Here is a 72,089-nt window from a genome sequence, read left to right as displayed (position 1 = left end):
ACAAAAAAGTCAGCCTACGTTTTGGCACACCTAAGGTGTTCCTCAAGTAATCTCATTTGTGCTCCTCCTAGAACTGCTCTTATTAGGCAGCGTCCTTATCTCATAGCCACAGCTGAGGATGGCATTGTGGCTTCCCAAAGCACAGTTGCTACACTGGCTGGAGGGACACCCAGATCTTAGTTACAGCAGACACCATCTTTGGAATCCACTTCCATGAAAAGAATTGCTAAAGCCCTTCATCTGTTTTATTTCCCCTGTTTGAATGATGGGTTAAACAGGCCTACTTAAGAGTACAATAGCTCCAGCCATTTGAAATGCTAATTTTTATCTTGGCCACAATATGTTGTGCATATCAACCCCCCTTATACCTTATTGACTGTAAAGATAACCAAATTCTCTTAAAAGAACAGCAGAAAATCCAGGACATTCAGGATTCAGATTCCCCTCAAATCTAGCTCCTGCATGCAAGGACTGAGAGCAACTTCATCCATAAGAGAAAGCATTGTTTTGATTCATAGCATATTTGTAGTTAAACCTCTGAGAAGCCCTTGTTCACACTGGAAAGAGTCAACTGGTAAATATTGGAATTTGTTCCTGTCTTACAAGGCTTGTTGAACCTTCTAAATGCTTTCCTTGAAGCTGGATCTGGTGATCCAGCTATGTCTTTCCAGTTTATTTGAGCACACGAAGATATCACACAAGCACCTTTGCACAAGGCCAGTCAAACAATAAAAACAAACATGTTGTTCGTCCAGATTGTCTGCTGTTGACCCAGTCTGTGCTTTGTACTTTCCGGGCTGCAGTGTAAATGTTTCCAGGGACAGACATTGTGAGAGAGCTCCTAAAACATCTGATGCTACTTCCAGTCATTTCCAGTGATACTTTTCAGAACAGAGTTTATCGCACATATTTGTTTTGGTTCATTTTGTATTTACATAATATACTGACTTATGCATTAGAAATCTCCTTCTTTACAAATAAACAATTAAAAGCTAATTCTAGAACCAGGGGGAAGAGGCAGGCAGCATAAAAAATAATCCTGGATTTTCAGACTGCTGTCTGAGTCTGTGAAAATGTTGGTAACTTTTAAGATTTTAAAACATTTGCAATAGAAGTGATGAAGAAGGAAGAAACATATCCCTGTAGAATACCAAATGCACACTTGTAAGGTTTGTTTCCCCATTTTGAGACTTTAACCAGATTGGAAGTAAAGGGCAGCTTCTGACTTGGAGTGGAATTTCAGATCTGAATAGGTGGGTATCATTGATATCATTCACCATCTCAGATAGGTGAGTATCTCTCATTCCAATAAATCACTTCAAATTTTGAGATTGCAGGAAGACTTGACAACTATCCATGTGGATTTATAAGAAATGGCATTAAAAATAAACAAATGTTTTTGAAACTTTCTTCATCTATAAAAATTTCAGAATTCTTTCTTTTGTCAAGAAGTAAAACATTTCTAAATTAAATACTCTTTTTAAAAATTGAAATTTTAAAATAAAAATATTGAAATAAAAATATTGATGATTACAAAAATGATTTAAAGAGAATTGCAGAGCAGACTTTTCAAATGTGTTGTCTGTCACAAGGTTGTGTCAGATCTCCCAAAGAAATGCAACTTGTGGTCATATTTTTAAGGAAAATTATGTCTAAGTTGGAGGTGAAATCATTGATAATGAGAGGTGTTTTAAAGTTCTTTCTAAACAGCCTGTTCCTGGTTGCCTACACTACAAAAATATAAAAATCTTCAGGACTTTTTCCCATTAATAATATCAGAAAATATTCCATTTGGAGCCTATGGTAATCAAAGGAAAATTAAAAGGAATTGACATATTCACAAAGGAAATTATGGTTATGTCCCAGTACCAACAGTTAAAGATGCAACTTGATAGCTGAAGCTTGTGTTTGGATAGTCAAGTAGTTATCTATGTTTAGGCCCAAGCTCCTGAAAGAAGAGGAAGCAATGAATCTAGAAAAGCAATTTCATAGCTCTCTTTGAAGGCTTCAACACCCTGTATCTGATTGCTGGTGAGATGTTTAATGTGTTACCAAGCTGAGTTGGTGATTACAATCATTTCAGCAGACAGTCTCTGTGCTATCGATAACTCTGCTGTGGATGCAGGAATTTCTCTTTATTTGAGCTGAGCTAATGGGCATCACGCCTTGTTGCCAGGTAAAGCTTGCTGCTGATTTCCATGCCTAAAGATGGAAACACATACAGGTAACGTAGGCATGCATAATTTTTAATATTTTTGTTTTATTCCATACCTGTGATTTTCCTGTTGTTTCCGTGAAGAAGAAGATCTGGGGACTAGATCATCTGTAAGAGCCATTCCAACCCCTCCACATTCTATGGTTCTATGATAATGTAGCCTCTCCAGAAGTATTAAATTTTAGTAGAGGGTACAATCTGTACCTCAGAGCACTTTTCAATGAGGAAATTACTATTTGTGTTTCAATAAGGAAGGAGGCTTTTTTTTTTTAACAGTATTTAAACCTTAAGCAAAGCTGCAGAATTTAGTAAGAGCCATGCCTCTCAGATATCAGGGGCAGTTTCTGGAGTTTATAGTGGAAGAAATGGGGATTAATGTGAGAAGTTTTTTTTGGTTTTTTTTTTTTTTCCTCTCCAATGCTGTGTCCTAGGAAACCACTAACCCAGCCCCTCACCTGCACTTCTGGCCTTCACAGAATATGCTTGTCATGACAATCCAGTGATTTCTTTAAAACATTGATCATTCTCCATTTGTGTAACTACAGCAGAGAGTCCAGGGTTTTTTGTTTTTTTTTTTTTTTTCTCTTTTCTGATTGTTGATGTCTCCACAGGAAACTTTAAGAAAATTTTGCTCTGTGCTACCTCACAGTGAGTTGAAAAAGAAACTTTAAAATTAGGTTTATTTCCTCTTAACCATTTATGTGTTTATGGACATATTTGAGCATGCACCTTAGAAGCCTTGTGTCAGTCTGGAGCACTGTGAGGGAGCCAGAAAAATTGGCCTGTTAGACTGGCTTTCCAGATACTTTGCATTGGCAGAGCAGTGCAAGCAGCTGGATAATGAGCCTCAGTTCTCCTTTCACCTTCTGGCCCCCAGGTTCAGGTTGTAGATTGGATGTCCCTTCCATTTCTCTGTCTACATCCAGCGCAATTTCCCATTGTTTCCTTGCCCTGGTGTACTGATGCATTTGCCAGGGGTCTCTGTCTTGTTCTTCTCATGTCATCCTCTTCCTACTCTGTGGTTGTTCTTTAAGAGAATTTTTATTTCTTTTTAGGAATTGTGAGTTTGGCCAGGAATTTTCAAGAACCAAGAGAGGCTGTCCTCTCTCCAAGTACATTTCACTCTCAGGAGGGGTGATTCCTTGCACAGGTATGAGCAGGATTAAATCTGCCATTTCAACCTTAAAAAAAAGAAAAATCCTTGCATTAACCCTTTCCCAGTGCTTGTGAGAGCAGAGCCAACACACAGGGTAGGCAGAGGGCTTCTAAACCATAATTCAATGAGAAACTGTAGAAGATTCTTCCCAGAATGTCCACCCAAATGTCAGTAAACAGGAGCTAATACAATCATGAATGGTAGGAAATTAGTCATTTGTAGCAGACCTTCACATTTATCATGAAATCTCTCTGATTCTACCACTGACCTTTCAAAATCAATAAGCCAGGCTGCCTGAAACAAGGAAGTTTCCTGTAAAGGGAAGAAAATGGATCTTGTTTGGACCTTCTGTCTGCTAGGTTTTTTTTCTGGAACAGTAAGTCACATTTGTAGCTCTCTTTTATCAAGCCCCAAGTGTTCAAAATGCATTACTCACTAATGAAAGATGACTTTTGTCTTAATTCATCATCTGATTTCTGGAGTTTATGAGTTGTATAGAAGGAAATGCTGAAGCACATTTTTAAGGAGGCATTCTTTGTTCTTCCTGGCAACTGGGTTACAAAGTTGAGTCAAACTCAGTGTTAAATCAATCGTAGATCTAACTAGATTTTTTTTTTTAAAGTATTTGAATGCTAAAGTCTTAATGGAAGGTAAGTTATTGTCTCTTGTTTTGTTCTGGTGAATAAAACAGGATGTGTTTTCCTTGCTGGTATAATAAAATCGGGTGTTAAAAGTAGTAAAGTTAATAAAAATTAACTTTAATTATTCAAAAAGGAGTATTCCAGATAAAGAGACTGTTGAAGCTATTTGTAATCTATTTCTGTGTTTATTACCTAAAGAATATTATTGACAAGCTTGAAGCATTTATTTCCTGAGCGTTGCACTTTGGCAGTGCATCATCCTTATTTCTTCAATATGCAAAATGTAGATGAATCAATCTCTGTATACAAATGCTGAATATTACCTTTCATTTTATGTACATACAAATTATTTTTATGTAGTTCTTTTTATGTGTCAGTATGCACTGGCATGATTTTTGTTTTTGTTTTTTTTTTTTCTTCCCATAACAAAATATAATCAGGATCTATTTGGCTACCAAAAGCAAAAGAGATGAACTTGATGAAAGCAGTTTTGTTTTTGAGGTCTGTCTGTAACAGATATCCTCAAATAAAAGTTTCTATGATAGAATTATTTACATTTTAATTTAAGTATTTTTAAGTTTTTTAGAAAATTAACCACATGTCTAAAGGTCAGGTCTGACTTTGATAGCCCCCTAAATTCTTAGGACACACAGTGTCAAATATCCATACTGTGCACGCATATCTGATATAAACGAGGGACCTGTGAGTGACAGTAACATAACGTGTATAATACATGGAATGGAAATATCACTTAGTAATGTACACACTGAATTCACAATTCCACAAAAAGAGCTTCAGGAAGCCTGGTGTTTGAGAACACAATATATTTAACCAAGTGTCATTGAGTAATAAGGCAAAGGGACAAATTTCAAGAGCTACGCTAACACAAAGTCAATAAATGCATGTGCAGTCCGAAGATGTGACAGACACATATATTGTACAAAAAGGATTTCTTGGACAGATTCTGTCAATATAAATATATTCTGTCGACATACATGTGCCTTGTCATGCTGCCTTGTCATAATTGCAGTCTCAAGAGCTTTAATTATCTCTTTAAACCGTCGGTATTTACATTTGGTTTGTCTCATGGTCCTTCATTGCTAATGTGTCACAATCTTTTTTTTTTTCCCATGTGGGGGTGACAACTGGTCACTCTTCATTAATAAAATGACAAGTCTCTTATCCATGTTGTAGTCACAATAGGCTTTAGAAAGTTAAACTTCAAGAGATTAAATTCCCTCTGTGGTTATCCTACAGAACACACACTTCAACAGGAAATGCTTACACATCCTTGTTTTTCTTCTGCCATGGCTACATTCTATTTTCCAAGACTAAGTAGCCTTGGGATGAAAACAAGAATATGAATTCTGTAGTGAAACAGTGACATATATTGTTGATTTTTCTAAACTGTACTCTAAGAAGGAAAAATATATTTCTATGAACATTATCAGTCACATAACTAACAGGATAAACATATGAAGTCTTCTAAGGTTGTATTTTAGATGCTCCTGATGAAATTCAGCATTAGCCGTAGATTTCACAGAATCACAGAATAACTGAGGTTAGAAAGGACTCTGGAGAACATCCTGTCCAACCCCCTTGCTCAGCCACGGGAGGTTGCCCCAGACTCTGTCTAGACAGTTTTTGAGTAGTGCCAAGGAGAAAATACGACTCGATCAGACTTGTGTTCATATGTGGAGGTCATTCTCTTGTTCTTTCCATTAAAATTGGTGAGTGTTAAAGACATGTAGTACTTGCAAGCTGCCCTAAACAATGAGTATAACCAACACAGTATTTTCCAAAGCCTGTTTCCAGCAGGTAAAGTCCAAGTCTGGTAATTTTTAACGGGAATGGCAGGAACGATCGTTTTGGAAGGTGGCGTTTCCAAAGTGTGGAAACGCAGACCATAGCTCCTTGATATGCCTGGAACACGAGAGCCCTTAAGCCCAAGTGGCTTTGTCAAACGAGTGACTAAGCAGCTATTTTGTGGACCAAGGAGGTGAAAGGCAGGGCACGTGTAGCTGTGGTATGTGCAGCCTTTCCCTTGGAAGCCAAGGAACTTGTCACCAGCACAGGTCCTACACCCGTTCTCCAAAGCCCTGCTTTTGTGCCGTCATCAAGGTTTGCTTAATTTCAGCCAAGCAGAACAGTAGACAGAGTGAAGGTGTGACACTGGACAGTCCAACCAGCCCCTGCAAGCCAAACAGGGCTGGTTTGGGGCTGCCTACAGCAGGCTGCAGCCACTGCAAGGTAAGCATTGCCCATGGCAATGAAGCGCTTCTGCAAATTTTATTGCTCTTTAATGGCTTCTATCAGAAAGGGAGTGTTTAGGCCTAAAAAGAGGATAAGTATGGAAGAAAACCACCAGTTCTGTCCAATGGGACCACTTAGAATGAGGATTACTCATAAAACTTAACAAATGCTGGAGACATTTACAACTCTCTTCTAACATAATGGCACCTATACCAAATACTTATATTAAATTGCAAATTTTATGTTCCATAATGCTATGCACAATAAATTAACAAAGCCTGTATCAATCTCGATGTGAATATGAAGACAAACCTGAAAAATCATGTTTATTGTTAAGGATAAATAAAGTAAAACACTTTATTGCTCAGTGACAAAAGATTATAAAATACCTTGCAGAAATAAAGCACGTGCTATAGTCCATAAGAACAAAAGGATTGTCTGATTATAGAAAAGACCTAAAATTGAGGAGAAAAGGAAAAGATGAGGTTTAATGCTACTGTTTGGTATAAATTTTAACTTATTCCAGTGAGAATGAAATAAAATACTGTAAGGAAATCGATTCCTAGATTTAAAAAAGAAATTGTCTTTTGAAGGTTAGTACTGTTATAGTGAAAATTGGTGGCTTATTTCATAGGAAAATGTAGCTTTTCTGAATGCTTTTCTGTATGTATTTGGGTTTGTTTTCACAAATTTTTAGATAACAAATACTACTTTCTCTTCTTGGATTTAACTTAAGCCATGACTACTAACCAACCTTTACTATTAAATTAAGAAGAAATTAAATACAATTACATAAATTTTGTCATCCTGATCGATAACAAGAGATTGTACGGAATGTAGGAAGACAATAATTTAGATTCAGCTGTGCTTCCTTCAGGCAGTGTGGTAATGCAAGAGGATGTGTGGAGTGAAGATATGTCTATATGTATTTATCTATATGTATTTTTTTTTAACTACAGGAGAAAGAAAAATCAGATTCTAAATCCCTAAAACTGGTTTTTAAATTCCTACAACACAAATAGAAGACATCTGGATATTCCCTTTTTTTCTCTGAGCAGTTTCTAAATGCCACAGATGTGAGTAAATATTGGTATAATTAATTTTCATAACCTTTTAAACATGTAGTAATTTTCTGCTAAAAAAATGAAACAGGGAAATTGTGCTTTAGAAACTTACATAATTCAATATTGTAAAGATTAACCAACCTTGAAATAGTATAATAAATGGGAGACAAGAGATGTTCAGGGTACAAATGCATGACCTTTGGAAATAAATAAATAAGTAAATAAAGCATGGGATTGTCAGCTGTAGTTGACTGTGGTTAGATTTTCATTGGAGGCAGCAGAACATTGATTCAATAAAACATCATTCAGCAAACTTTCCTTTTTCAGCAAGGCACATAAATATTTGCCTAACTTGGTTAAATCCCACAGAGCTTACTTCGACGCTGAGCCAGGCAGTGGGGAAAACGATGCTGAAAAGCAAGGTACAAATTTCTGATCTCATCAGTGCCTTGCTTCCTCTCTCACCCTTTGCTACTCTCTTAAATCCTTCTCCCATTTGTAGCTTTTGACAACTCAATGCCACTTCTTTTTTCTATATAAAAAAGTATTTCAATCCTCTGAAATAAGTGTTGGGTGAGGCAGGTATCTGCACACCTGGACCCTACAAAGGACTGGAATTCTTTGTGCTTGCTAAAGGGGAGGAGAGGGAAAAACCAAGTCAAAATGGAGAAACCCACACTGCTTAATGCTGATTACCTGCGGTTGCTTTGCTGTATTTGCTTTGTTGCATTAACTGATTTTTGTTTCTTTTTGGATGATGTGAATGATCCCGATGTATTTTTGTGCTCATAAAAGTGTACAGAAGCACAGTTAGAGTGAAAGCTTGTCTTTATCCCCAAAGAGCTGGTTTCAGTGTGTGGCCAAAGTTAAAGGCTGGCAGAAGAGGATGACAGCTCCTTTTGGAATACTGGAAATTTTGCTATAAGGAGCATTCATTAGCTCTGGCTTTGGGTTTGGTTTGATCTCTGGGCATGGGGACTGGAACAAATGCCATTACCTCAGCAAAATCTGGCTGGGTTTGCTCCTTGAGCAGTAAAGCAAAGCAGAGCTGGCCTTAGCATCCAGCAGGCCAGCAAAAGCAAAGATGTCCCAGGTCTGGTCATAAAAAGAAATGGCTACTATTTATTTTCATTTCCAAGAAAATTTCAAAACACTCTTTAATTTTTGCCCCAATTTCCTATCACTTTCACTGTTATCTGGCGACTACATTAAAATATTGATAGCCCTAGAAAAAATAAAACCTAAAATATGTATCTGTTTTGATAGGATAACCATGGTTGGTGATTAGATTATATTAGACTAGGACTTTGTCCTCAGATCTAATTCACTCTTTGGTGATGGTTCATCTTCTGAAAAACACATAGTTTGTATAAAACACCTGAGAAGGTTTCCAATAGCAGTACAAATTTTCTAAGAAGGAAATTGCTGTAAATGAATAACTTTTCCATGCAGAGAAAAATAAAAATACAAAGAGAGGAAAATTATGAAGATGCAAAGGTAGCACAGTTTTGTTGCGAAAATTAAAATTTACTGTAAAAAAAAAAGGAAAATTATTCTCGAAGGAGATAATATGTAAATAAGGATAGCTACACTCTTTCAAAATAATCCTCCAGAAGACCACTGCTGCCTATAGGACAAAAAAGTAGAAGCTTTTCCAATGTGTACAAAAAGGCTCCTCATGACAGTGCCCATTAGCAAAAGACTAAGCATGGGTGAGGAAAGAATTACTTCTTGTACAACTGGCAACAAGAAATAAGTGACTAAAAGGATTAGTGTGTCTTTTGGGTCCTAACATAACAAAAGTGAAGTAAGAAGAAGGTTCTGAAACCTCATCTGAAGACATGCCAGTAACAGAAGCTCTGGGATTGGCAGCAACCTCTCTATCCAGATCACTAGTAGAGCTGCTGGCATATTAATGAAATTTGTTGCAAGTACTTTTTAAGTAAAAGCAGAACTGGCACAGCACAGGATTTTATGGTAATGGAGGCTGAATAATGAGAAAATGGAGGGTTGTCATCTAATCATGAAGATCCCTCCCCTTTGAACATAAAATGCATAAAATATCTGAAATATTAATATAATTGTACAAGGTCCTGAAAATCACAATGAAAATATTTTATGAGTATCCTTAGTGTGCCTGTGACCTATAGAGATCATTAATTTGAAGCCTAATAGCCTACCTGATACTGTACAGCTTCCACAACCTGATTTGGCAGAATTGTATTATATGTATAATATTGTTAATAATGTATAACATAATAGAATGCCACATGGTATTATAAAAAACAGGAGAAGAAGATAATTATCAGTATTACAATATTGCCAGTAAGAGATCAAAGAATATGAATGTTATATGGACAAATGAAAGTCTGATGATGCACTAATTTCCTTTTCAAGGAGAGATTACAGTAGTGGGAAAAAAAATTGGACACAATTCCCGTAGCTTTTGTCTTTAATAAAAAAAAAAAAAGAAAAAAAAGTAACTATGTAGAAAATTAGAGACTCAGTGCCGTAAATTTTTCTCACTTAAAAATATAATTTAAATGATTAGAAAGCACTGCAATTTTTTTCAGATAGAGGATACTTGATTGTCCTTATCATCTGTACTTTTCTGCATCTCTGCCTGATATACCTCCTTATCACTTAACTAGCTAATCAATCACTAGACTTTCCCCTACATTTTAAACACTGCAGAAGAGTGTCTTTCCATAGCAGGAAAGGTGGCAATGTGTTGCCCTTACTCTGAATCACCTCTGCTCACTTTATCATCCACATCCCAAAGTTTAAAATAGAGCAATTATATGCTGGAGCTCAACCGGGCCTCTAAGAATTGCACGAGCAATATTTATTAGGTGTTCACTTTATTAGGATTAAGATTGCCTGTAGTTGTAGAAGTCTTCTGCAGAAAAAAAGAAAAAAAAGTAATTAAAAAAATGAGCTGAAAATGATACATTACAGCAGTCTGCACAGGCAAGGCATTGCCTCTAGAGGATCAGGGCTTCACTGAACTCTGCAGGGAGGAACACTGAAATCCTCACCTGATTTATCCTGACAAACCATGCCTGGCTTAGCCTGCCAGTGCATTATTGGTTGCCCTCTGGTTTTGAGGGGAAACCTGATACATGAGAACAAACAATATGGTGATGCCATCAGGACTTTTTGTTCTTTTTCTACCAAAATTTTCCCATTTTAAAATGAAATTATTTATATGGCAGAATTGCACTGAGAAATATATTGCTGCTTTCTTTAGAATGCATGCAGGGAAACTGGTGAATCTGCTTTAGATTCAAACATATATATATATATATACACATATATATATATATACACATATATATATCATATATATATGTGTATATATGTGTGTGTATATATGTATATATATATCTATCTATATATATATATATATAAGAAAAATATGGAACTTACCAGTTTTGGAATAGATTTTTTTGGTTACATGGATGCCTCGGTGTTACCACAGTGATATTTGAATGTAAATTTGCTGGTGTTTAAGAGATCTGCTGAAAAAATTTGCATGATGGAAAAATTAGGGGTCCCAGTATAGACTCAGTGTGGACTAAATTATATAAGGTCACCAAAGAATTTGGTCTGAAAGTCAGGATGTTATCCCAGATAGGTAAGAAATAGAAAGTCTTTGGTATATTTATTAGGAACTTACATGTTTTTCCTTTCTCACTACATTCATAATGAATTGATGAATACCCTATCAGAAGAATATAAAAAATATTCCTGCTCTACTCCACTTCTACCTTCTACTTCACAGACCTTAGACCCTGCTCCTGAATTTTGTGTGACTGCATTGAGCATTTGTAAAATGCTCTGTGAAATCACCTCAGTTAAATCTCAGTGAATGACTGTACCCCCTAAATCTCTTATTTCTCATTTTGTAGCTACTGATGTTTACGAACAAGGGTATCTGAAAGAACAGAAAATTTTTCATGATTTTGTGATAATAGAAAGAAACTGTAGTTTTATATCAAACTATTAAACATGTTTGTGTTCACATTCACAGGCTTTTTCAAAGAGTATTTGGAAAAAAAAAATCCCCAGACATGTAGTATGAAACTAATTGATTTGGTATCACATTTCTCTGAAGAGTAAAGTTAATAAGAACAGACTTTCTTTTTCTTCAGTGTAGGCACAGCACTTGTCCTAGTAGAATCCTCACTTCTCTTTCTATGACATCGATGTAAATAAAAAAAAGTAAATTCTGTCGATAGTACAGCAACATCTGTGAATGAAAGCCGAAGTGAATCAAACACCTGGTGAGAGATGGTGCTGACTTGGAAGGGCTTGGAACTTAAATAAGAAAAGCAGACCAGGTGGAGAAAGAGGAGCTAGACACATGGGCACAGAGGTGTAAAATTCCCTGCCTAGTGTCACAAAAAAAAAAATCAGTGGCTGAAATAGATCCCATGTCGCTGAACTATGATGCCTCCCCCAGTGGTGCTTGTGTAAATGTTAACTGATTTTTTTTCTTGCAGTGTATATGAGTACATTAAAAAATTTACTGTGCTTACTAATCATTAAAATTATATTTTAGATAGAAAATTTTACTGCATTAAATCTCTAATTTTCTATATACTTTTATAATAATAATTATAATAATTATTATTATTGTTACTATTACTACTACTACTACTGTAGACAAAAGCTACAGGAATTGTGTCCAGATTTGATTCAAGCAAAAATTAGTGGTGGAAATGTGTGCTCAGCTATCTTTCTAAAAGGCTGACCTGAGTTTCAGCCTCCAGGTAAGTGCAGTGGTCACCAAAGCAAGCATCCCTTTAGCCATTAATAGCAGAAATATCTAAATGAGGACAGAAATAACAAGTTTATTTCTCTAGCCACTGCTGTTTTGGAAAGTGATTTCTGTACCTGTTCATTTATGCCAACTGATAGGGGAAACTTATATAATATTTTAAATTATATTATATTATATTGTATTGTATTATATTATATTATATTATATTATATTATATTATGTTTCATTATGTTATATTATGTTTTATTTTATTATATTATATTATGTTTTATTTTATTATGTTTTATTGTATTTATTATATTGTATTTATTATATTGTAGTATTATATTGTAGTATTTTATTAGAATATAATAATAGAATATAATAAAATGTTACAGATAATATAATATAAATATAAACAATAATAGAACATAATAGAATATTATATTATCATATATTATTATATTATTATTAACATAACCACTTAACTTTTCTCTTAAGTGGTTCCACGTGATTGGTATTTCATCACACACATAATTTGATATGGTTTAGAATCTGATTTAGTGTCCTTAATTTTGCTGTCTCTTGCTTGGAACAGCACACGTGTTGCTCCACACTATGAAGACAAGGAGCTATGAAGTTTTTGGAGGACACGTGAGAAATGCTCTCTTCAGTGGATTTATCTCCGCGAGAAGTGCAGCTTTGTTTCAACACCACCCAGCTGGAGGAGGGAATCTTGGCTGCTAATTAGGAAAGGACTCTGCTCCCTCAGACCGTGCTGAGCTGCTCCAGTGACATCGATTGGGCGTTTGTAATCAAGACTCAAAGGCTGCCATAGCATTAGGTGCAAAATCAAAAAGTTTTATTGAAGAAAAGGTGCTGAATCTAGCAACTGTTAAGTACTCTAATCTGCAACATATCAATTTAACAAAGACTCAAATGACAACAAAGTAGGAGAGGAATCAGGGAATCTTTCAGAGCTCCGTGTTTCCATAAGCCCATATGCTGGATATGAGAGCCAATACAGTAAGTTACAATTTCTGATTTTTTGAATTTAATCCACCAATATTTAATCTACCAATTCTACACATTTGAATACCATTATCAATCATAATATTTTATCTACAGATTACTATTAGATGGTCATAATTTGCCAGCTATTTTCCTTCATGCTGTTGGCAGCTAAATACAAAACACTATATTTGATGTTCTGATATTTTCTATTTTCATTTCTCATTTCAGATTTAGCTTTTTGCTAATACTGCTCTCTGTGTAGAAAATATGCACATGCCTTCATGCTATTTTGAAAAAAACCTTGTCCTCCTTTATGTTCAATTAAAATATAGTGACCCCAAAAACTACCTAATGTTGAGGGAGAATGCAAAATGAAGACAGATTTAAATTTCTCATTTCTGCAAAACCTTGTCTTGGCAATTCATTTTAAGATCTGGCCAGCCAACAGCTTGTGTATTTTATTTTATTTTATTTTCCTTTCTCTAATTGCTTCTATGTTCAAATTCAGCAAATTACTATATTTATAGTCAGGTTTAATCAGCAGGATTCCCTTCATTCTTAGCTTTAAACACATGTAAGGATTTCCTGGAAGAAGGATTTTAAATGTTGTCTTTTATTTGCATTTTCAAGTGTTTTACTTCCTCCTTTATGTTTCTCCTAAGAATTGGAAGGAAACATAATTTAGTGCTTTCTTCATATTCTGAAATTTTTCACCTGGGATTTGTATAAAAAAAAGCATGTTTAACACTCCTTCCTCTAATATTGACCTGATACACTCTTAGGTACTTCTATTTTCATTAAATTCAGGAAAAATAATAGTTCCTAAAGAAACTTTGTAATTCTGCTACTGTTAATATACAAGCAAACGTTATTCTATAATAATATTTCCTTTTACAGTCTGAAACTGGAAGCTTAAATGGTTGTAAGTGTGAGATTTCATTAATAACATTAATGAAAATAATTTAATTTATATACATCCTTTTGAATAGTATACACATATCAGTCTAAAAGTTGTGAGCCACATATACAAGTTGGCAAAAATGCTGTGCCGTGCCCCCAGAACTGGGGTCGCTCTTTATGGCTGAAAATGATGATTTATGATCATTTTTATGATTGAAAATGTCCTTTGTGGGATACTTTGTGGGCTCACTAACATCAAACACCATGTTTTGCATACACCTGCATGACTTGGTCCGAGGGTAGAATTTCCCCCCAAATTTCCTTTCTTACAACACTTGCAGTGTTTGTGCCCACGGCCACCTCACAGCAGCTACAGCCTGGACCTCTTGACTTGTGGAAGTTAGAGATGGAAGAGATCTATTATGTCCTTTACTCCATTCCTCTGCTCCTGTGAAATTGTTCTGTGCAATCTTTTTGGGAAGATACTGCGAAGTATAATCCTGCCTAGGCAGGGGGATGGACAGATGACCTAGCAGGTCCTTCCCATCTGAAATATCTCTCATGTTATGACTAACTTCACTGTCCTTCTTATCTCCCACTTACAAAATGCAGGGAGCAGGCCCCTCCATGGGAACTGCTCGTGCCACAGGCTCCAGCTGCTGCAGTTGTCACTCTCTCTTTCAGGCTCCCTCCCCGCAGTAAGCTGCCATGCGTGAATTTCCTTTTCCACAACCTGTTGGAGCTCCTGTCTGTCGTGGGTGCATGGTGAAGTGTGACTTGTATTGCTGGGCCCATAGATTTTTCAAGTTTCTGCCATTTCTCTCTGGAAAGGCTTCCTTTTTGCTTCTGCTATCATCCACTGTAAGAGCTGAAGCACAGCAATGATAACTTTCATTCTGAAACACACAGATAACATCAATGAAAGGATGTTAAGTCATCTACATAATTAAATAGCAATTGGCCTTAGCCATTACTCATTATAGTGTAGCTTTTTGTCGTTCTGTTTGATGCTAAAAGATGTTCAGCTGCTTGTAATTGATAGAGAGGTTTAATCTGCAGTGGTTTCACTGTAATGAGCCAAGCATGAAGATATTTTTTGTTAAAAAGGCTAGAAGACCCTTGTTCGGGAGTCAATACTTGGGGGTCCTCAAATTCTCCAAGTATAAAAAACAGCTTTTCTTCTCTGTTAGTTGATTTTCATAAAGAGTTAGTTGAGCAAAGATTGCTTTTGCTTCAGATGTGAAAATGCAGACCTATTCACAACAGTTGAATCACACTGAAGCTATCAGAATAATATGTTTCTAATCCAGGGACTCAGAATAGCAGAGGGCCAGAAAGAAGCACTGAGAATTTAGCCAGAAATTAATCAGGAAAGAGCTTTCATTGGTCTCTAAATGAGGCTTCTGCAATTTGTAAAACAAAATGGATGCATTTGAAGAGCAATAAGTGGATTATGTCGTGCAATTGGGTTTTGTGAAATTTTAAGCAAAATCCATAAATATCAGGTTTGAGGGGAAGTCAACAAGAGGGCTTTGAAGATGGCTCCTTTTTTATTACTATTTTATAATAATATCTCTAACATATTAATGACCATGGCTGGAAATAGCATTATAATTCACATTATCTTAGTTATATCAGCAGAAGAAAAAATATGCAGCTAACTACACCGTAGAGTTCTGATCTGCTGTCTTTGAGCAAACACTTGCAGTGCTTTAAAGTACCACCCAGCTGTTTGTCACAGCCCTGTTACTGACAATTTTTGCCTCCATGGCAGGAGCAGCAGAAACATTTACTTACACCTCAGATGCTCCACAGACGGGAATGTGAGTGTGAATCCACCATTATCTGTGGAACAATCTAGTACTCTAAATTGCTGCAGCTTAGGCAGGGGTAAAGCTTTTGTTTTGCCAGCTCCAGAAAGGTGGCAGAGCAGTAGATATGACAGCTGGAGCATAACTAGCAAGAGTAGTCAATGAGCCCTAAACCAGATGAAAGGCAGAAGAACCTTTAGGCCAGTGCTAATGATCATCAGCTATCCAGGAGACAGAATATCAATAAAAACTTAAAGGCACTCCTTTTTCTCCTTTACAAATTAACCCTGCACCAATGGGGAGGAATTCCTCTGACATAAATGTGTCATGGTATTGGGAGGCTTGAAAAGTACAGGAAATACCAGAAGGAGAGCAAAACTCAAGAGGCGAACAAGAAACCAACCCGCAAAATCAAAGACAAAACCACAAACAAAACCCTCAAACAGACAAGTAAACAAATAAACAAAAAGAACCCAGGCTTTCTCATGCTGAGCAGTGAGGTTGGTCAGGAAAGCTTTCCTTAGAAATGAATAGTTAGCTAAATTAATGGATTATTTTCTTTTGGAGAGAGCGCCGAAGGCCCTCTAGTCTGTGTCGCTGCTCAGGGCATGCGTTGGCAGACCAGGTGGGTGAGGTGTGGCTGGATCTTGAGCATCTCCAAGAGCACAGGTGACGTAAACTCTCTGACAATCTGCAGCAGTCTGTGGCTGCCCTTATTGCCAGGCAGCTCTGAAGACAAAATTGAGAGGAGAAGAGCAATCAGAAAAATGAGACTAGAAATTCTATGCAAGACCCGTGCTTTGCTCTTTATGCGGAGGTGACATAGGGGAAGTCATATTCTTTGTGCCTTTAAAAAGATTTTTAGCATCAGTGGGTTTAAATGAAGAGTAGAGGATGCATTCCTAAACACAGAGTTGAGGTTGATCACTGAGAAGTGACTTGACTCAAGCTAAAGGCTAGAGGGAAATACTTTTGGCATTAATTTGTGGTTATTTTGTTTTCTGCATCAAATGAGTACAAATCTGTTTGTGATAGCTAAAAGTTTTGAATTGCTCTCCAAAAAATGATGAGTGAGACTTTTCATATTATTGAGAGTTTGCTATACAAGGAGATTTTTAACAGTTCTAGACAGTTTGTCATAGACAAGCACATGGTTGTAAAAGCAAGAAAGGAATGTATAGATACAGGGAAAAACACAGTGAGATTTACAATTTTTCACTTTGTTTGGTTGTGGGGTTTTTCTTAGAGAAAAGATTAAAATGGCAATAAAATTGAAAGGAAAGAACATTGCTTCTTCATCAACACAAAGGAGAAAACATTATTGTTGTTTTATACATAACCTAAAGGCATGCTTTAATGTGATTTTCCTGCAAAGCTTTGATCCTAAGATAATCACAATCGCTAGAAAAAAACAACGCAATCATTGTCAAATAAACCTTTATTCCTTTTGATGTACCAGTCTAATTAGAAGTGACTGAATTTCTACTACCTAAGAAATTTCTGATATTTGATTTGATTTCAAATCAGTTTCATTTGATCTCGTATCAGGATGAAAAATTTTCATTTAAATTTTTTTTACCAAAACCTGTATTCTAACTTTCTCAAAACATTAGTTTTTCACTTCTCTACTATGTTGTCAAGAGATAAACTAATATATTTGAAACAAAATATCTCAGTAATATCCTACGTAATTTTTAAATTGAATTATGTGTTCCAAGGAAACATGTTGAGACAATAAAATCATTATTAAACAATGTACCCAATGAACTGTAAAGCTAAATTGAATTCTTGCCATAATAAAAGTAATCCCTGATCCTAAAAATCTTGCAAATCTCTGCTCCTAATCAGTAACAGCCTTCAGCATGTGATTCTGTCAAACCACAGGGAGCAGTAGCCAGCTTCTGGAATCATTCCTGCATAGTCTTGCTTTTGCCTTGCAGGATTTTATTTTTTATTAATATGCACTTCTTTTTCCTTGAATCAATAATGTAAATAAATATAATCTGCTGGCATGTAAATGAGTTATATACCCCAGTTTTAGCAATTAATCTGGCGCAGGTAAGAGGGTATGTTCTGCAAACTGATTCATCACTGCTTCTCCACTTCAGGCTAGGTGAACATGCATCATGATTTTCCAGTAGCTTCTAATTTGTGACTTTAAAAATCAAACTGAAGGAACTTGTAGTATTTTGCAGTATTCCTTCAAAATTCCTCAACCATTCTGTGATCATCTAATAAAAAGGACAAGAGTGGTGTCCCCTCTATCAGGTTGGTCGGTTCTTCCCTGGGAGAAAGCTTTTAATTCCTTTTTAAAGAAAAATGAAAGAGAATTTCGGGATCATAGTAGATGGATATGACACAGTACATGACCAAGCCCTTGCTCCTGACAATTCAAGTTAGTCCTACTAATCAGGTATTAAACTGTTATTATAAATGACTTTAGGAGATAATTTAGCCTGTAAAATTTCTTCTAGAAGGTCATGAAGAGCTTCTGGGGATTTAGTGGATCCAAGGACCTCACAAATGCATTCTGCCGTTGTTTCCTCTCGTAGCCCTTGCACCAAGGTCTGCCTTGGGCTGGGGCTCCACGCAGCAGTCCTGGTCTGCAGGAATGCTCAGTCACTGTGGTCCTGAAGGACACACAGCATGGGCACCCACCCACGCGAGTAAAACCTTGCAGCTAAGAAGTGATGCTGGTTTGGTTTTACCTTTTTTGCCTTTCATATGTTCTCTGTATTCTTCACACATATATTTTCAGCCTATTGTATTAGTGGCTAATTTGGATTTTTTTTCCCCCAGTAATTTTCCATGGCCTTTTCCTAGGCAGAAAAACAAAACAAATTGCAGAAGTCCAAGCCCCAGAGGGTATGAGGACCCTATCTCATCCTGGTTCTTCTCCTGGCTGCCAAGGTTGGGAAAAACTCCTGGAGCTTCATTTCACAGACAAAGTGCAGCTAATACTGAAGGGGAGAAAACTTAGAAAGGGTTTGACCTGGAAGAAAAATTCCATCATCTCCTAATTGGTTCTTTTTTGTCAATTATGCTGATTTACCAAACTTCTAAAAGCTATGTTCACCCCATGTAAGTGGGCTTTTGTGAACATCTCTCCATAACAGCCCCTGAAAGCCTTCAATAAAAATCTACTTTTATATCACCTCTTTACTAAAATCATCTTACATTTCATTTTCAGGTTGGGAAAAAGGCAACAGAAGAAAGGACTGCTTGTTTGCCCTGGCAAGAGGAGTGGAGGGAAGAAGGAGATAACAAAAACAATGTCAATAACTAGACATGCCAATTCATAAAGTCTGTGAGGGAAGATCTCTGGGGTCACACGTAATTGGAAGATGGATCTAAATAACCTAGTAAGGCTTTGCAGGAGCAGGGAGCTTCTCCAGGAGACCACCTTACTCAAACGGGAAGGAGGAAAAACCAAGGTAGGCACTTGACTTGATTTTGAATAAGTTTTTAGGGAAAAAGAGAATAGACAACAAGGGTCTTTCTTTAGCTTTACTGCATGAGACGTCCTGGACCTAGGTCCCGCGGGGGAGCCCGCCGGTCGCAGGTCTACAGGAGCCCCAGATGACTAAAGCTCGAATCCACCAAATAGGCGGGTCGGCACACGGAGCGCTGCAGTTCTCAGAGGCTTATTCAGGGCAGGAAAAGACAGGAAAAAGTAAAAGGAGCAAAGGTAGACAACCTCTTGAGAGGGGAGCTACCTGAGTGCCTGAACTCCGAGGTCTGGGTGACCAGAGCCCTCGGAGCCCCGCCGAAGGAGAGGATAGGGGTTATATCCGAGAGAGAGGAGGTGGGGTCGGGGTTACATACCTCCAATGGGGTAAGATCTTGTGGGAGGGATAGGGATAGTACAAACCAATGGGAGATAAGGGAAGGAGTGGTTACAAGGAGGGAACCAATAACAGAACTTAGAACAGAGAACTTTCCAGAACCTGGGATGGTACCATTGCTTAACTGACATTAACTGGGGAGGGTACACCAAATGATGGACATAGGGAACGGCGGGAATCTTATTACCATGTCCCTACACCACAGTAGTTTCCCATGGTAATCCCGGTAGATGTCTTCCGAGACCTCCTCCCACATCTGCATTTTGTACTACGAAGGGAAATAAGGCACAAGATGGAACTTAGAAATAACCAGTCTGAAAAAGGAATTGAAGAAAAAATTGTCACATATATGTGACAAAACATGTCACACATGCATGACAAAATATGTCACATATGCCCTTCAACAGTTATTTCAAATTTTTTTCAAATAATTTATGTAATGAGTAGTATTTTTCTGCATTTGACTAAAGACTAACTTGCCTGCAATCTATGGAAGGAAAACTCTCTAGGTTTAAGCAAAATAGAGATGTAGTTCTCAGTCCCAGAGTTCTCTTTTTTTTTTCTTCTTATTTCACATCTAATTCCTTTTTCCAGAAAGCTCTAATGTAATTATTTCTTAAAATATTTTTACCTGTAAATCCCTCTTTTAATTTGAAAAAAATGCACTGAAGATGTGTAAGTAAGATGTAGAGAAGTGTCAAAGAGAGATTGCTCTAATAAGACATTCGGGAGTGATTTGATTTCCCCTGCTGTTGCAGTTAGTCAGCAGATAAAATCATATTTTAGACTCTCCTAAAATTTTAAGACAGTTCATGAGGAGTATTGATGACATAGCTGCTGAAGATAGGTATGTCCTTTAATTTTTCAGTGAAGAAAAACTGTTGCTACTGTTTCCACTAGAATACTAAACCAGACATGTTAATAGAAGGAATTGAATTCAAGTACCATCCAACAGAACTTAAATGTTATTCAGGCCTCTACAAATTCAAAAGAGGGGTGATTTTTCCAAACTGAAGCTCCAGTTCTTAGTGTTTCTTCTCTGTTAAGTCTCTGCAACTGGGATCTGCTTTTAGACCCAAATAATCCAAAAGCCTTTTTACTCTTTAATTGTCATATATGTCAGGTATGCAACAACCTAATCCAAATACTATATGTCACATATACCCTTCAACAATTATTTCACATTTTTATCAAATAATTTATGTGATGAGTAGTATTTTGCTGCATTTGACTAGATTCTGCAGCTTTGTTAGATAAATTATTTAGCAAATAACAGAAACATTCATCAAAGAATGTAATCTGCAGTAATGGATTCTTTTGGTATTTGACTGGCTTAGATAAAAACATATCAGCAAAATGGAAGCTATGAAAATATAGTGATAAGACTATAGCAGCCTCCCCAGAAGGTTTCATGAACCAGAATGGAAATAAAATAAACCAAACACACTCTCATTGTTGGTGTTCTGTTTCTCCTTAATTTCTTATTTATTTTTGCACCATCGGCATTAATTCTTTAATTGGATCAGTAAAGAAATTTCATTGTTTAGCATGTCACAGTGGTAATTCAGAAGGTGTGCAGCTGGCTGCTGAAAAATGAAAAACCAAAAGACAAGAAAAGACAGATTTAATGAAGTGATTTTCAGCTGCTCAGTGGGTCAAACAGCTTAATAATTATACTTTGAGATGTGTTTATATACTTAGTGGGGCTAAGAACAAAGATGATATCTTTGTTTTCATTGTGACCTCTAAGGAAAAAAATTGGTGAATGTCTGAAGTAGCTGTACCTTTACTGAGGTGGTCAAATCTGTGAATAAATCTGTGAATATGCATTAATGCTGTTTTCCCACATGTGGTGCAGGCTGTCCCATGACCTCTGGAAATCCACAAATGAACTCGGAGGAATCACTCCTGGAGTTCCTGGCAGCAGCTGCAGGGTGTGATGGGTTAGGGAGGGTGCTCAGTGATGTGCAGAGAGAGGGAATTTGGCACTGGGCAGGGAATTTGGCACTGGGCAGCCCAAGAGAGACCTTGTTTCCACGGGAGAAACCCGTTTCCATGGGAGGAACCTGTTTCCTGGGCTGCCTGTATCAGCCTGGAAATGTTGTACAGGTCTTTCCTTACCTGTGCAGAGCTGGAGCCATGAACCCTTGTGCACCAGGGAACAATCTGCTTTGCCATGAAAAGAGGATAACAGAATGAGCTCCAGGAATTTTTAGCTTTGCAGTCCTGATCCAAACCCCATTTGAAGTTTTTCTGCTAATTTCAAGCTGGCTTTGGTCTGGTTACAGGGGAGAAAGGGATTTAATTGTCAAGGCAGCTGAGGGTGATCTTGTTTAAAGTGCTTTTGTAAAAAAGCTGGTGGCAGACAACAGCTTAAAGACATACTTCATCAAAGTGTACGTCCACTTCTGGTATTAAAAACTAATGCATTTGTCACATGCAATTGGGCCTAAAGCAGGCAAAAGTACTTCACAGCATGTCCCCTGAGAGCTATCATAAATAGAAATCAGAAGAAATGCCAAAATCTTTAAGGCTTGACAGCAAATGATGTTTTTATTCAGTGGACATACAAAACACTCTTTGACATCTAAATGGATGCTTGCCATTAGAAATCTCTCCTCCTTCCCTCAATATTTGTGACAAAAGGAGACATGTATACAAATGTAATTGTTTATTTGAATTTTGAAAGCTAAATTTGCATAGTACAGTAAAGGTTGCCTTTAGAAGGACTGTGCCCACATTCCAAAGATGCAGATGTTAGTAACTTGAGAAAAAATTATCTCAGAGTGGAACTAGGAGCCTTTAAAACTGGATCTCTTTTCTACAGCAATGTCAGCACAGGGTGGAGGATACTGGCATTCATAACACAAAGAATAAATTTTATGATCCCAATCCTTTACCACAGGATTAGCTTAGTAATTACAGTGAAGCAGAAGCTCAAGATTCCCTTGGAAAGGGAATCTTATTGCTTTTGCAGCTGTTACCTGTGTTAAAATGTTTCTGTTGAATCCCCTAAAACCCTAACTACCAAGTTATTTGCACTACTAAACCCAAAGCTTTTGAACAAGAGGGACAGGAAAAAAATAAAATGTTTTAAATGTTTTAAAACATCCTTCAGATTTAATAGTAGCATTAGTGATGCTTTGTGACCCTAAACTTAGAAGGGAACTTTGAAAGGAGCAGAGGCAGCTCACTGTTGAAAGCTTCTGACCTTTCAGCAAGGTTGCCTGTTCATTTCTATCCCTCCTGAACTACTCATCACCTTCATTTATGATTAATAAACTCCAGTCATCCTGTTTACACTGCATCACAAGTCCTTTATTAGCTTTTATTTTTTGTATCCTTTGCTATAAATGTAGAGTGCAAGGTTTGAGGAATACATTGGACTTTGCTGTGGAAGATATGCAGCTACATATGCAAAAAATTAATCAGATAAGACCTTACAACCAAAATCATAGTATCCCAAAACTGGTGATGAACTCTGCATGAGCTGTCCAGATTATAGTAGTGCTGACTGAAATTCTGGTATTTCAATAGCTGGCAGTGATTATTCATGCGAACTTTTTTTTTTTTTTTTTTTTTTTTTAATAGGATACCCCATTCTGCTCTGCAGGTGCTATTCAGACAAGCACAATTGCAATGCAGGAGAGAAGGATTCAGGATTCATAGCTCTGCCACTTCCACTGGGACTGGAAATGAATGCAAAAAAAGTGTTTCTTCCTAAACTTGTTGCTCAGTGCTCTAAGCTGGTTTGGCAGTGTCTCCCTGAGAAGGGACAGACCTGGTTCCTATCTGTCATCTTTTCTCCTGGTGGTCCTGTGCAATGTGGAAGGACAGGACAGCTTAGCACAAAGCAGCCTCTTAGTCTCTTGTCAAAATCTGCCCTGAATTGTGCCTGCAGAGTGGACAGAGGCCTCCAAGTCTTCCTGCATCCTATTTATCTTCCTACAAAGACATACTCTTATCTCTGTATGAATAATGTCTTGAAAAGCCACAAAAAAAGGGTAAAGGGGATTTTGATTTTGCAGAAAAGGTTTTTTAGATTAACTGGCTTAGATATAGCTCTTAACTAGTAGTTAATAGAATTGCAGTTAGAAAAAATCCTTCAGCAAGTTTAAGAACTTGGGATATTCTGATGTATGTTATTTCTGTGGGATGGGAAAAGACCTCTGGTGCATTTCAGGTTTAGTCCCCTTCCACACAATTGCCAATTCATCTGTTCCATTTCATAAATTAATCTATCTTTAAGGAAATAGACTTTTTTGACTTATTGCTTGTACTACACGTCCTCACAGGGTCTGCAACATTCCAGAAACTCTTCTTTCAAACTCTTCTTTAAAGGTCCTCCTGATTATGTCAAATTATATAGTTATTAACTCTCTCCAGTAACCTTTTCCTGGTGGTTATCTGCTAATATTGTTACAATTTATGGATGTCTCTGTGTGTTTTCTTAAAGGAGATGAGTTTGCTTTTTATAAGGCCCCTATAATCACATCCTCTTTCTATTAACTCTGTAAGTGAAAAAACAAACATTATTCTGCTTAGTAGAGTTTCTAATAGCAAAAACACTTTAGTTGGCATAAATGACTTTGCATATCAGAGGAGGAAAGGGATGAGAGTCTAAGGGGTGAATTTCTTGTTTCAAATCACAGATGGACAGTTAATTTCCTAGGTGTGGGAAGAGCGTTTTTACACAGACACAAAGACAGTGGAGGCAGGACTGAGTTTAATTTTAGCTGGCTAAAATGTTAGGGCTTAATCTAAAGAAATTATCTGGATTTCTTGAGTCAGTGAACAGAGATGGGCTGCAGAGACCTCTTTTAGTTTGGGAAGAGTCATTCCATGGTCATTTCTGTATCTCTCACTTTCTCTGTGTCTCTTTGGTGGTGGAGGAAATCTAGAGTAGCACCACAGACTGTAGGACTTCGGATATTACCTGAAATAAGTCACAGCTTTCTCTGGGTCTGTTCTCCAAAAACGCCAAGGCATGTAGCCAGTCTAGCAAATACTTTTAACTCATTTAGAGTTTTAATAATATATATTCTTGCATTTTTTTCCCTTAAATGCAAAGAAAACAGTTTTCTGGATGCAGATACAGAATTTATCACTTTTCAGGACTCAGGTCTGTCTCCATGCCCATTTCCCAAACTCTTCAATAGTTCCTTCTCCCTTCCTTGACTGAATCACCTGAGATTACAAGTGCTCACTATGTATTTGAACAGCAAAATACTTGCATAATGCAACTTCAATTTCAGTGGAAGCCCTGACATAATGCTGAAATACAAATAATAGAACAAATATGATAAAAATTCTTATCCTGCACCTATAGATAAAAAAGGGTAAAAAAACTGAACAGCAAACCCAAAGCCTGTGTTCTTTTGGGCTCAAATGTGACTCGCACTTCAAAGCTAGAATAGTTGTCTTAGTCCAGAGTTCAAATTGACAAGTGGAGTTTGGCTATGTCAGAGCTAGTTCTCTTACCCTACATGTTGTAAATACCTTTGAACTCACTCCTATGAAACAGAAATGCTTTCTGAAGAAAGAAGTTGAAAAGATAAGTGGCTTACGAGCGACTGTAATTAAAAGCTAAAAGATGCTTTCCCAGCTGTTGCTTTTGAAGTTATGCTTAGTTGGTGGCTAGGTGCCAGCATTCAATTAGAAGTATGCATTTTTATTAACAGACTATCATGTGTTATATTATGTCAATAATTCCTTTTAAATTAGTTCTTTTTATTTTTAGCAGTAGTCACAGGTGTCCAGGTCGTTAAATATTAAAATGGACCCCACTGACAATTGTGCAACATCCTAAGTTTGTTTGGTGTTTTATTTGCACTCCATTTGAAGTTCAAAATTAAAATATCTCTGAACTTGTAGAGAGGAGGGTTTGGCCAAGATAAGTTAGTGCCTGAGGGGAAAAAATAAAAGAGATGCACAGCCTATGTGCAACTTTTTGCCTACATTTGGGTTTCTAATTATCATGATTTCATTTACTTACTCATCATATGCCTGTTGCAAGTGGGGACCTCATTATTTTGATTCACTTCCTAAGATGTCAAAGTCTCGGCCTGGAATTAGGATGGTGAGGGAGGGGTTGATATTCACAGGCTTTTAGAGGTATTCAGCTCAGTGTCAAAACACAAGAACCATCTTCTGAAAATGGCCTTTTTCCCAGTTTCCCAGCTTTTTCGCTGCAGGATTCATTTCACCACGCTTCAGTTGGCTTCAGTGTAGATACCTTCATCTAGGCTCGATGACTAATCTGCCTAACTGAGGCGGTTATTTAGGGTTAAGAAAAATGAGGCCTGGAAGAGTATTGTAGTCTTCCTCATATGTTTACAGGAGCTTTTAACAGCAGTCAGACAGAGGTTTTCTATCAGAGGTTATAGCAGGTGTTCTGACCCACATTGTCTTTATTCATAGTTAAGAGCTTCCCCAGAGTGAAAAAAGGATTGAGCTACGTTCACTTCTTTCAGTGTGCCAGTGGATGTTCAGGCTATGATGCCATTTGAACCATGATAAAAGTATGATGTTTTCTCTTTTTCTGTAGCTTAATATCAGGGAATTGAAGATCCTTTTAAATACTTCATTAATTGCTAGATATTGATAATGATTGCAATACAATACGTAACCTATTGGTAAATATATATATATATAGTCATTAGTGTCCTTCATTTGGGGCTCAAAAATAGTTTTGCCAGGAAAAATATTAATTCATTCTTGCATAGTATTTGAGTAGCTGCCCTCTTCATTTTGTACATGGAAAAAAATCCATGTCCCCACAGTCACATAGGAAACATGCTAAAAGCCAGATGCAGACCTAGAAATCCTCATTTCTCTTCCAGCTTTGATGGATCTTGTAGGTGTTGCTGACAAATGCTATTTCTTGTGCTGTTCTGGAGTTAAGACCAAGGGGAAAGCAAGTGATATACAAGCTCTTCTGCCACCCCATTCCAGCTTCTCATTTTAACCTCATCTGAAGAGGATAAAGTGCTTATGACCACAAGGTAATTGTTAAAAAATAAAAGAGAATAAGACATATAAAACCCATTTCTTGGTGAAAGTTTTTTAAATCATTTAGCTAATTAAAAAACACAGAGGTTGATTTGAGCTATTACTCATTTTTCACTGGACTTTTAAAGTTTTGGATCATAATGTATTTTTAACCATCTGCAAATAGCTTAAGAAAACTGTACATGCCAAAACATTCTTTTTATAACTGAAGAGCTTTCACTAAAAGCTGAATTTTCACATAGATCTGTGCAAGTGCTGATGTTCTTTTCTTTCTCTGACCTACCCCTGACACTTCCAAGAGGAAATATAGCACTTCCCTCCATTTTCAGCATGTGTTCTACTAAATAGCAATTGGTTACTGGCCTTTGCCAACAACAAATTATGAGTTTTGCTGCATTGTCCAGCTGTCTTGTAGGAGAGAAAGTCAATGTTTTGCCTATTCCTCACTTTTTCCTTTGTGCTGTACCTGTCCATTCATTCCAGAGAGGCCCAGCACTCTTAGTTTGTGAATCTCCAATAATCTTGCACTGTCAGTAGCCAGGAGGAGTTGGTCACTTGCCATCCGACTCAATACCCCACACGTGAACACACGGGCCACTTGTCCCTGCATGTGTAGGCTAAGTGATGGATTGCAGGATATAGCAAAATCTGCCAGGGACTTGGAAGGATTTCAATTTCTGTGGCTAGTCTGTGACCTATTTATGCGTGCTGTATTGATAAATGAAGTGAAAAATCTTTTACACCTTTCAATGAAGGGGCCGTTTGGTCTGGCAACAGCACTGACACTTTTAGTGATGTCCTATAGGAAACAGCTGAGATTATTAATTCATTTTTACACAGGTCACTAAGCATCCAGAAGTCAATATTTCTTTTAAATTGCTCTCAATCTGGACCAAATCCATTCTGAAGGTGAAAGGTTCCAGATATATACTGCTACTGGCCATTATTAGAGTCCTTTCTAAGTCGTGCCAATTGTTTTTCCTTGGTTCAGCCTGAGAATGACTGTGTTAGGATGAACAGAAAAAGTGTACATGCTCTTTGACTTTTGTTTTTAGCTCACGATGTAATTTCTTGGAAATATACTTTATTTTATTACAGATGACACCAATCAGAGTGAGGAAAAGATGAGAAATACTTTAGATTCTGTGTCTGAAACAATTGCTCAGTGAGTCAAGACTCAAATGTAATGGGGAAGGAAGAATTGCAAGAAGGAAAGATTTACACAGACACAGTTAAGGATAAAGCTGAGCAGAGCTGCACGGTTTCGATTCCCAGGAATTTCTTCCAAACTGTAATTTGACTTTGACTTTGTGAGAAGACATACCTGCTGACTCTAACATTTGATGAAAGTCAAAGCAAAGGTACTAAACTTCAAGGTGCATGATGGCAAAACTAAGGGTCTGAAATGTGACCTGAACATCCTCTGTCTTTGGAGGAGAAAGGAGGGAAAATGAAACTTTTTTGCTGATCTCTGGAGTACTACGCCCAGCTCTTCAGCTCTTGGCACTTAGACTGCTGCCTGGCTGGCTTAACACATTACTGATTCTCTTTTATAGTCCTTTTTCAGAGTGGTGAGTGACTAAACAAGTCCCAGAGAATCACGTCCTATATCTTACTTGGATATTAAACATTTGGAAAGAGTACGGAGAAGAGCTGCTGTAACTACGCAAGGACTGGAAACACTGCCTTGCAGCAGCATGTTAAAAATGCTCTTTAAACAGATTAAAGATTATTTGATTACAGTGTGTAAACTCCTTCTTGAAGACATACTGATAGAAGTGATACTTGAAATGAGAGAAATGAGCAGCACTATACCAGGTAGGTAAATCCACACGTATTCATATTAGATATATGAACAATCCCTTCATCTTGGGAATTAGAATAGCAAGGGGGAAAATGGACCAGAGCGTTGGAGTCAAGCCTGCATGTGGTTGTGCATTCTAGCCTTCAGCCAAGCAGCAATCAGGCCCACTTTAGGGGTGTCTGGGTCAATTAGTACAAGAGGTCGCACCAGGTGGTTCTCTGTTGGCTTTGGGTCTTGGTATTGGCTGCTTGTCCTGCCTCCAGCCCTGATGTGAGGTTTTGGAGTACTCCTTACATCTGGAGATACCTGAAGGAAATTTGAAGACCAGTGATAGAAGAGGTCAGAAACTGCCTTTCATAAAAAGATCTCTCTTCTAAGACAAGTTTTTTTTTTTTTTTTGTAGAAAAAAACCCTTACTTCTGCAGATAGTTTTTTTGAGTTTACATCAAGAAATCCAAGCCCAAATTATTTATTTCTGGGCTTGTTGGACCAGAAAAAACAAAACAAAAAAAAAAAAAAGAATCTCAGTTTGTTCAACTGGTCAGAAACTGTAACGAGCCAGTTCAATATTATTGTTTGGTTTGTTGTGGTGGTATCCTAAGGGATTCTCTGCTGTCCTAATTCATTCCCATCCCAACCTGTGGGGCTGATGGATTATTTGTATATAAAACAGCCAGATTTCTTCTGGAAGCAAGAACTGTGGTGCAGTGTGGGAGTTCTGTGATGTCTCATGGAAGCATCATCCCTGCAGAGAGCACAGGGAAAAGAACAAGCATGCCAAGGAATAATTTATCAGGAGTGTCTGTGCTGTGGTGTTTATGATCAGCTGAAATATTATCGAGAAAAAAAAAAAGCAAACCAATTTTCCTTCTCTCCACTATTATCACCTTTAGCTTTATCTCCTCTAAGCTGTGTTTTACTTTTTTTATCACTCATGTTGAACACTGGTAAGCTTCTTCCTCAGCCAACCTCAGGCACTCATTTTCAGGAAATTAACTTGGCATTGTAACAGCTCTTAACATCTGTGACTCTTGACTTGCAGATAGTTGAATAAAGGAGCTAGGCAGAGCTTTAATTTATTGCCAATAAATTTCTGATTTTTTTTTTTTAACTAGGTCTTAACAGTTTGATTTTTCCCTTAATTATATACAGACTATTTTGGGTATGAAAACAACATGAGGGATATAATGTGTTTTGTACTACAACATCTTTCAAGCAGGCTAAAAAAGAATATCCTAATATTTCCAGAAAAAAAAAAAATCGTCCCTGCTGGTATAAAGCTATTTTGTTTCCCTTTTAGACTGGTGCTGGTAAAGCTCTTGCTGTGAAATTTGAAGTGGATGTAAGTTTCTAGGAATATTTGCTGCAGAACAGATGTGCTCTTCTTTACCCTCCTAGTGCCATTTCAGCCTGAAATTCACCTGTGTTTACATCAGAGTGAAACAAAGTAGCCCTGGGAGCACAGCTACCAGCCAAGCGTGTTCTTACAGAATAGTGATACTGTGATGAAAACACTTTTGTTGCCAAGGAAGAGGGAAGGAAAACAATAAAGAGCATAATGTAACCCCATGGTCTACAGGTGAAAAAAAAGGCAGGCACACAGAATCCCTGCATTCATCTGGATCTGCCCCTAATTTTCCATTCCTAACGTTATGTTATATTGGTATTTAATTTGCTTTCCACATATTATTCCGAGTCATATTTTCTGCTTCATGGTCTTTCAGGTCTTTCTTGATTTTATTTGCCATAATTAAGACAAGAAACTATGTCAAAGCCTTTTAACATGGAGGGATCCTTCTGCCTTATAAACTGTCTCTGTTTTGTTTGTTTGTTTTACATAATTTTAATTTTATTTCCACTCTTTTCAATCTTCCTCCTATTATCAAAATTTTCCTACTTACCTCGAAGAGCAAATACTGCAATTGCTTTATAACAGTTGAGAATTTTTTCCACTGAGCTGCATCTACCTTAGCCAGCAGTCATACTCAGACACAAACTGAATTGTGTTTTAGATTCCTAATTTCAAACGTTCTCCTTTTTGCAAATGAACTGAAAAAAACACACCCTTTAGACCTGACAATTTTGAATTTCCTAGTAGTACCATATTTTTTCTTCCCCTTTTTAACTGTTTTTTTTTAAATCATAATTAATAAATGTGGTTCGCTGCACTTCTACTTGGAATATTAATTTAGCAGAACACAAACACAAATGGATACTTGGGTGGTAATACTGAAATGAGTTTTGAAATTATCATATGCTAAAATTGTTAAGCAACTCTTAAAAGAGTGACTGTTTGGGAAGTTCAGAACTGAAGGCTTAAATTGCAGCCTGATTTTTCAAAAGTGAAAGCAATGGCAGTTCCCAGTCGATTTAAGTAAATATTTAAGTAGATTTAAGAACATATTTAGGTTTATATAGTTCAAATTTTCAGTCCAAATCTGCAAAGTCTAAAAAGAAAGATCCTATGCTACCGATAAGCATTGCAAAGTTCAATGCCACGGCAGTATTAAACTGGCAGGCTTTGGTGTTCCCGAAATTTAATAGATCACTATTAGGTATTTTACATGTAAATCCTCCACATCTGTCTCTCTAATTAGGTCAACAGTACCCATTTTAAAACTTCCCACCTATGAGTTTATGGAAATGGACAGATAGCCAGGGTTTGGAAAGTTTCAGATGTAAGACTTCTTTCACTGCTTTTTCAAATAATTCATATTCTAGGTCTTCTGCACTGCAAGTGTGCTGCTGATGTGAGGGACCTCCAGGGAGTCCTGCAGTCCTCGGCTTGCTTTGTTTTGATGCAGCGGGGGAAGAACCTTCAGCTTTGGTTTTGGCTTTGCTGTGCATTGTCCTGTTCCATAACCAGAAGCAGAGAGATACTGGCATTTTGGCATTTTCACTCTTTTTGTTTTCTTTACTGGTAAAGTTTGAAATGTATTTAATTCATCACCTAAAAAAAAAAAAAAAATAATTGTTTTCTCTTTTTTACCATATTTTCTGGTAATAAATATTTATTCTCTGCAATCATTGCCAGTCCTATGGTGATCAGCTTAATGTAAAATCCAAGGCAGAAAAGAATGTGTGTTTATGAGGCAGCTGATTGGGGATTTTGAATTTTCCCTTTTCAGCTTACAGAAAATCGTGTAACCTGTGTGGGCCATCCTTTTAGGTCAATCTCATGCAGACTATTTTCTCTTTTTCTGTATCAATCCTAAATTAATACAGTAGGTGCTCTGCAGCCAGCATGGTTTTGCATTGATCTTGGCCAGCTTGTTTACAGTGTTTTGGCAAGTTGCTGATGTACTTCTCCCTGGGGATAGAGCAGGGGTTAATTGCTGTTAAACTCTCAGTGCCAAGTAATGGTTCAGACTCTGTGCTACATTAAAGATGACACTAATAAGGAAAGAGTGCACTGGATTGCTCTGTGTTGAAAATTGGACTTGTGGTGACAGAAACTTGGAGCAGAGCTGATGTAATAGGGAGGCCATAATGTAATTATAACTGCTGAACATGTGTCATACCAAGTTAAATGATACATTAATGAATCAAAACAGGTGATGGAGTGTTGCTCTTTCAGCAGATAGAGGTGTTTTCAAGGTCAAATTGTCATTAATCTAATAATCTGTAAACTGTATATGCTTCAAATCATAAGCAAAATCATCTTTAATGGGTTTTTTAGTGTATTTCTTGTCCTGTACCAAGGGGGTGACAAAAGCAGAAGATGCTGTTCTCAGTGTCATTTTGTTTATCACTCTGTTATTATATTTCTGTTATACCTAATATGATATCTGTGTACCTAACATTTCTCAGTCAGGTGTGAGCTTTGGATCCCTGTGCTCTGAGCAGGCTGCACCCAAGCCAAGAGGTGTGTAGACACATGAGTACAGCATGGACACAAAGTAATAAGCTTTGCTGGGAGACTGAATACAGTCAGTAAGTGGCTTCAAGTCAGCCTGGGCCACGCACAAAACCAGCTCACACCTGCTCAGAGCAGAAGTAAGTGTGTGGTGGCACTGTGAGATATGTTTTTTTTTGTAAATTCTCTCTGCCTATTATGATCCTGCAGCAAATGAAAACCATCTCTCACCTCAGCTGGTTCCTGGTTTAAGTCCTCCTGTTAATGGATGAAGTTCCTGCTTTTGGATTCTGGAAGGACCACTGTGTTGAGAAGATAAACAAAGGCTTCTGCTCCAGATCACGTGGTAATCCAGAACAGAACCATACGAATGGTACTTGGATGCTTGAACATGGCAGTATCTATCTTCACAGCAAGTACTGAGTGCTTAAAGAAACCTAGAACCATTTTTGGGTAGTTTTATGAATGAAACCCACAACATTTTTACAAGTAGCCTTGGTTGAGAAGTTAAAATAAGACACCCCCTCCCCCCCCGCCCATGGAACAAGGAATATACCCAGTTTGAGCAAATAAATCCTTTTTGGAATTTTTCAATCCTGTGATTCCGGCCGTGGCTAAAAAGAATCTGTTTATTTCACATTAGTCTTGCTTCTCATAAGCTTCTCATTTATCCTCATGCTGTTAAAAAATGAAGCAAAGATTTCTTTGAGAGGGTTTAGCTGAGTCCATTTCTGAGTTTCTATTAAAAAATGGGATTTTAATGCCTAAATCAAATTGGGTCTTTTGACAATGTCATAATATGTCATACTTTGACTTTTTTTAATTCTTTTTTTTTTCTTAATATGGCCAATAAATAGTAAAAAATGGAACTTTGCAACAGATTCCTTGCTAAATGGTTCTTCTACATTGTTTTTATCTTTTATTTTTCCATAGAAGATTTTGGGGTTGAACTCTTTCTTTAAGAAGATCTTGGACTTTACCTCATTTTCCTTCTGTCCTATTACTTCAGGGGGGCAGGTTTTCCTTTAGGGAAAGTCAAATACGAGTAGAACTGCAGGCCCTCAGGAGACCTGCTGGGAACCAGATCCACGCCAGCTCTATTCATCAGCACGTCCTGTCCTCCAGCTCTGCTTTATGGTAGAGGATCTCCAGGAAGATGGGCCCGTCCCAGGCACAGCACTGTGAGAAACACCTGAGGTAGGAGGAACTGTTCACATTCTCTTTCTAAACCTTCCCTGTTCACCACCCTTTTTTCTTCTCTTCCTCTCCCTGTGTTTTGGTGAAAGGTATGAGAAGCTGCGCAGCTCGGTGGCTTCTTTTTGTTGTCACTCTGCATGGATGAACAGAAGGGAAGTAGCACCTGTGTTCAGCAGATTAACTCTGATTTGTTAAGTTGCTTCCAAGTGCATTTCATGGAATCATAGAATTATGGAATGGTTGGGTCGGAAGAGACCTTAAAGATCACCAAGCTCCAACCCCCCTTCCACCAGCTCAGGTGGTTCAGAGTTCCATCCAACCTGGCCTTGAGCACTTCCAGGGATGGGGCATCCACAACTTCTCCAGGCAATTTTTTCCAGCCTCACAACCCTCACAGTAAAGGATTTTTTCCTACTATCTTATCTAAACCTGCATTTTTTAATTTTGAAGCCATTCCCCCGAGTCCCATTACTTCATGCCCTTGTAAATGGTCTCTCCTCTTCTGTCTTGCAGGCAAGGCAATTTGCAAGACAATTTAATTTTTTTTTTCCTTTCCACAAAGTTCATATTTGTCCTGAGTCATTTACATCTGGGTATTACTGGAGTAAAATACTTCCCTTTCAGAATCATAGAATGTATCAGGGAAGTCCAACTTTCCTGAAAGAAGATGTTCACAGAGGAGACATCACCACTGGGATCAAGAACACAAAGTATCTTTTGTGTCCTTTGGCATCCTTGGCTCTTGAAATGTCTGGCAGGGAGAGAGAGAAAAATAAATATTGCTTCTATGATATATACTATAAGCCATTTGCCATCACTATCAGGTCAGAACTTTTTTCAGGGGAAATCCCTGATCGACATTTTTTTTTTTTTTTTTTTTAGCCTGAAGATTTTATTTAAAGACATGTCCATCTTAGTGAAAAGTGAACATTGTTTATTGTGCTGGAAGCTGCATTAAATATCTGTAGTGTAGTGTATGGTCTCCTTGCACTACGTCTGCTCAAGTCATCCTCACCATGGAGGCTTGACACTCCTACACTTTCTTGTTTGGCTGGTCAGTTAACCAGATCTAAGAGTCATGGTTATTTATTATGGTTGCCAATCTAAGGCTGAATTTCACCTTTGAGAGTCATAGGAAGTTTCATTGCCCGTTTTATTTATCGCAGTGTAATATTGGAAGAGAATGGCTAAGCACTGTAATGCTCAAGATGACATTCTCAAGGAAAATTTGCTACCTTACTAGGGATAAATTATCTAGAACATTTCATTAAGAAGGCTTTTTGCAATACTGAGAAGTTGTACGTGTTCAGGGCAAGTCATTGTCTCTCCAAGGTGTAAACTCCCACTTTCTTAATGGGGGAATATAAAATAATCCTTTACCACGGAGCAGGTCTGATCAAAAATTTTAAGTTGTCAACATTGAAATGTTCTGTGGGAATGTAGAAAATCTGCAGAGACATTGTGGGGTAAAAAAGCATTTTAGTTTCAGAATGGACCATTGAAACTTTTGGATTTGAAGCAATGTCTTGTGTCAAGATGTATTAGACTTTAGATTGTTAACCATCATCTATGATTTAAAAAGTCAAGATTAGACTAAAGGATTTTAGTTTTATAGAAGCAGAACATAACTCTAACACAAAATTAATTTCCCTCATAAATTTTTACTTAAGTGGATTAAAATAAATGAGACCTCTTGTTCTGACTGCATAGAAGGCATTATATGAAGAGGAATGTGAACCAGATTTGGAACATACAGGGTCTCTCTCATCCAGCAGATGTTGATACTTTGCCTTCAGAAATCTCTCATTTTTGGTGCCTCCTGAAACAAAAGTTCCTTGACACCCCTGCAAAAAGTGATTCTATGAGAATCATCAGTATCTGGCTCACCAGTATGTTGTTATTGATTCAGAATCAAAACAGATTAAAAACCCATTATATTTGCTCCAAAATGCAAATTCCAAGCTTCAAACCAAACTTTAAAGACTCTCCCCATTCTGCTTTTCTCCAAATTTCTTTTCTTGTATTCAGCCACCCGCCCAAGGAATATCCCACCCTTTGGTACGTATCATGGCAAAATTTATTTCTGTGTCTTTACCATCATTAAGAATTGCAAGTGTCCATGGGGGTGCTCCCACAGTGCCATTGCTCTGTTGCTTGTATGACATCATAGAAATAAGAATTATGTGTAGAATAAAAATTAAAAGTGCAGCAGGGCTTCTTTCACCGACAGCAGTGGCAGGTTTTCTGTAGAGCACTTACATTATAGCAGGCTTTGTTGCACTGCTCCCATCTTTTCCCATATAGATCCTACACTGGTTGTTAAACATAGCCTCACATGTTACCGGCCTTCTGTACTGTAAATTTCCCTTATCTACCAGTGACCCTTAATCAATCCCTGTAAAATCTATCTAGTGCCTAAAAATAAAACAAAGTACCAGGAAAAATTTGCATGTCTTCTCCTCTTTTACCTTTTTTTACCCCATATTTAGATGTTGAGTTATAATTCTGATGGAAGGATTCCTTCAACTATGTTGAACTGTGTAATGTAATTCACAAGAAATTGCAATTGAGTTATCACCTGTTACTGATGACCAAAAAAAAAAGAAAAAAAAATTGCTCAGATCAGCTATTTGAGGTTAATGTGCCTGAAACACTATTCAAATTTCTCTGGTTGGGTTGTAGAGTGATTAGGTTCTCATGATTTGGTCACACAGATTTTTAAATTCCTCTCCCCAATAATCTATTTACTATGGTCTGAATCCTGCACATTTTGCTCTGGGGCACTGAGGCAGAATAATATACTTTAACATATCTTAGGATAGAAGAAAATTAAGTCTTTGGGGCCATATGAAGGTGGGCTTGGGTAGTATGACCACATGGACCATGATAATCCACTCCTTGGGGGAGGAACTCAGCTCTTAGTATTTTAATATTGCCTTTTTTCTTGCAATGGCCCTTCCTACCAAGTGTCAGATCTTGAAGGCACATGTGTCTTTTTTAAGGAAAAGTGCATTTCAGAGGCTCTGGCACATTCCCAGAGTCAAGGCCGTTTGTTCTTCCAGTTCCACACATCTTTTCACAGCAAGCGCAAATTCTTTGTGGTAGAGATGCTTGAGTTGGGTTAACAACATTTTCTGGCACCATAGTCCCTGTCTGATACAGTCAGAATCTGGTATTTCACTTTGCTTATCTCTGTACAAACACAAAAATGGTTCCTGCCCTAGGGATTTTACAGTAAAAGCATTAAAAATTAAAAACAAATATATATATATATATATATATATATACACACACATATATATACATATATATATATATATATATATATTGAATTCAGGAATAGGAGACAGACACACTAGCAGCTCCAGGACAGCTGGGACCTAGCACTTATCAGGCTCCATGGGCACCACACAAGTGAATTTTAAGACCAGGAAGATGAATGAGGAGGTGGCTTTACAGATGATAATAAGGCAATCCTTTGAGGCCCATCTTCATCCTTCCCACGTTTTGAAATGCACATCTTCCTCCTTTCTTGTGTACCCTTTATAGCTTGAGCAGAGAAGAAAGAGGGAGAGGTGCAGCTTGCAGTCCATAAGAAGATGGAGACTTGTCTCGGGTATTGATTAGAGGTCAGTGTTACATTTCACTGAGCTTTCGTTTGCATATGAGATTACCCAGAGATGAAAAGTGGGCAGAAGAAAAAGGCCCCCAGTAGGACACTGGGAGAGGATGAGGAGGGTTTACCAAGGAGTACACTACAGCAATGATTAGACAACTCTAGGAAGAGAAGTGCAAAAGAAGAGGGGCACTGAGGCCAAAAGAGAATAGTTTCAAAAGCAGTGTGGTACACTGCCTCAAAGGCAGGTAAGAGGGCAGTGAGGATGTGAAGGAGGCATTGTCCCAGCTGTCCTCAGTGTAGGAGAGAAGTCATCTGAAATTGTGATGAATAATTTCATTGCTCTGCCAAAAGCACGGTGCTATTTTTGATGGGATTGTAAAAAAAGTATAATCATCAAGTTCACAGATAAAAGGAGACTGCAGGCAGAAACCACAGCCTTAACCCTGCCAATAGTGCAACAGTGAGAAGGGAATGAGTGGGAAAAATGGTTTATGTTGATTTATGAGCTAGATGAAATTTTTTTTCACCCATTAGATTCTATTTATTGTATTTCCTTGAATTTTCCCTGAGTTCAAAGTACATTTCCTTTATATTTCTTAATGTGGGTTTTTGTCTTTTTTTGTTTGTTTCTTTACCTTGACAATTTAGAAAATGCAAATAAACTATAAGCTACTGCAGCATGTAAATGAGACACATGTTTACCTGAACCTTAATTTGATAGAAAGGTTTTTTCAGTTGTTTGAAGCACCAATGCCACAATTACTCTTGCAGATTAGCTATTGTGCTTCCACTCTGATGCAATTCTGTCTGGTCTCTTCTATACTCCTCCAAGTCTTATTAAAAAATTGTCTTATCAGCCTTTCTCTAGATTTTCCTGAAACTGCCATAGTTCAAAGTATATTCATTCCAATTCCTCTTCCTTTGTTTAATATAATTTTTTCCATTGTTCTGTTTTTTTTTGCATATGAGAAGAGCATGGACATATATGTTTCCCTCACAGGACATGAGCATTGGGATATTTTACCTGGATTTTTACTGTGTTGCATGTCTTTTCAAGTGTCTTTATTTTAAAATTTGCCTGTATCATATGCTTTTGAGTTGGGAATGTAGACCTAAATATTCTAAAGAGGTCTAAAGTGCTTCATTGCTGCAGGTTTTCATTCATACCCCGGGGACTGCACAACACAGGAAATAAAGCCCTGGGTTTATTTATGTATTTCACTTTTTCTAGAGATTCCTCTTGGCTCTAGGTGCAGTCGTTAAGGGATCTAGTGTCCCACAAACCTGTGTACTGCTGCTTAAAGAGGGAAACAAACCAGCCCTCCCTAACCTCACTATTGCATGTGGTAAATCTCTGACCCCCCCAGTCCATCAGCATTCCCCTTAGAATCCTCAGCAATCCTTAGCATTGTCTAGGCTGCAGAACTGCACCTTAAAGTGTCTTATACCTGTAATATTTCGAGTTTATATATTTAAAACTGGACAAGTATCTGATTCCAGGGAGAAAACATGAAGAACATTCCCCTCCTGAGTGCCTACAGTTTCACTGCAGCAGGGACCTGGCTAATAAAGTTTTTTATATTAAGGGAGTTATAATTTGCTAGCAGGATCTCGACAGTTGTCTCTAGAATAAGACAATATGCCTTTCCCCTCCCTACCGGGCCTAATTCCCTGGTAACCTTATTGAAAATGTGCATGGGCTACAAAACTAAAGATTAACTGTCCAGGGACCTGCTTCCTGGAGCTTATTTGGAGATTAAATCAAATGGCAGGCAATATATATGTGGTAATTCAGCTTTGTTTCAGACTTTTCCAATCTAGTGGCAAGTATAATAGAAGAATCTGACACTCAAAGGCACTAAACGGGTTTTTCTTTTTTTTCCCTTTTTTTTTTTTATTTCAAAATGCCTGGTATTTCTATCCCTAGAAATATTAGAATTAATTATTTATTTCCCAGTGTCTGAAGATTCTGCTCTTTTGTTTTTGAACATGAAGCAAAGAAATTTTAATTACAGATGATGTGAATAATATTTCTCTTTTTGTGACATACTGCTCTTTCTTTTTATTCTACATAACAAATACCAGCAGAAGAGTTTTAAGATAAACAATAAAATATCTACTATAGCATTACAGCATCCACTTAAGCAGAAAAGGAAACACACATACTTTTTTTTAATTCAGTGTTTAGACGATGTATTAGTTAAACAAATTTCTATTCGGCAAATTGGATTGAGATGGATGGATTTGTTATGCTCTTTTAAAAAACTGTATTTAGAAGGCACATTCAAAGACACTGAAGTGTGATTTGTCCTAGTAGCAGACATCTGAAGAACAAGTGACATTCTTACACAAAATCTATATTGGTGATGTATTTAATTACAGAGTTGATTGAAATTGACAGCTCCAGTGACCTATGAGTGCACTGTTACTGACTGATGGATGCTTCAAATCTGGTTACTTTTAAACCAATTCACATACTGTTCAATAATATCCTGTCAAACTGCAAACTGCAGTTTTGCATGTATATGGACTAGGCAGAGAACATTTTAATTAACAGAAGGTAGACATGAATGATGCTTAAAAATTGATGTAATTTTAAAAAATATGATCATCATGATTTGAATAAGAGATAAAGCACTCTCAGTGTTCTTCAGAGTGGCTGCATTCCTTAAGAAACATATCTTTTACTTTCATACTCACTCATATCAGCCCCAAACCTCTCAGCACAGATTAGCTCTCCAGGCTCTCCTGCACACATGCAGGCAGCTCTTCATTAGGAGAGGGAGAGGGTCATTGAGAAAATGGTGCCTCACCTTTCTGCTGAAAGTAGACCTGCTAAAGGAGACTCTGAGAACTTCTGTAGTCAACTTCAGTGCAGAGACCAAGTCCTGTAGCGCCAAGCGATGGCTGCAGTGGCCACTTGGCTCAGCCTTCCTGCAGCATCAGTCACAGGCTCAACCACAGCATCTCCTTTGCCCCTCTCCCTCCTTTGCTTCCACCTCTCTGCAGTTCTGGGAGGGTGGGTCATGCTTTTCTCAAGCTGTTGAATAATGTCTTGAGTCTCAGCAGACAGTCAGCCATTTCTTAGCAATTTATAGAAACAGAGCATGTCTTCTGGAAGAGTAACCAACAAGGTGTGAAGTTCTGGCTGAAGAGTTCACTTTCTAATCCGAAGAAAATGGCATAAAGGATGAGATGGAAAAGACCTCTGGGATCACTTCTGAGCCAGCCTAGGACCCAACACCTCCATGTCTACCAGACCACATCCTGGAGCCTTAATTTTGCTTCTGTTTGAAATCATGTACACCTGAGATGTTAAAAAAACAAATAGCATCCTGTCCCCATTTAGTGAATTTGTACCTATATCATAGAATTCTATCCTGGCAGTAATGGTAGCCGTAAAAAAAATAAACTTTCCCTCTTCTAGGCTTTGTCAAAGTGATCGATGTCTCCCCTGCTGCCAAATTATACTGTGGTAGCTACGTACATGATTGAAAACAGAGGCAAAATTAAGGCTCCAGGATGTGGTCTGGTTGACTTGGTGGTGTTGGGTCCTAGGCTGGCTCAGAGGTGATCCCAGGGGCCTTTTCCAGCCCCACTGATTCTGTGGGAAATATGTCAGCTCACCTATCTGGTGGCATCACTTCTCCGTGGAGCAAATCGAGGACTACCTGCAGAATCATATTTCTACTGATCATAGACACATCCTCTGAAAGAGCAGTAAAGGTTAGAAAGCCTATGTGAAACAAATATGATCTGGGTGCAAAGTATCAGGCTGAGAAAAGAATTTTCAGTGGAGATTAAGCTCCTTAAAAAATCCATAGGCTTTCTGTCTTTGAAGGTGTTTTCTTAGTGTAGCTGAAGTTATTATTTGTACATAAGTGATGAAAAAATCAGAATTCCCATAGCCAAAATCTACATTTAAAGGAAGAGTGAAATGCTTCCAATACCTTAAAAAAAAAAAAATCCAGTCTACTGGAATATTTTGTAGAACTTTTGTATGTAGCACCTTATTTTTAGTGTAGTAACATTTGTTTGCAAGAAGTTTAAAATATTCTTTGTCTTTTTTCACTTTTTCATCTGTTTCCAACAGAGTTTTGTATTTTAATCTTATAAGTAGAAGTAAAAGATTTCACATTACACCCTGGAAAACATCTTTACACTCTCTGAGATGGGGTAAGTAACAGAATATAGAAATATTAAAATCCTTACTGTTATCCAGAATTTTACCAGTGCAAGCAAACTTACTTTGTTGTCAACAAGGATTGTGAAAATATCCTTTGAGTGGAAAAAAAATAGAAACAAATAAGAGTATTGAGCATCAGAATGAGTTCAGGAGGTGACAATGCTGCAGTACTTTCACATCTTGTCTCAGTTATAGCTGATATGTAATTCATGATAGAATGGAGCTCGCTATAGATTAACCAAAGGATTTATCCCGTTTTTCTGTGGCCTGCACTGAGCTCTAAATTGTCAATGGGGATAATTTAAATTAGGAGTTAATCTTTACATGCCTTAGCTCATGGTTCATGCACACCTAAAAGCTTGGACCTAAGCATGTTTTGTCTGTTTCTTCATTGTGTTAAGTGCTAGTATCCCAGACTAATTCTGGCCTGACCGCATTGGTTCAGTTTTATGCAGCTCCCCTTGCAATGAAGGCGACAAAATGTTTCTATTTTTGTCCATGCATGAGTGGCCTAAGTGGAACATCTTAGATGGAACATCTATGCCTTTAATTGCCTAACAATTGCTTTGTCGTGTAAGACACCTGTTCTGCTGTTTGTAACTTTTTCAGACTCCAGAAATGTTTGGCTGAAATTTTCTGGGTCGAATATCTGCCTCAGGCCGAATGGGATAAAAAGAGTTCAACTGTTTCTAAGAACAAGATTAAGAAAATAAGCCTTGTTTTCTCATGCTTAAAACCACTGTTTGAGCGGGTTTGAGATAAAACCTTGCTAATGTCTGTGTTTTAATGACAGCAGGAACTGGGCAGTGAGATCTCTGAGTCGACAAGGAAAGTTAGAAATTCAAAGCACAGATATTGCTCCACACCTTGCTTCTTTCAGTCTGAATTCAGTCTGCCAAGCACTCAGACCTCCTGTCCTTTCTCAATGTTCCCACATTTAGGTATTTCAAACTCCTAGGAAAAGCTTTACCTGAACTAATTTTTGCATTTATCTTTTCTCACCAATCTAGCAAAGATGAGTTAAGGCAATTCTAGCTGCAGTAGTCAAATATTAAGCCAACTCTCGATTTTTTTTCTCATCAGCTTGTTCACTTTGCTGTAAGTGCAGCATTAGAATAATCTCTCCACATCAGGGAAAGAAATATAATGACGTTAGTATTACACAAAATTTGAACTGAATAGCAGACTCAATGCAATTTTAGTAGTTTTTCTCTTCCTTCTCAACTTTTCTATTTTCCTCTCCAGCATTTCTGGATAGACATTCCAAGACTATCAATATGAATAGGATGTAACAACAGCCATCTGCAGGTCAGATAAACCCATCCATCAGCACATCAGCAAGTGGACCTAAAATATTTATAGAATTTTTATTCATGAGAGAAAGAAAACGTTAATTGGTGATTAACATAAGAAGGTAATAATGAACTCAAATCTGTGTAGTGCAGTTTTGTTATTACTCATTTTCTGCAGGCAAGATAAGAAAACAAAATGAAGAAATTAGTTTTCATTTGCCAGAAGAGCTATTTTGTGTAGATTACTGATGAAATGTATTTTGAAATCTGATGCATCTGTACATATCAAGATTCATTTCTCTGATCTAGTGAAATATCAGATACTTCCCAAAAAGGGAGCTTTATAACAAACAGTAAAATCTCTATCAATCACTGTGTATTCATAATAACTCATAGCCCTGATACTTAATTACAGCTAAATATAATTTCTGACTTGAAACATTTTCAGCATAGTACTCAGCATATTCCTAACTTAAAATGAAGGTTTTTTTGTATTAAAAGTTCAAATACTTTAATGGATTTGAGTCTGTCACAAAGTTGTCTATATAGTCAGCAATTACTGTATGTAAAAGTGTGAAAATAAGTTCGATTTCTGCAAAACAAGCAACTCTTCTGGAAAAAAAAAGGTAGTGTTCCTTTAGGTAGTCTTCTTCAGAGAAAGAAAAGCTGAAGTGCCATAAAAAAATTATATCCATTGCTTGTCCTCTCCTAGTTTAATTTCATTTTAACTCAAATAAACATTTCTTTACATTTAGTAACATTGGAAAAGGTTGTTCTTACTCATTTTGTAAGATTAAAACTACATTAGCAATATAGATGTATTAATTTACAGATACAGCTACTAATTGCTTAAATATTGAGTTCAAAACTAGACACCAGTACTGGGAAGGGATAATTGGTTCTTGCCGTAGAAAAAAAACTATAATAAAGAACTTGAAAGTGCTGTCACATTTCACATAACAAGCAAAATCTCAGAATATTTGAAAAATATTCTGAAAGAAAATGTCTTGGGGCTTTCTTAATGAGAATGAATGTGGTTTGAAAAGATCAAATAATATTCACATATGTCAAATACAGGTTCTAATAACAGTTAGAGATAATGAATAAAATTAAAGTAGGTCATTTTTAGTCACTTAGGATCCAATAGGAGGCATACCTCTTCCTAACTGCTTGTTAAAATATAATTAGAAGCATTTGCTGTATTTACCAAAAAAACTCTATATCAAAGATTTAAAAAATTAAAATGGGATATTTTACCATTCTTTAATTTTCTGTTTTTGTTTTATTAGCATTTGAGTAGTAAATGGCATATAAATATGTTAATATTTTAATAACTGGCATAATGCATTCCTAACCATAAGTAATATGGCAGCTATAAATATTCTGGTAGGAGAGATGGGGTTTTTCCTCTCATCCTGAATATGATGGCTGTAGCAACCCACAATTATCTACAAATATCTGAAACTGAATGCACAGAATAGTGGAAAGAAAGAAAAGTCCAAATTACAGCGTTGTTTGGACAGCAAATATTGAATTTTGTATTGAAAACATATGGAAATTCTTAAGAGGAAAAAACAGTCGGGGTGAGGACTCTGATGTTGTCTCCTTTGAGTCTCAGTTGTGTCAGTTCAGGTGAATTCAACACATGGTCAGCACATTTCAGCCCTGGCTGTGCACTGGTCGTTTGTCCATAGTAGCGATGAGGGGCAACCCAAAGGCTTTTCAGACTGCTTGTTTCAGGTGTCAGACTGGATCCAGCTGGCTCAAAGTGGATCCAACCAATTCAAACTAGGTCAGAGCAGATCCAGCTTCATGCTTTGTGATCAAAGATGTCTCAGCTCTTCCAAAAGTAAGCCTTCTCTGCTTAGGGTTAGGCTTCTACTGAGGGGGGTATGTATAAAATGAACTCTAGGTTGATAATGCTTTTCCATCTTATTATCCGTGGACAAACTGATGAGGAGATATTTATACCAATGCACAGATCCTTGCATTTTGCACTAACCACCTCTGGTCTGTATAGTTGAACACTAATTTCAAAATCAGCACTTTTATTTATTTACTCTCTCACCAGCAGCATGAGCTGCTCTTAAAGTCAAGTCCTCTTAATGACACAGAACCTTTTACAGCCTTCTTTTGCTAATGTATTCTTCAAGGGAAGACTTGCATGCTTGAAGATTACTCTCAGACATAATGAAGAAACGTCAGAAAGCCTGTTGGCCTAGAAAAGAGCCATTCACATCCACTCATTTATGCATATCCCACTCACATGCTGGTAGTGGTTTTGTGACATATATTTCTATCCCCTTATCCCTCAAGTTATCAGGCACCATATGCAAGGCAGGCATTAAAGCAGGAACATCACCCGTGACACCTAGTTAGTTGGTTAGAGACAAAGTCATTTCTTCTTATCTCAGCAGGAGGCCACACTACTTTGAGCCCAAAGCTTCTTGGTTCAATTTCTTGCAAGAATTGATTCCTTATAAATATGAATTACTCTTCATTTGATCTTTTCTCATTTGTGGGCAGGGCAGCAGTGCCCCACGGATCTGTGTGTGGAGGGTCCACATAGGTTTTCAGTGTTTTCTCTGTGGAAAGCAAGAAATAGGGATTGGGGGATTCTCTACATGAGACTTTGGAGAGTGCACTCTGTTTGACATAACCTTATTGGAATGGGGGAAGCTTAGGGTGGCAAAGGGAGGAATATGTCAGATATATACATTAAGCCCTTTCTCATCCTGTAGAAATTCATCACAGACCCCAGGGAAAATCTTTAAAAGTAGATCTCTGACTCGAGCTGGGGTCCTCTTCTGTGAATCATCACTGCACTGTCATTCCCCAGGTATGCAGGATTAGGCAGGAGGTAAACAGAGCCGTAGAACTGATTAAATTTGTGAAATTGTAAAGTAGATCCTATATTTTCAGGAAGAAATGAAACAATTATCTGCTCACGGTTGAGAAAGGAACCAGACATTATCTTAGTCACCTTCCACGAGTTAAAGAGTACCAGAGCAAACTAGCCCTTAGCCACTGTTTTGTGCTGGAGGAAGTTAATGTTTGTCTTTGGGCTTTATTTTTACTCTGGACATAATGTATGTGTGGACATACCTGTTAAACCACTTTGTGGGTTTCACTATCACTGAAGCGTTTATAGGTACCATCTCATAGATGCGATCCCTTTTATCTTTCAGTGAGCTACAATTTCACAGAGTGGCAGAGCTTGGAAGGCAGGTCTGGAGACCTCGTTAAACTCCCCTGATCAAAACACAGTCAGATGGAGTAGATTGCTCTGGACTATGTTCAGTTGAGTTTTGAACATCTCCAGAGTTGAAGAATCTCCAGCCTCTCTTGACAACTTCTTCACAATCACCCCTACTTGTTTTTTTTTCTGATGTTTAAGAAGAATTTACTGTAGTTCAGCTTGTGCCCATTCATTGACTCCTGGCCAGTCTCTAGGTGCCAGAAAAAGGATTATGCCTCCATCCAGTACTTATCTGCCTGTTTTCCTGTGCACTACGATGCGCTGGTCCTGAACTTGCAGTAGCTGATCCTCCATAATTAACCAGTTCTCCTGGAACTCTGCTTGCTCCACGACCACATCACGAGGGATTCTTCCAATCAGGCCCCTAAACAGAGCAATTTGCCCTCCTGAATTGCAGGGTTATGTTCCTGCTTGGCCCTGTCCCTCTTCTCTCATGAGCTTGAACTCCACCATCTCCTAGCCCCAAATGGCTCATCATCCCAGACATTTCTGTGCTCCCCATGGGATCACAGCTCTGCCTGTGCATGCAGATCCCTAATTCCTGCTGTTTTCATCCTGTCACTCACGTGTTATTTCCCTTGGAGATGCTGTCAGCCCTGCTGGCTTCACAGAAAAGTTCCCGTAACTCTGCCCTATCAGCATTGCTTTGTGCAACTCTTCCGGTGCTGCTGAAAAAATCTCCAATGGTGTGGTTGCGTTTTATATGAAGTTTGAAAAAATGGCCTTATCTGATTAATTGTGACCATGCAAACAGATTTCTAAGATATTCAACTTTTTGGAAAAAGAAAGGTGTATGACAATAAACAGCACAGGAAGGCTCCGTTACAGAAGCAGTTAGATCACTCTGAGCAATCAAATGATGTTGTATGTTGCCCTCCTTTGGGTAAGAGGTAGGTATCTTTTTCCACTCCTTTGTGGTTCTGTTTTTTTTCTAGGTTGTGCCCCATATTTTGGCCAACATTTCTACCACCTCTCAGGAATGTGATATCTCGACTGTGCATGATCTATTGCTGAGGGTATAATGAGAGTCAAGTTTGCCAACACAGTCACTCCATTATCTAAGTCATAGCTCCATAAAGTGCTTTGAGGTACCTTGAATATGAAAGGCCATATGTCTCCATAAATTCTGTTTTATTCTGTAGGATGCCCAAGCTGTGCCAATGCATATTCAGTGTTCTGGGCAATGGGAAGAAAATGGGAGGGGGAAGAGGAAAAAGACCATTCTTAACTGTACTACACTGGCCTTTCCTTCTTCACGACAAAACTATTTTCACATGTTTGACACTCACTCTTGAAATTGTTGCAGTAGAGTTATAACTCTGTAGTGAAACACGGCAAAGAGCTCCTTGTGAGTAACAAGTCTTAAAGGACTGCTATCAAAACAGCAGTTTCTTGCTTCTAGAGCTAAAGCTAAAAGCCATATTTTAAATTTTGGTTTGGTGCATGTCATATTTACTGTACTACCAGAACTTTTCAAAGGCAATACTGATCAGCTCCTTTCACTCTTCCAGAACACTGCTAAAGTCTGGAAGCAGTCATACTATTCTCTCAGTACTCTTGATTTCTCCAATCACCTTTTTGGGGCATATTAAACTGTGATTATGTTCATTTCCTGTGAGTCTTAAGTGTGTTACAGGCTCTTTAAAGCTGTTTTTTGTGGGTGTTGGATTGTAGACATGGGACAGATGTTCTACAAGCTTTTCTATTAACATGTCTCTGCTGCATACAACACCAAAAGAACCAGAAGAGACGTCTCATACTCCATAAAAGAATATATGACCATAAAGGGGATAAAATCTTTTCATGTAATTTCATTTCTGAGCGGTTTTTTATATACTTTGATAAAATGAAATTAAGAGGGACTAAAGTCAACTATAAGGCTGCTTCAGCATTTCAAAATATGAATAATTAAGTAAACCCCACCTCAGCAAATAACATAATCATCCTGAGGATGCAGCTTGGCTGGAAAACTCTCAAGATCTGGAATAATATTTTGGCAGTTGTGTTTCTGGCAAGGGCAGAATCAGGATATGTAAAATGCAGGAAAATTAAAAAGATAAATAGAAGAAAAGTAACTTTTTCAAGCATGATAATTTGTGTGGAGTTGATTACAGGGGACTTTAAGTTGCAAATTCAGAAGATTATCTGGTTCCAGTCAATTCAGTGTCTGAATCACAAGGTTTTTTTACTTCATTGTAGGGAGAAGAGCCATGTGCCTGGTTTTGGATTTTGTGCTATGTGCTGTGACTGTATTTGTATCAAGACTTGCACTCTAATGTCGCTCCACATTAAGCTTCATGTAAAAGTATTTAATATATTTCTGATTTTTCTCTGTCTAGTTCTTCCATGCCTGGTCTCTATTATTTGTGCCCTATGACTCTTACAAGCCTTGTGTTCTTCTTGTGGATGATCTGATGGATTTAGCATTAGAGAAAAGCGGACATCTATCTTGAGGTGCATTAATTGTAAGTTGAATGGATGGCTGCACACCCTCAGTATTCTGTTTTTAATGTTGTCATGGGTGTCATCTCTGTTTCCAGCTTTTTGGGTTTATTGCACTTCTATTTTCTGTAATTTTCTTGAAAGGCAGAAGGTAGAGTTATGCTGTGATGAATGAGTTGGGGAGCCTATAGCTCAGGCAGTAGTTTGTTCAAAGATTGACCATTGAATGTAAAGCATGCAAGGCTAAGAACAGTTTTGATATGATCCATTGTCGAATGTGCAGTGATTCATTTTCCTTTTCTAAATATGCTATCTTGGCTGTAGTTCTACCATTTGTCACATTTTTCTATTAATAAGTACCCAGAAGGACAAAAGCATGAGCAGGCTTTCCAAAGTTCAGTACAAAATAAATTAACATGTAAGAAATATCTTCTTGACATAACAGAACACACACCTGACAGCATACCACGTAAATTAGCAACTTCTGGGATGGTAGCTGCAAAATGATAGCACATGGAAAGCTTTTCCAAAAGGTGATATTGAGAGCTGAATGGGAATTTCAAGAGCTTTTGGGAATATTTGGCTCTCATTTCAGGTTATTTTATTCATAGTTCTGTCTCTGATGAGGCATGTGCCTATATTTATAGGGACATCATATTTAAACCCGAACAGGACCTGTTGCCAGTCTCAGGTGAAAAAATGTAGGTAAACATTTACTTTATATTGCCTCTCTTCAGCAAAGTTTAAACATATGATAAAATTTAATCACATGTTTATATTCTTTTTTGAATGGGGGGCATGGTAATCTGGGCTCTCAAACAGATGTAGGGCTGCATTGTTATGTGGCCGTGAGCTGTGAGGTTCATGGCCAAGTTGCTCAAGGAATTCATGATCTTGAAATACCGCAACACGCTGGAATCTGCAGGATTTAAAATAAATTAAAGGAAAGGAAGAATTTGTGTGTTTTATCCTAGCAGAGCAAAGCCTCCTTACTGCTGATTCTACTGTGAAGATCGGGAGGGTGTTGGTTACTCAGGCAATGACAGCGCTGGATTAAAAACAAGCCAGGTTGGTACAGATCCAGGGTAAAGAGTGCTAGCTGAGAAAAAATGAAAAGGTAAGCACATATGGCTGAACAGCTGCTTTCAAATTTATAAAATATCTTCTTTAATCCCTGCAGCTTTCTTGGCTTTTTCCTCCTAATGCTGTTCCTTTACTGCAAACACTGAGAAAATAATTCTGGTTTTTTCATTGTAATTTTTCCCCAAATATTAAATCACTTCCATTTCAAGTTTATAGTTTTGGTTTTCACCCAGAATACCCCAAATGCACAAGTAAATAATACTAGAGGAGCTAAACAGAGTTTCAAGTCATAAAATGGAGAGACACTGAAGGAGAAGAAAAATTGTTCTATAGTAAGTCAAATTATTTATTCTTGTATTGGTGGCATGATTTTTTTTTCCCTTTCTGCTTTTGCTGCAGCAAACTTCAAACATATGCATGATTTTATACATAGCCCAAATAAGGGAATTTTTCTTGCCTCAGTCTTAGGATAATAGTTTTTAACAATTTTATTTGCCTTGGAATTCTCAAAGCACAATTAAGACATTAACTTATTAAATTTAACAATATACCTAAAGGGAGTGAAAATATTCCAATTTTCAGCCATGAAATACAGTGATTACTACAGTGCTCATATGATAGAGTATAGGAAGTGTAGGACAGAATAGGGGAGTGGCTCCTGTCCATGATAATCTTAATCCATTAAAACTTTAATATGGTTCATCTTTATAGGAAATATTTATAACTAAATTGTCTATCTCTACAAAAAAAAACTATTTTTCTTCTAATATACTCACTTTTATTTTGATTCTTATGAGTTGTCAGACGTGTAAGTCACACAAAAATTCTAATTTTTTTTTCTGAGAAAATGGTCATGTTTCAGAAATTGACATTCTCTTCAGATTTTCAATAAATGAATCTCTTTCAGGTGACATTTTAAAGAACAATAAGTTTTTCAGGATTTTTCTCTAAAATTGGGCATTTTTGAGTTCTTCAGCCAAATTGATGAGAGAAATGCCAAATTTTTGCTTGTATTTTCAAATTTAGATGGGGAGGTTCTTGACTGGGCTGGGTTTTAATATTATTTTTGTTTTATACTGCCTTTTGAAAAGAAGCAAAATTAAAAATGTTGTCCTAGGCTCCACTTCTCCAGAAGTGCTCTGGAGTGAAGACACAGGTGCTAATTTGAGTATGGGAAGCAGTGAATTTGCATCATGATGACGTTTCTCTTGGCCTTCTGCTGCTTTTTTTTTTTTTTATGGAGTCATTGATTTGAGCTCGCTTCAAGGGCTTTGTCCAGCACTTGGGCATGGATATAGATTCCTGGATCCCATTTTTTTTAAAGTCGTTTAAATGTGTGTGGCCAGCAATTTTTCAACTTTCCCCAAAACTGCTTGTTGAACAGATAGGAACCCACCAAGACTCTGATTGACTTTGTGTATGTTTAAAGAAATCTGTCATGGATTGTAACAGATGTCAAAGAGGAAAAGCTCCAGTTAAGTGGTTTTTTTTGCCCCTAAATGCCTTTAATAACTTCACTTTTGGATTTAGAACACCTGAAGTACTTCAGGAGAAGTCCTTTCGCTGTTTAATGCTTCTCAGTGTTTAAGAGGCACTTGGACAATGCCTTTATCAGCATGCCTTAGCTTTTGGTCAGCCCTAAAGTGATCAGGCAGTTGGACCAGATGATCATTGCAGGTACCTGTGAACAGAATCAACTTATTTTATTATTGTTATTATTACTATACTGTAAATATCATATTAATGTGCTATCAGGAATGATTGTAAATGTCATTCTTTTATAAACAGAGAAGTGCAAATTACTTCAAGCTTTATTTCCCTTTATTTAGTAGTCTTTTATGTGTGTTTTTCTATAGCAGGACTGAATAATCTTAGTTTGACAGTACAAGTATATTTTGCAGAGGGAAAAAATCTCCAGAGTTATGACCACATCAGCACTTGGCAGCTCAATAGATCTGTATTTTCCTATTTTCTTCCAGCACATGGGAGTTTAATAGCTTACCTGTAGAACAGGAAGTTTAGACCTGGTCTTTAAAGACCTGTGTCTTATTCCAGAGGAGACCTCTATCATTATTCCAGCTAGGCTGACAACACGGAACACACTGTCAAAGTCCTGGAGGTAATACCCTTATTACATGTGTCATTAGAGGATGTTTGCCATATCTGCTTTAACACCGCAGACATTTTAAGTAGGTTATTCCATCACTTTGCCATTTTGATTATGACAACAAAATGACACCATATTGAAATGGATTTTGGAAAGAAAGGCTAACTGTCCAAAGAGGTCCATGCTCGCTCTAATTAAAATTGGCTTAGGTGGCACAACCTTCATAATTCAGACTATGGCTATGAAGGATATGCATGTTGAAAGCGCTCTTTGCTCATTAGTGCTATTTCTGTCAGACACTGCTACCTGCTCTTTTCTTAATGAATGCTAAGCCATCTCTTTAGAAGATTGTGCTGCTTCCCTGAACTGAGGGAACTGTCTTATTTCCTCCCAAGTTCGTTGAGAGTAAAATCGGGGAGTCACCTCTTTGACATTTCCCAACCTCTGTACTTATTTATCTCTTTGAGACCCTGCGCTCCAGAGATATCACTGTCTTAATTAAGAAGAAGGATGTGACCATGGTAAATTGACTGATTCCATTGATTAAGGACTAGCTGTACAAGTAACATTGATTTTAACAGTGGGTCTACATAAATGTAATTGTTCGAACATGGGGCTGCATAATTATGGTGATGTACGAGAATAGTTGGTTTGTCCTTTTCAACCTTCACTAACATTCTTTTGCATGGTAATGTACCTCGTTCAATTAGCAGAAATCTTAAATGTTACAAAATGTCTTTTGTGAAGGCACACAGTAATCATTATAGTCTAATTTAATCTAACAGCATCAGACAGATACAACTCTTTCCTTTCTTTGTTTCTAGATTTTTCTCCCTTACCTTTTTTTTTTTTTCTCAGCTCTTAGGAGCACTCATATACCCATAAATGAAAAAAAAAAAAAAAACAAAAACAAAAACAAATGGGAGAAGGACTTTTCCTTGCTCTGCCCAATTTGTAAAATGCATGATTTTGAACAAGAACCCACAGAGTTAATTCATGATTAGGGACAATTTGTTTTCTTCTTTCCCCAGTTGGAATTCCTGTGGGGCATACTGGACATATTCTTAATCTGCCCAGCAACTTTACCAGCCCTACCTCTGGTGGAAAAATTGCATTTTTTCCCAAATGTGGACAAATATCATGTCTTTTTCTGAATCAACCATCTACCTGTCCATCTCTCATCTCCATGCTCCCCTAAAACCAGTGTATGCTTGATTGCACATCTCTGATACTTCTTTTTGTGAGGAATTCATAAGGCTTTTAGTGCATGCCTTACTTTTAATGCAAGTCAGTAAGCAGAATCTGGAGAGACAGAAATTTAAGGAAGGAAGTGGAAGAAAGCAGCACAAAAGCTGAAGTTTTAATTGCTGCAATAAATATGTGGACCACTTTCAGAGTACAGAACTTGTGCTACCAGTTCATAATTATTTTTTATGGTGTATTCTCCAGACAGAGCAGAACTCCGTGGGGCATTAGGTTATTAAGTCTTTTGGGCAAGAACTGTCTCTTGGCAAAGTGTTTATATGACTGGTGAGTAATTCTTGGTAAGAAGTAATAACTTAGTTTTGTAGGGTTGTTTATTAGCTAAAAAAATCTGTGATTTTGTAGCACCATAACTTACTTGGAAGTCTGAGTCAAAGAGTTCAACCACTGGTTTCCCTTCTCCTTCAATGTTTTCCATGTCTATTTTCAATAGGCACAAAACTGGGAATTTTGACATTCCCAAACTGCTTTGAGTTTACCTATTTAATGCTACTTATAACTGGAAGATACAGATACACTTGAAACCTCAGTTCTATGAATGATATAGCTTGATAGAGGAGATCCATGTGGATTGAGGAATTCACTCTGGCCAGTTTTGGATAAAGGTCTTGCTCATTGATATCCCAACCCTTGGAGGAGCTCTTAGGCAGGAAGTTCCACCAGGAATTTTGGTATCCCAACCCTTGGAGGAGCTCTTAGGCAGGAAGTTCCACCAGGAATTTTGGTATCCCTACCCTCAGATGAGCTCTTAGGCAGGAAAATCCACCTGGTAGATTCAACAATGGCTCAATGGAGGATTAGGGCTGCCAGGCCCAATACTTCAGCTTCCTTGCAGAAGCTTTCTCCTCTTCAGCAGCCCAGAGCCCAACAAGTCAAGCAGCACTCCAAAGGATGGATAAAAAAACCAGTTAAAGATGTGTCCTTCTTGTCCTGAAAATTTTTTTTTTTTTTTGACATGTGCTTTCCAGTTGATCACTGCCTACGTTGTCACATGTTCCTATACCAAAACTTGCTGTCAGGCTGGAGACTTCAGATAATGCTGTGGTCATCGTATGGCAGGTGCCCTTGAAAAGTTTAGTTTACCTTTTTTTTTTTTCCCTACTACAAAATGCATCAATATTTATTTCCCATATCTGCAGCAGGAAGCACTTTAGATAATCAGTCTCTTCCATACTATCAAAAATAGGCAAAAACTGTCCTTGCAGTACGTGTGCATGAGTACATGATATATCTAAATGAGAATGAAAGCCCTCCAGCAATCAAGTATGCACACAAGTTAAGAGAAGTGACACCAGTACACACACTTCAGCACATATACATGCATACGCACAAAAAAATCATATCCTGGATTTAAAAGGCTTCAAGATTAAAGGCCCAAGGGGCTTAAAACTTAAAGAAATATTTCTCCCACCTCATTGCATATTCATGAGTAAGTATTTTGGCAAGCAGACTGAGCAAAATAGCTTACAGAATTATGGAAGGAAGATTATTGTTGATTCCTGTGTGCCACAACAGAGCTGTCACGGAGAGAAAGGAAAATGTAAATAATCATCCAAATGACTGCATTGGCACAGGTGAGTCTGAGGGCTCTATCCAACTCGGGTCTTGTCACAGGCTTTTGACCCATGTTAAGCTGCAAAACTTGGAAAAAGGGTCCTCCAGCGGCCAGCCCCTTCTGGAGACAGGTTAAAAGGTAGGAGGGGAAGCCTGCCCTGCCCAGCAGGAGGCTGCAAAGGCAGCTTTCCCACGGCTTTTCTCTGCTGCTTTTGGTTTGGCCCAGACCTAAAGCTCCCACCAGGCACCAGGGCTTTGTGCAAGGTTCTCGTGTATTCCACCAAATTTGCTCTCAACTACTGTGCAAGATGAAGAAGTGGCAGAGGCTAGTTTTAATCTCCAGGGTTTTCATTTTTATGACCAACCTGGTGGTCAAAATGGCTGGTAACTCACCTGGATTTTTCTGTCTTTCAGTGGTTTTTTTTGGGTGGTTTTTTTTGGGTGGTTTTTTTTTTGGTTTTTTTTGGGGGGGGTTTTTTGGTTTTTTGGGGTTTTTTTTTGTTTTGTTTTGTTTTGTTTTTTCTCAAATTTTTTGCCAAGACTCTATAATGACTGAAAATATTCTGGGGTAGAAAAATATTTTTCTCTGTATCACTCTGGCAGATACCATGAATAGACATTATACTACTGCTTTATATACCTGATTAACAAGCAAGGTTCAAGAAATTTCAGTGATAAAACTGAGCAATATTAATGAGACAAAAGTAGATTCTAAGAATAATGGGTAAATAATATGATTAAAATAGCAAGAAAGAAACTCAGTGAAGAAATAAAATAACAATACAAAAAGCAGTTTGCCACTTGTGTACCTTTACTCAAATTGACTTAATTTACATAAAAGCAGAGTGAGCAAAGGATCACTTCTGCAAAAAAGCAGAGTTTGCCTGTATCCTCTGGAAGCAAGCAGACAACACTGAAGACAAAATTACTGCTACCTTTGAAATCAGAAAGGGTCCTTAGTAATGTGAAAAAGGTAACAATACAAAGAACAAGTGCACTGCTCCATCCAGCAAGACACACCAGGATTCAGCATCTCAGTCTAACCTTGATTTCTGGCATGAGAGATCCCACACTTTACAGAAAAAGAAATGAAACTTTATTTTCTATAAGCAAAGGAGTAGCTCTCACAAAAGTATGGAAGTGGAATTTCAGTGTTGTTCCAGCTGCTGCAGGGATATATAGAAACCTGCAGCCAGGAGAAAGGTGTTGTTAACTTCATTCAGAAGGCCTACTTCTGGGTTAAAATAACAGATTTCACCAAAAAAAGCTTCCTTCAAAGTTATCATTTATTTTTACCGTGAGACTTAAAAATATTTATATTCTACAGAAATAGTTCCAGTTTGTGCACAGCCAGAGTTCCACAACCCAGCCTAGTTTTAGAGTGTCATGCTCTTCTTTCTCTTTTTCTTTGTATTTTTTTCTACCTCCTTAGTCTCATGTCTTTGTAGGCTATAACCCTTTCCCTTGGGAGAGGAAGGCTTGACACCATCTCTCCCTGGTCAGCTAAGCTTGTCCTAATTCTTGTCCGGGGAGACAAGGTGAGCTGGTGGGTTCATTTTCAAGAACACCAAAACCATGGTTCTTGTCTGTCTTTTAAGGCACAAATTCAGGTGCTGCCTGATCTTCACAGAGACTTGGGACCCTGAGGCATGACAGGGTAACAGGGCATTGCTGTGTCCAGTCCCAGATTGCAAAGTAAGATGTATTCCATTTGCCATCTGTATGCAGCTGTCTTCTCTTAAGTGGGCAGTTTTTCTTATCTCTTCCACAACCAATTCTCCCTCTGGGGAGACACCAGCTGATAATGGGCTATTGAATGCCACTGCGTGACTGATAAAAACTATAACATCCCACCGTGGGATGCTCCGCCCAGAGGGAGGAGCCAAGCATTCCTACCTGGATATAATCTGGGTCTTTGGGACACCAGACTCAGCCTTGCCCGCTGGATTTCCAGGAGGAACAGCTGGGTTTTCCCACTGGATCTTCAAACAAAGACTACACCCTTCTACAGGATCACTGCTCCGACAGAGCCACATCTGCCATTCCAGGAGGACTGCAGCCACTCCAATTTGGACGGCTACCAACACGCTGGCCAAAGGGGTGTCAGGTTGTATTCTGATTCTGTCAGTGGTTTGTCTTTTTTATTATTGCATGGATTTTGTTTTCTTTTTCACTTTTCCTAAGAAATGGTATTTCTGAATTGGAGTCTCTCACTGGTTTTTGTTTTCAAACCAGCACAGTCCGTTCTGCAAAACAATGAACAGGGACATGGGGACAGGCTCACCTTTGACGTATGCAAGGTGGAAGTGTAAGTTATGATGTCATTTTTAATATTCCTCAGTAGTCCCACCTTCCTGCCTTCTGGCATTATCAGTGGAGACAGAAGTACCTTAGGAAACCTGAGGAGAGTGAGGAGAAGACACACAGCCAGAGCACAGCCTTGATCTAAAATGGTGCCCGGCCTGAGCAACTTTTAATTGTGAAATAATTCAGAGGTTCTCTCTCCCTCTCTCCCTCTCTCCCATTTATACAGCTGGTTAAAAACACCAGAGCAATGTATAACCCTGTGTTCCCTCTGTGCTTGAAGTAACAGCACCAACTGAATTTCTACTGACAACCTGCAATTACTTCAGCAGAGAGCAAAGCACAGCCCAAAACTTCAGGGAAGTATTTGTATCTTAGACAAGGCCATTTCCCATAGGCCACAGGATTAGTGTGTGAATGAGTGGAAATATGGCTGTGGGCTATATGTGATGACAATTCATAGCTCATCCATCCCAGAGGAGATTTATGGATCTGCAGCCTACAATACCCTACCTTCAAATTTATTTTACTGACCCCACTGTGAAATAAAGTAGTATAAAACTCACGCTGCTCGAGATATTCCTAATATCATGGGTCTAAAGCCAGATTTTTTTTCTTTTTAATGGATTTTTTGGTGAGATTATCCAACTGTCTTGAGCTTTTACAAGGATGACTGCAGCATGCATCAGAATTGTCTGTCATCTGTGTCTCACTGACACTGAACAAGGACTATGATGGTTCTGTGTGGAACTGTAATGCTGAGCCCACAATTAACATTTCTTACACTCACAATTAGATGCTACAACTTGACCCTTCTGCCACTGATTTTATTACCAATCTTCTCTTTTGCCTTTCTGAAAACCTTCCTGCTCGTTCCTAAATCAGAGCATTGTGAGGACAGCCCATTTGTACCACTGTTTGGAGCACTGGGATCACGAAAAACTGTTTCTATTTCCTGATGGGCTTCCATTTTCTCTTGTAAAAGCTCCAAATCTGACTCAGCTTTTCCAAGAGAAATACTGCAAGGTTGGTTGTAAAGCTCTGAATGTGTTAGATATGAACTCAGTTTTTAGGAGTTTAATTGTGGGTCTGTGAAACTGAAAAACCTTTAGGAGGTAGTTAGTAGAACTCAGTACTAACACAGAGAAATGTGCAGCCTTCAGAAAGTGGAATGAGATGGTGAAACAGCATTTTTAAAATTTATATCTGGCTGATTAATGTAAAATCTTGTCATTCTCAAGTATTTAATATGCATCCTGACAAAGTTTCATGTTAGTTGATCAACTATTTTGAATGAGGAGAGAAAGGTTTTCATTCTTTGGAAATGTTTCAAATACTGATCTAGTTGCACTCCTCTAGCATTTTGAGAATTCCTTCCACAAAATGCCTTTGTTGAAACTCTGCTTTTTGTGGATTGATGGTTTTTTTGGGGTTTTTTTTCTGGGTTTTTTTTTGTTTGTTTGTTTTGTTTTGTTTATTCAAAGACTCTAGACTAGTATTTCCAAAGGCATGTAGACCAAATTTCTCCCGGTGCACCTCAGAAATGTCAGATCTGCAGAGCAACTGACAGATAAAAAATAGAGTTCAAGAGAAATTTTTTGCTCTTCACTCTAACAGATGAAACAATAAATACAGAGATGGTATCCAGAAAGCATCTTATTTCCTGGGTATTTTCCTAGTTCTGTTTGCCTTTCACCAAGCTCATATGTGCATGAATAGAGGATGAAGACAAGTTTCTAATAACCAAACTGGCAATTGTGCTTCTAACCCATTTCAATTTTTTCTTTTTTTCTCAAATGCCATAAACTTTTTGAAGATGATGAATTTGTCAATGCAAATAACCTTGGATCCAAAAGAAATTTCATGGTTTTTTTTAAATTTTAAATCTTGGTTGGTTTTTTAGAATGTTTAATTTGAGGAAATTAGCTAAGCCAAGCTTGTCTTCACACAAAAGTCACGCCAAAGTAATTTGAATTGCTTTATAAATCAATTCTGTTAAACCAATGTGAACACTTGTTTGGACACTCCTAAATTGATTTTGTCCTGTCTTATATTGATTTAGCTTAAGTCAGGAAGGAATTCACTTAAGATAAATTAATGCAAGTCTGAAATAAAAAGTGCCCACATAGGGTTTGCATGGGCTTGTTAAATTGATTTTAAAAATGCACTTTTAATTAAAGTGATGTAAATTTGTGTAGGGCAGGCCTAACACCACAGAGAGAAATCTTTGGCTTGCAGAAATTATGAGCTCTGTCGTGTCCTGAAAGGGCTTTAGGTCTACCTCAAGGTATTGCAAGGTTTCTGCATTAATACTTGAAATAGTTTACAGTAGCTTTGCAAGTGTGTAGATCTCCTACTCAGAGAAAACACACCTCTTCTCACTCTGACAATTTTCTGGTTTTTCCAATCATCAGTATTGTTTCCATTAAGATGAAAACAAAATCTGATTTCTGAACTTACAGACTTTTCAAAATCTGCACACACATTTTAACTTTTCAGCTATCTGCTGCCTTTAAGCAAAACCATCTCCAAGACAACTTCCTTCACATGACACTGGCATTGATTTTGAAATAGGCAAGCACCTCTTGCATACTGGGGACTGATTTCATGTTAAGGCACAATAGGACATTTGCTGGCTTCATATCTAACACTGTCTTGCTAATGTAAAGCAATCAGTTTTCATTGTACTGCTAATTGTTGAATTTCCTTGTGCACTTCAATACACAATTACCAATTTTTCCTCAAATCTATTTGTCCAGCAAAGAGGGTCTAGACACAGGTGGCCTTGCAAAGTAACCTTGAATAATGATTTGGAAAAAAGGCTGTAACCTTCACGATGCTGCCTGGAATTGGCAATCAAAATCTGAGATTATACAGAAACCTCAATCTCAGAATGTGCCTTGTTTGCTGAACTCTTGCTTGATGCAAAGGACATTTTGAGGGAATCTGCATTGCACATTGGCATGTGGAAATCACACCCATACCCAGCTCCTTGATCTCCCAGGAAGAGAAAATAACAAAATCACATGTTTTTAGGGACAAAGCTATTCCTGGGACAGTAATCATAGCTGGTATTGGATGGGGCACCTCTGCTGAGTGCTGTTCTACTTCCCATTCAGAGATCTCCCTCTGCAGTTGCTTTGTTTCTGTGGTATTCCCACTTCTTCCCTGTGATTGCTCTGCAGGGAATATGATGCCCTGGATTCCTGAAGTTCAGTTGACTCATAAACCAGGAGACCTTTGTTGACTGTAGATCTGGCAATGTGGCTTTGGCATTGCTGAACCAAGCAGCTGTATTTTCCATGGAAGAGTTGTCATCTATCTGCTGTCATCTAAATAAGTAGCTGAGCTCGGCCAGCACCCATTTCTTTCTGTGTTTCCCACAAGCAGAGAAAATAAGCTTCATCTGCATAGTCCCTGTAATGTCCTATCTTAACCTTTGCTTTTCTACACACACACATACAAAAAAAAAAAAAAAAAGGTAGTTTCTTAAACCTTTGCACTATTTGTTTGTATTGTTTTACTTGGCACTCTAACTAACTTACATCTTTGCTAAAGTTGGGAAGGCAGCTGGCAACAGTATTTTGGAAAGAGTGGGGCAATGGATTCCTGTCCTTTAGGTAAAGCATTCCTACCAACACCTTTTAGAATGAGATTTACCCTTCTGTTGCTGCCAGTAGTTGACAGGTTCTGTTTGCAATGCATTTCTATATCAATGCTCTAGGAGTTGTCCCTCATTTTCTAGCTGTGTATTTGCTTTCTCTTTCCCAAGAGCCAAAGTTTGTACTTGTCTGTATTTAATTTCATCTTGTTCCTGTGAATGTTAGAGAGATCCACAGAAAGGTCAAGTAGGATGGGTCACTGAGGCTAAACTGCTTCATTGCCAAATTTAGTTTGAGGCACATTTGTACGATGGACTAGAATATTTGCAAAATATTTATTCCTGTCACACTGGTGTTTTTTCAAACAGTGCATTTCTAACACTGGACTGCATTTTAACAGTGAAAAAAAACTCTGCTGAAGTCTAAAGCTTACTGAAGTGTAAGAAAGACTTGAGAAAGAAAAGTACACTTGCTGGAGGAGTCATTGCCTCAGTTTCCATTGCCTGAAGAGTGACTACATGACTTCAGTGACCTCTCGAGCTTCGTTAACTGGACTATCTTGTTCACACTTTTGTTTATTTTTTTTTTTATTGTCTACAGGCATTTGTGTCTTCTGGGGTTTCTATATTGTACCTAAGCAAGTCTCATGGTAAGTCTGAGGATTTTAATTTTCTTGGTCTTGACTTTAAGGTCTTTTGGAATAGGTTCATCTATTTTTTAAAAGGCATTTTTCCAAAGTTTAGTTTAGTTTTCACCTAGAATGTTGTGATTAATCCCTAACCATGTCACACCTTTTTTACAGACACCCATAGATTCCACAGTTAGACTTTTCTTTGTTATGATTCTTAATAATTCTGTAATCTTGAGCAGCAGTAACTACCAAAGGCAACTCTTTGAGACCGGTGGCTAGCTGTGCACATTGAAGACACACAGATTCAGCTACCATCAAGAAAGGAGTAAAACGAGAAAACCATGAGTTGTAGCAACAAATAAAAAACATTGGGAAAAAAAAAAAAGGAAAGAAATCATAGATGGACCCTTATTAGTTAGTAGAGAGTTTATTCAGAGAACACGCCCTGTACACAGAGGCATGAAAGGCAGTACAGAAATGAGTTTCAGCAGTCAAATGGAATCCTAGGGAATGAGATAACATGGGAATGAGTGACATCAGGAGTCAATCAAAATGCACAGGTAAGAAGAGAAGGGAAGAATTTCAGAGAGGTGGTTGCACATGCAGTGTGTGGCAAAGGACTGTCTCCCCATCCAGCTCTGTGCAGGAACCTCTGTCACTGCAGGAAACAAAATACAATGAGGAACAGGAGGAGAGGGATGTAAAATAGGACATTATGAGTGTAAAGCTATGGATAATGATGGAAACATAAATATAGAACAGGAAAATGTTCTTAAGAGCACACAAACATACCTGCTACCTGCTTGTGGATCTCATCCTTCCTTGAATATTATGGCAAACTCTTGCAAGAAAACATTTGGTCTATTTTTCAAGTTTTCATATAAGACTTTGAAGTTCAAGACCATGCACCAGGTTTTTATTCTATTCAAACAACCCTGAATTTGGAGAAACTGAGGACTGATGCTGCCTGAAAGCAGAGGAAGGAAGGACTAACTCGTGGCTTGTATTATAAACCTTCAGAGACTATAAATGTCAAACTTGATTTGATCTATTATCACTTTTTTTTTCCTTAGAGGTCCCTCTGGTCACCACTTCCTCTGTGTGACAAAGGCTAACAAAAAGCTGAGAAGCAAGGTAAAATGTGTTACTATTTAAGGTTTTCTTAATTGTGGTGTTAAAAAATAATTCTATACAGAGCAAGCTTAAGAGCAGCAGATACCTAAGAAACTGTCAAGTAGCACTGTTAACTATAATAATTTATCCTATAATTTAATGTAGCTCTGACCCCTGTCATAAGTTAATACACCATGAAGAACAGTGTGCAAAAAACATGCTTATTAATGAATTGGAGAAATAATGTGACATTGTTTTTTGCCATTTCCCAGGAAATATCTTAATACTGGAGTTAGCAGAGCCTAGACAATTTTTGGTATGTAATTATGTCTGTCCATATCTTACTAACTTGTGCTGTGATTAAAAGGTTTGTAATATTAATTATTCTATCTTACTCCAGTTGTTTGATTCAAGCCAAAAGCAACAGTATGGAGGAACCCTGCATCATGCACTCTGTTTTTGCCAATGTTTTAACTAAAAATTCTTTGTAAATGCTAGCTACAGGTGTATACATTCACCACTAGCACTATGTAAAATACAAAATTCCTCAGACACCATGCAGTGCCCCAGTTCTTCTTTTACTAATGATCATCTCTTCTGGCGGCTGAGTGGCACAAGGCCCTAAATATGGTGGTGCTGTTCTTCTAGAATTTCTCTGCATGTAGGCAGGGGATTCATATGAGGATTAACATGCAAGGGGAAAGGCTGGCTGTTGGTGCTGTGATATTCCAGATATTGCTGTATCCTGTCTATTTTCTGTACCGTTCTTGCAGCTCATGTCCTGTTGTTGCTGCTTTGGCCCAGGAGATGTGCTAAGCCTTAATTACCCAGGGAGAGTGTTCCTGCATCTTAGAGAGGCTTTTTGGAAATACCTGTCTGTGTTCACGTACTTTGAAATTAATTCTGAAGACCGCAAATTAAGACCTGGGATATTAAATAATTTTCCTTCTGCACTATATCCGGTTGCGTGTTGGCATTAGTAGTATGGAACTCTGCCCAAAGACTCCTGATGCTGAAGAATTCTATCAAAATTGAGGATAAGTTCCTTTTGTAGCTGGTCTGGAGCTGTACTCTTGAGTTTTCCTTGACACTCTAAAATGTGTCTTAAACTGAGAAGTTTCAGTCAAAAGGAACTTGTGCTAAGAATACTGAGAGCTGTGGAAAGGTGCAGCTTTAGGACAGTGAGTGTCTCCAGAAAAAGCAGACCCACCCAGTAGGCAACTTCCATGGGGGTTCCTGTTGCTGCAGCCACAGTGCTGGAAAGAATGAGCTCTCTCCTGTAAGAAAAAAATATATCAAGTGTTTCTAGGCATCTAACAATACTGTAGACTAGTTAAACTGTAAAATGGAGATAATCCTCCATAGAGCTTCATTTTTCAAAGACTGAGACCTTAAATTTTGGTTTTTAAGTATCTGATTAGAGAACCCCACACTTAGATTCAACAATTTTTCTTTTTTTATGATGCATAGCTTCAGTTTTCAATCAAATGTTTGGACATCAAAGCCAATGGGATTCTTGGACAAAGAAAAATGGGGTTTTCTTGTTTGGTTTTTTTTTTTTTTTTGGACTTCCCATAGAAATGGACAGCCCTAAGTGGTTTGATTTTTCCAGATCAATGAAAGCTAACTATGTCTCTCTGACATTGTATCTGACCACTTGCTTAACAATGGACTTGATGGGGTAAATTCAGAGCAGTTTTAAAAAGCATTGCTTTGTTTGCTTGAGCATTTACTAGCATTTTTGGACACCTATTTTCCTAGTAATTTTCCTGTAGAAATGCTGGGTCATTTTATACTCACCTGATTCCTCTGAGGTTATCTCATTCGACTTGCCTACCTTGTTCAATAGCAATGAAAGGGTTAACTGTCTGGGTGTTTTTAGGTTTGCACTGTACTCAGGGACTTGACATTTTCACACTAATTAAAGCAGGCTGCCTCAGTCCCTCTGTACATGTAACTCATATTTAATTCAATGGAATCATTGAGTGTGCATTGGTGGAAGAGTTGGGTCCATACTTTGTCCTATTGTGATAGTCAGGAAATGTCTTATCCAGTGGTATATTCAATTTACCCACAGCCTAAATATGGAAATATTCAAGTCTTTAAAATATTTCACCTAAATTAAATATTTGTATCAAAGAGAGAGGTCCTAAAGGCTTCCTTTAATCCAAACTCTCCATAATTTGGGACTTGAACAAATACAAGAGCACCACCTCCAGTACAGTAATGCTGTTGTTGCAGTTTTTGTTTCTGGCATGCAATATGAGTCATACTCATCTTCCCAAGCTATGGGGCTTTATGGTTCATAATATTTCATGGTTTTAATTTCATATTTAAGTGCATATTTACTGGAATGCCATGTAGAAGTGCATCCTTTTCCTTTTAGTTGCAGAAAATATGAAGATTTCTGGCATCTCTGAGGTCCCTTTTTTAGGTTTGCAAAACAAAAACCAGGTGCTCTGGCTACCTCTAGACTTAAGGTCAGACTCACAGCATAGCAATTAGAGAATCCTGGAATGGTTTGAGTTGAAAGGGATCTTTAAGGTCTTCTTGTTCCAACTCCACTGTCATGGACGGGGACACCTTCCACTGGACCAGGTTATTCAAAGCCCCATCCAACTTGGCCTTGAACACTTCCAGGGATGGGGCACCCACAAATTCTGTGGCCAGCCTTTTCCAGTGCCCCCCCCCCCCATCCTAACAGTTCTTAGTGTCTAAATCCACTGTCTTTCAGTTCAAAGCCGTTCCCTCTTGCCCTTGTAAAAAAGTGCCTCTCCAGCTCTCTTGTAAGCCCCCTTTAGGTACTGGAAAGTGCTATAAGATCTCCCCAGAGCCTTCTCTTCTCCAGCTGGAGCCTCGACTCTTTGATAGAAACTTGTCTTCATAAGAGAGGTGCTCCTCCCCTCTCATCATCCATTCCCAGGTCTGTGACCTTATGTTGGGAGTTTGAGCAGAACTCCTGATGGGGTCTGATGAGAGCATGTTTTCTTTTTAATCCTGGCCCTGAAGCTCTAGGTTGGCCCCTCATCCACCCCCAGGTGGAACACCCTGTCCTCCAGAGGGTCGTTGGCTTAGGGGATGACAGCCCCTCCTTGTCTTCCCTGCCTTTTCTTTCCAGAGAATCCTGTGTCTTTCCATTCCAATGCTCCAGGAGCCATCCCACCACATCTCTGGAATGCCAGTGAGATGCCAGCTCCGCAGGCATGTGCCCTCCTGTCTCAGTCCTCTTATTCCCCATCCTGTGTGAGTTTGCATTGAGGCATTTTGGCTGATCAGGCTACCTTTCCCTTGGAAGAATGATACTTCAATTCAAGCTTATTTCGAGCTCTTTAGGTACAATTTTTGCCTTGATCAATAGAAGAAAATAAAAACTGAAGAGGAACAAAAGAACCCTCTGCTGATTTCCATTTCAATATAAAAACATTTAGTAGCTAAATAATCATCTATTCCATCTTGAGACTGCTGTGAGCACTCACTGGTGTATACAATTTCTTCCTTAAAGTCTGTGGAAATGTTGAACTATGTGTCTTAATATAGTTTCCTATATTTTAGTGAAAAGGCAGCTGTAGATGTCATCATGACTATGGACTTTTATAGTGCTGTAAAAATTCAGTGTCATCATAAATTCATGCTGCCGAAAATGTCGACATTTATGGCAACTTCTACAAGGGCATATTTTAGAATTATATTAAAACTTTATGCAGCAACTTTTATTTAGTTAAAAAAGTAAGATTATGAAGCAAAACATTTACTCTCATTTTAGAACAAAGAGGCGTGACAAATAGTTTATTAAAAAGGGAGAAAAATGAAAAGGGTTTGTAAAGCGGATCAGTCAGATTCTCAAAAAACAAGTGTATTGAATCCTGTTTATCTAAAACCACGTAATTGAGGCAAAAAATAATATTCACATGTATTGTCCTTAACATAGATTGCTTATCTTTTGGTCATGTACCAAATGTAGAGAAAATATGTAGTAGAACACTACTTTGAGGGTTCAGCATCTCTTATGTGATCAGCACTGAAAAATCCTTAGTTTTACCTGATTTTTAAGACATCTGAAGTAAGTGAGCTTAATTATTTCCTGTAAGATTAAGAAATAATGGAAATCTGGGTTCCTAAATCTGCTAAAATTTGAGCTGTGATGCTGCAGTCCTTTGGGAAACTCGTTGAAAGGAACTCCATGGACCCCAAATTAGGATAACCCTGCACACTGAAACTTCCCATCCAGGGACAATTGCTTGAGAAGCTCCTGATCCAGGTCTCTTATACTCAGTTAAACCATTGATCTCAGACAGTTTATGTCACAGAAACTATCCAAAAGAAAGTGTGACAGAAGTGGGGGAAGGTAAATTGCCTTTTGGCTTTGTTTTTTTTCCTCATTGAAGATATTCAGGACGTATCAACTAACTTTTCCTGAGTTTCCACCAGCTTTCATTGAAGCAGCATCAGAGGCTGTTGTACCTCAGAGAACAAAATATATTGAGTATTCCCTCAAAACAGTGACATTTATGTTTCAGCAGAGCTTTAGGGACTGAGTTTAGGGACTGAGCTTATTCCTACTGAAGTCGGAGAGATAGCCCTATTAATTTCCTTGCAGCAATAGCTGCCACTAATGCTGAAAAGAACTGACTCAAAGACTTGAACCTTTATACTAATGCATAAAGAAGATGTGGAACGAATTTTATGACCCCTATGCTCAGATTTGCCTAAATATTATATATAGGGACAGTCTTTCTCGAAGTTTAATGGCAGTTTTACTTATGCATCTCTACAGTTTTCCATGCACACTTCTCCAGCATGTTTGATTCTGTTCTCAGGCTAATGAAAAAAAGCCCCAAAATCAGAATTTCTCTGAAGGAACAGCGAAATAGTTGCAGCAAAAGAATATAAAAGAGATGACAAATATATATCAAATAGTCTTCTTTCTCTAGGGGTTATCCACAAAGTTGCCTTGCCAATAATTTCAAAAGCTGGGAATGTGGAACAATACTTAGTCAGCTTAATATCTTACATATTTTTTAATGAGATGTGGAGTAGTAAAATGCAATGAAGAGGACTTTTTTTCTCTTACAGTTGTCAAAATTTGAGATAATTTTTTAAAAAAGGAACGAAAAGACACATATGCTTGATACAGAAAAAAAAGTCTGTTTGCATCTAATAAATTATAGAAAAGTTCAAAGACAGCTTAACCTTGTAAAAATGTTACCTCTGTAATGCTGCCAAGATCAGTAGCTGTATGAACTATTGCTTTGACTAGCACACATGACTTTTTTCAGATTTTATCAAACTTATGCATTCATTAATTGGTGACTTTCATATGCTGGTGATTTCATAAATTGATGATTCATTTCCCCTTTCATTCAAAATCCCAGCTTTTAAAAACCTCATGCATTTTTCTGCCCTCAGAATCATAACATTCAGCTTAGACATTATTTGGTGAATATTCCAGATTCAATGCATCCCAAATCAGAAATTATTGGAAAACAATAACAATTATTTTATGTTCAACGTCTAAAATGAAATATAGGACCATAATAATGGCCCTCTGTTAAGGTTGCTCTTCTCATTGTAGCAAGCAGGATGAAATTATTTTCAGAAACAGAAAATAGGGAGCCACATAGATAAAAACTAATCTTGGCAAGAATGGGCAATATGCGTTGAAGTTAAATTGATAAAGTAGGTAATTATGATTAAAGCCATTTTCCTCATTCTTGGTCGAGAGACTTTTTTAGACCATGTTTAAACTTTCACCTGGTGTCCCATTTAATAGTATTATTTATTGATTCTAGATACCTTGCCCAAGGATCCATGTGAACGTTTGGCCTCATATGACAATGGATTTTGAAAGAAACTTTTGCCATTCATTAAACATCCCACTTACCTGGGTTTGAAAATTCACCTCTTCTGCGTTTTGAAAATGTGTTTCCGTTGGACAAATGTACCCCCTCTGCTGAAAGAGAAAAGCTTCTCAGCTGCACGGTGAGGCACATAAGGCATCACTCCTATTTTTTGAAAAGCTTCTCCCTTTATTAGCTATATGAAATGCAAAGATATAGGAGCATGTAAACCAATAATAGCTATTCAGTCTAAACTCTAAGGATAACTTACTATGGGCACTGGAGGCTGAGACAGGATGTTGTATTTGCATACATACAGTATATGGAGAACTGTTCTGTTTTATGGAGCAGCAATCATATTTAGTTTAATGTCTTATAAGTCCCATAAAATGACATTAAGAAATTTTGCTATTTGGCTGGTGAACAATCTAAGCAGTGGTGTTAACTCATCATAACACCCTTACTCTGAAAGCTCAAGCCTCATAAAATTTGGGATATAAATATGCCAGCTCAACTAAACGAGATCAGAGATCTTGCATATATTCTTTCATAGGGTGGCATCCAAAAATCTACTGTTCACCTAAATCTTTTAAGAATTTCTACCATTTCTAGGCTGCTGGAGAGTCCTAATATCGAAAAAATCACACTCTTGCCCTTTTGTTTCTAGACACATCCAGTCACTTAGCAGACAACCTAGCAGGTTTTGGACAGTGCTGGTAGATGTGACATGACCTCTGAGCGTCCCGTGCTCTTGAAATGGCAGATAAGTAGTAGGAAGCATTCCTAGGTAATCTAAAATGATATTATATGATTTCTGGAGTGGAGGAGCTAAAGCACAAGGTAATGACAATAATACAACTGCAACAGCACATTAATCACTTTTCTTTTCTTTTTAAAGGAAGGTGATTAATGTTTGAGATTCCCTTTAATTTTTACTTGAAGCTTTAAGGCTGACCTGACATAGACCTGAATAGTGTCTGATGATGCTAATCATGAGCTCTGCCAACCCAAAATAACAGCAACTTGAGTTTAGGATTCTTTTGTATGCTCATTGTTCATCTCTGTTTTGATTTGTGTCCTTCTCCTGATACATTAGGCTCTTCCAGGTGGCACCAGGCGGAGTTACAAATGTTACTTAGCAAGGACACAGATTTTGCTCCTGGCCAGGCTGATAACCTACATTTGCAGAGTGAAACAGGCTCTCTCTAAGCCTGAATGCACTGGCCCTTCAGTCCTGCACCAAAACTCCATCTGGGCTGTGCTTTCTAGTCAAACTCCTCCCATCCTCTTTATGGTGGATGTTGATTCCATATGGGTCTTCTCTGAATTTTTCTGCAGTTCCACAGAAGATGAGTAGAAGTGGTATCCAAGAAATCATTCGCCCATGGTGACAATTTGCCAAAAGCTGATAGTAACCTTCTGGTAAATCTGTGATTTTATGCAAGAAGGGCTCCTCACTTGGGGACGCACACTTAGTTCACCCAAAATATCTTCTTTATGTTTAGTGGAAGCTAAAGGTATGAGGTGCAGGGAAGTCAGCTGGCTCTGCTGTGCATCACTTTGTGGTCTGTAGATTGAACTCCTTAATGACATTCTCATTAAAAGTTCCTGCTGCCAAATGCTGTTTGCTTTTGCCTTTGGAACTGTCTGCATTGACAATGAGAGACTCATCTTGAAAGTTATCTACATTTATACACGTTGTGTCTAATGGGGCCTTGAAGTTCCATCTAGGTTTTGTTCTCTAAAAAAATATTTTGGATCAAAATTTTCAGTCTGAATAGCAATTTTGTTTTGGTACTGCTTAGACCAAAAAAAATAAAAAGCGTCTCATTTCAATAAGCTTCATTAATTTATCAAGGATTCAAATTAATTTTATAATTAGACATATACAGACTAATTCAGATTAATATTTTAATATCAGCTAAAAGTTCATGGCTTTTCCAGAGATTTTAAGAGGCTGAGTAACTTTATTCACATGTCTTCTCTAGTGCTTTCTATTCGGAGAAACAAGAAGGAAGTGCTGTTTTTACTGTATTTCCAGTGCTTATGGGAGTACCAAAAGTCTCATTTTGAAGTGTGGACTTTTGCATAATCACTTTTTTCCCTTTTTTTTTTTTTTTCCTGGAGACCTGCACTAAGTTAATCTCAACTCAATTTAGACATTCAGATAAATTTTAAATAAGCTTCTACACTTCTGGTGATCATTCAAACAGTCTCTCAATCTTTTGTGGTTCACCCATCACCAGTTAATATCACATTAAAAACTGACAAATAATGTTGCATTTCATTGTGACTTGTACAAGCTAGGTAAGCTGCCCATTAATTATCTCCTGCTTCTCACTTAGCATCATTCTCTTCCCATAATAATAAAAGGACTAAAGATTGGATGCAGCTAAAATTAGTTTTTTATTAGTAGACAACTGAGTCTTCTTCATTCTCTGTAACCTGGAGGAATGGAAAAGTGTTCTGATTATGGACTGTGAAAAATTTATTTAATTCAAGAGAATAAAATACCTTTATAAAGCAGTAAATTAATCTAAAGTGAGTCAATTTTGTTTCCTCAGAAAATACCCTTTCCTGCAACAAATACACTCTACAGGATTTTCTTTTTTACTTCAATAGAAATTCTTTGATATAAAAGAAGGAAGTAAAGTGATTTATTTGGCTTCTCTTTCCCAAAAGCATAAACCTTTTTACTTTCAACAGCGAAAAACGTTGGATAATGTTTTCCCAGGGAATGAAAAATATTTTCATTGAATTACCAAAAGCATTTCTAGTGCTAATCTTCACTGGGAAGAAGATGGTGAGGTTTTGACTTTGTGAGATTTTCTAATTCTATCTTCACTGGGAGGAAGATGGTGGAGCCACAAGCTAACCACAGTGAAACACTCCTTCCTCAAAGTAAGTGTTTTTCATATTTTTATCAAAGACAAAGGCGCTTGAGATGAAAGATCTTATTCTCTTCTGTTGCTCTGTAGACTCACTGGCACAAGCACAAAGCAGTTGCAACATGATACTAAATGTGAATTGTATAATTTGCACTCATTTTGCATTTCTGATGAAGGGCAATCTGAAGAAAATTAACCTGGGCTTTATTAAAGCACACATACAATTCTTATCTTTGTAGGTGGGAGATAATTGTATCTTTATGGGTAGTTTTGATACACACACAGAGCCTCGCAAAGCAAATTAATGGGGTTTAAGATGCATTTCTAAATGAACTGAACAAAAGCCTTTAAACAGCTTTGATCCCTCATGTCCTCATTACATCAATTTGAGGCTGATGGAACTGGAGGGGAGGGCTGCTGATCACCAGCTCGAGGCTCAAGAGGTCTGTCCTTCAGTGGGGCTGTGCGCAGTGTGGACCCACAGGGCGAGGTGAAGGCATCTTTCCATCTCCCCCAGAGTCCTTGTGGACCGTGGGAACACATCCCAGCTCCCCCAGCCATGCCCCAGAAGGCAGTGCTGAGGGGGATGCTGCACTCAGGTGCCTGGGGAGGGGCTGTGTGCTGTCCAGGAGCTCCCCACGGGGTCAGCCCTAGCTCCACATCTGGCTCAGAAAGCTCCATGGCTTCCATCCTATCAGCTGGGATGGAACTGGGAACTTCCAAGCTCAGTTCCTCGCCCTCACAGCCGCTGTGGCTTCAACTCTCTGCCTCTTACTTATCTTCTTAGTCCTGCTGGTTGGAGGCTGGGTTCCTTCCATCTTGGAGATGGTGTGAGAGCACAAGTCCCCACTTTGTTTCAAGAGATCTAGTTCTAACATTTTCTCAGCAAGACCAAACATCCTAAGACTCTCCCTGGGAACAATTTCTTGTTATTGTTGGCATTTATTGCCTGATAGTTTCAGCCTTTTACCATCTTGCTGTTTACAAATGGATCAAAAGGCAGTGCAAATCATTAGAACTAGCAGCGCAAAGTTGCTCGTTTTGGCAAAATCCCGCCTGCTGTCATTTTCCATAGTTAAGACTTTTGCCTGAAGCCTTGAATGTCTCATCCTGACACCAGCCTGCAGTAATTAATCATTAAACAGTGATTGAGGCAGTGGACCCCAGAAAATATCTTCATATTCTACCATATGCTGGAGCCAGCTGCAGCAAGCACTTGGAGAGAAGCCGCGCAGAGCAAAACACCGCCTGACAGTCCCCTGCTGTGAAGTCCAAGCACAGAAAGCCTCTAACGAAGGGCCATAGACAGACTGTTTGCTTGTACTGACCTTCATTACCTGAGATTGTTTAGAAGGCAAAATGTCAGTGTTAATGTGC

The 72,089-nt window shown here is 37.9% G+C and overlaps 3 long non-coding RNA genes across 3 annotated transcripts; all 3 read left to right on the top strand.

The window, feature by feature from the left end:
- Nucleotides 1–23,533: 23,533 nt before the first annotated feature.
- Nucleotides 23,534–28,415, top strand: LOC137475059 (uncharacterized). The gene is made up of 2 exons (XR_010999674.1): nt 23,534–23,668; nt 27,774–28,415. It is a non-coding gene; the product is annotated as an uncharacterized lncRNA (long non-coding RNA).
- A 12,850-nt stretch (nt 28,416–41,265) lies between these two features.
- Nucleotides 41,266–43,890, top strand: LOC137475058 (uncharacterized). Its single transcript, XR_010999673.1, has 3 exons — nt 41,266–41,327; nt 42,421–42,488; nt 42,583–43,890. It is a non-coding gene; the product is annotated as an uncharacterized lncRNA (long non-coding RNA).
- Nucleotides 43,891–48,794: 4,904 nt separating this feature from the next.
- On the top strand, nt 48,795–62,008 carry LOC137475057 (uncharacterized). Its single transcript, XR_010999672.1, has 4 exons — nt 48,795–49,031; nt 49,308–49,398; nt 60,844–60,892; nt 61,948–62,008. It is a non-coding gene; the product is annotated as an uncharacterized lncRNA (long non-coding RNA).
- Nucleotides 62,009–72,089: the final 10,081 nt, after the last annotated feature.

Source organism: Anomalospiza imberbis, chromosome 5 (genome assembly GCF_031753505.1).
Source record: "Anomalospiza imberbis isolate Cuckoo-Finch-1a 21T00152 chromosome 5, ASM3175350v1, whole genome shotgun sequence".
NCBI lineage: Eukaryota > Metazoa > Chordata > Aves > Passeriformes > Viduidae > Anomalospiza > Anomalospiza imberbis.
Note: the sequence above shows the minus strand (reverse complement) of the source record. Positions and strands in the feature narration are given on the sequence as shown.